This window comes from Neoarius graeffei, chromosome 2 (genome assembly GCF_027579695.1).
Source record: "Neoarius graeffei isolate fNeoGra1 chromosome 2, fNeoGra1.pri, whole genome shotgun sequence".
Classification (NCBI taxonomy): Eukaryota; Metazoa; Chordata; class Actinopteri; order Siluriformes; family Ariidae; genus Neoarius; species Neoarius graeffei.
In genome coordinates, this window is record NC_083570.1 from 111,206,950 (window position 1) to 111,279,038 (window position 72,089).

A 72,089-nucleotide genomic window follows, 5' to 3' on the forward strand; every position below is an offset into this window, starting at 1 on the left:
TGTTCATTCAACTCAAACTCTGAAGCTCCCAACACAGAGCTAACAGACACCCAATGAAGCCTGTGCGTCAATTAGTGTGTGTTTGGTGTTTGTGTAGTCATCATAAGTCATTGCATAGAGAGGATTTCTTGAACTCTCCTGACTCTTGTTCTCTATTCATCTTTATCTTCCATCAAGGTTGGTAAGTCTTCAACTAAACACCCGGCATCATTTGCTAACTGATGTTGGGTGACCAACTGGTTTTTGGCTATGCAATGGTCTCCAAGAAAATAAAAGATGTCGCCGCAAGAGTGGCAGCTAGTTGCAGTAGCTCCGAGCGTGTTTATGTGTTTTGGTGTATTTTTGTACTTTTTTCATGTTTCTTTCTGCACTAGTCTCAGTCAGAAGTGTGCACCTAGGGATGTACTACTCATGGCAAGAGAAGATCCCAGACACTGAGGTCCTTACACGTGCTGGCCTGCCCAGCATTCACACTATCCTGATTCAGTCTCAGCTTTGTTGGGCACACCACATAGCCCGCATGCCAGACACACGTCTGCCAAAGAGACTTCTGTTCGGCAAGCTAAAGCACGGCAAACGTTCCCAAGGTGGCCAAAAAAAGAGATTCAAGGACACCCTTAAAGCCGGACTAAAGGCTTTCAATATCAGCCACACAAACTGGGAGCAATTGGCCCAGGACCGTGTGGGATGGCGCGCTGCTGTCCGAAATGGCGCCTCAGCATGCAAAGCCAAAAGAACAGCCTCCGCTGAGGCACGCAGAGCTGCCAGAAAAGCTTGATCTGCGAATCCGGCCCCAGTGTCCATTCCATGCCCCAGCTGCGGCAGATTCTTTCATGCGAAGATTGGCCTCACTAGCCATCTGCGCACACCCAGACACTCTCCATGCACTGCACGCACTCTGTCCCCGGGATTTCTTGGATGAGTGATGGTCTTCATCATATCGACGGACGAAGAACTACTCGTGAGACCGTGCATTTGTATTTTTCTCTTTTTCTTTCTGGGGCTACTTAAATTGGCATCAGTGGACCCTTTCAGCCACAGCTCCATTGTTTACACTTGGGAACAGCTGTTAGCACTGTGCAACACCAAGGTACTCCTCGTGGAAAGACTGGTGATCCCCACAGAAGTAAGGAGAAGGAGAAGGGGATGCAGAGCTGGAATGAAGTGCCCGGAGAAGAAAAGATGGTATAAACCATGCATACCGTCTGTCATCATGGGAAACATAAGATCTCTCCCTAATAAGATGGATGAGCTAACAGTGCTAACCAGGCTGCAGAGGGAGTACCAGGAGTGTAGCCTTATGTGCTTCACAGAGACTTGGCTGAATGAACTCTCACCGGACTCACACGTCACTCTGGACGGATTTCAACTCATGAGAGTGGACAGGAAAGCCAAGGAGAGCGGTAAGAGGAAAGGAGGGGGTATAGTGATGTTTGTGAACGACAGATGGTGTAACCTGGGGCACATCAGGGTAAAGGAGCAGTACTGCAGTAAAAACATTGAACTGCTAGAGGTTAGCATTCGGCCATATTACCTCCCGAGGGAATTCTCGCACGTTATTGCGATAACTGTGTACATCCCCCCGGCGGTCGATGCTGCTGCAGCCTGTGAGCGCTTACACACTGCAGTGTCAAAGCTTCAGACATCGCACCCCCAGTCCCTGCTCCTAATCTCCGGTGACTTTAATCATGCTTCCCTGTCCTCCACCCTCCCAACCTTCATTCAGTATGTGAAATGCCACACCAGAGATAATAGAATTTTGGATTTAATGTATGTGAACACCAAGGACGCATATAGCTCATCACCCCTCCCCCCGCTGGGCCGTTCTGACCACAATCTGGTTCACTTGTCCCCTACATACATACCTATGGTGAATAAACAACCACCCACCAAGAGGTATGTAAGGAGCTGGTCTGAGGAGACCAGTATGGCACTGAGGGACTGCTTTGACACCACGGACTGGGATGTGTTGTGTGAACCTCACAGGGATGACATTGATAGCCTGACAACCTGCATCACGGATTATATTAATTTCTGTGTTGAAAACACTGTGCCTATCAGGAAGGTACGGTGTTTTCCCAACAATAAACCCTGGGTGACCTCTGAACTAAAAGCCCTATTAAATGAGAAGAAGAGGGTTTTTAAATCTGGCGATAAGGAGGAGATGAGGAGAGTGCAGAGGGAGCTGAAGAGGGGGATAAGGAGAGGCAAGGACAGCTACAGGAGGAAGCTGGAGGAGTGCCTCAAGGGGAGCGACGCCGGAGAGGTATGGAAACCATCTCTGGCCACACAAAGGACAGTGGGAGGGGCCCTGTATCTGGGGGCCAGGACTGGGCAAATGAGTTGAATCTCTTTTTCAACAGATTTGACTGTGCCACCCCACCCTCCCCCACTCACCATAGTCCTGACCTATCTGTGATATCACTCCACCCCCCCCATAATACCTATGACACCAACAGCTCCCTCCTCACACCACATCACCCCCCTCCGCTCCCTGCCAGACCAATCCACGCACTCCACCCCTGATCTCACGCTACAGGAGTCACGCCTCAGCTACACCCCTCGCCTCTCCATAGCAGCTGATCAGGTGTTGAAGGAGCTGAGGAGGATCAAGACGAGGAAAGCTGCTGGCCCTGATGGTATCAACTCCAGACTCCTTAAGGACTGTGCAGATCAGCTCTGTGGGATACTTCTGTACATCTTCAACCTGAGCCTCAGTCTGGAGAGAGTTACACTTGTGTGGAAAACATCATGTGTGGTTCCAGTTCCCAAGACTGCGCACCCCAGGGAGCTCAACCACTTTAGGCCAGTAGCTTTAACGTCTCACCTGATGAAGATCATGGAGAGGATTGTTCTCTCCCACCGCCGACACCTGGTGAACAGTGAGATGGACCCCCTGCAGTTCGCATATTGACCGGGCATTGGTGTGGATGACGCTGTCATCTACCTGCTACACTGGTCACTTTTACACCTGGAGGGCACTGGGAGCACTGTGAGAATCATGTTCTTTGACTTCTCCAGTGCTTTCAGCACAATCCAGCCATCACTGCTTAGGGGGAAGCTGGAGGGAGCTGGTGTCGACTGCCACCTGGCTGCATGGATCATCAACTACCTCATTAACAGATCGCAGTATGTGAGGCTCCGCGACTGTGTGTCTGATGTGGCAGTCTGCAGCACAGGGGCTCCACAGGGTACAGTGGTCTCTCCTTTCCTCTTTACACTTTACACATCTGACTTCAGCTACAACATGGACAGCTGCCACCTCCAGAAGTTCTCAGATGATACAGCCATCGTTGGACATGTGTCAGAGGGGGACGATCTGGAGTACAGAGAGGTCATCACCAACTTTGTCGCCTGGTGCGAACTGAACCACCTGTGCATCAACACCAGCAAGACAAAGGAGGTGGTGATCGATTTCAGAAGGACGGCTCCTCAAATTGCACCAGTGAACATCCAGGGTTTGAACATTGAGATCGTGGAGGAGTACAAATACCTGGGTGTTCACCTCAACAACAAACTGGACTGGACAAACAACACAGATATCCTGTACAAGAAGGGCCAAAGTCGTCTCCACCTGTTGAGAAGACTGAGGTCTTTTGGTGTGTGCAGGACACTGCTTAGGACTTTTTATGACTCTGTGGTGGCATCAGTGATTTTCTATGCTGTGGTCTGCTGGGGCTGTGGAAGTTCATAGAGGGACAGGAAGAAACTTAATAAACTGGTCAGAAGGGCTGGCTCAGTCTTGGACTGTCCTCTGGACTCCATTGAGGAGGTGGGTGAGAGGAGGATGTTAACCAAGCTGACATCAATCATGGATAACCCCTCTCACTCTCTATATGAGGCTGTGGGGGCCTTAAACAGCTCTTTTAGTAGTAGACTGCTACACCCACGGTGTAAGAAGTAGAGATACCACAGGTCATTCATACCTGCTGCTGTCAGACTGTATAACATCCACAACTTGTAATGTAGCACCAATAACCTGTTTGTTGTTACATTTGCACTACTTCACCACTACTACCTCTGCCATCTCTCATAAATGCAATTATTATGTGCAATAATATAGGTCTTAAACTATTTTTATACATACTTATATATATTATACAGAGTTTACCTGTAATGTGCAATTTTTTCCGAGCCTCTCAATAAGGCAATATTTCTATACTTTTTCACGGTAGATAATGCAAATAGCCCTCTGTATTTAATCTTTCGTTTGTCTAATTTTTATTTCAGTTTTATTTTGTTATCTGTATGACATTTTCTTGCTACTGTAACATGTGAATTTCCCTGATGTGGGATCAATAAAGTGAATCTAATCTAATCTAATCTAATCTAATCTAATCTAATCTAATCTAATCTAATCTAATCTAATCTAATCTAATCTAAGAAGGACATGACTAACAACCTCATCTTTGCTACACCATGAATGACCAGCTAGGTGTAGTCTTCATTCTTGAAGAACACAAGTTACTTTTGGAAGATTTCCACAGACCTGATTAGTTATAGGGTGCGTTCTCCAGTCAACATTTAAGATGGCTCTTAGCATTCTCATGCATGTCCTATCTAGAGATTTTCTTAGTTGACAGGTCAGAGTACATGATGTTTCCAAAAAAAAAAAGTTAGAACTGGAAATCATTGACTCTGCAAGCAAAAATGCCTAGGCATGTACACAAAAACACTTAATGAGAAAATAATGGCTGCTACTCGGAAAAACCTGAGCAGTCTTGATTTAAGGCAAGAAGAGCTCTCATACTAGCACACAGACTCCATCTTGTAGAAGATGACAGGTGATATTTAGTGAAAATGCTTTTCTCAGCAGAAAGATCAACTTGCATAGACATGCTATGGTTGAACTTGAGTTCTGTATGTGCTGTGTGTATAGCTTCTGTCCCTGCAGGTTGCTCTGAATATCACACCTCTTCCTATGTGCCATACTACTTTTTTTCCTCTCTGGAGTTGTGCTAGCTGATTCAGTTAACCAAGCTAACAGCTAGACCAATGTATGAGATCAGGGCCTCTATCACAACTAAAGGTCATTTTATAGGTACTTCAGTCTGTGCTTTGATTTTTCTTCCATTCTATAACTTGTTTCCACAATCATAAAAGAGTTACTGTAGCACAAACTGCTGAAAAAGTTCATTCTGGCTAAAACAGAAAGGTGTCGCCATTAACTTTTTCAGCAGTTTGTGCTACAGTAGCTCTTCTGTGGGATTGGACCATATGAGCTAGCCTTCGTGCTCCATGCTAGTCAATGAGCCTTCAACACCCATGACCCTGTCACCAGTTCACCGGATGTCCTTTGGATCCTTGGACCACTTTTGGTAGTTACTAACCACTGTATACCAGGAGCACCTCACAAGATGTGCCATTTTGGAGATCCTCAGACCCAGTCATCTAGCCATCATAATTTGGCCTTTGTCAAAGTTGCTCAGATCCTTATGCTTGCCCATTTTTCCTGCTTCCAACACATCAACTTCAAGAACTGACTGTTCTTTTGCTGTGTAATATATCCCACCCCTTGACAGGTGCCATTGTAATGAGATAATGTTATTCACTTCTTCACCTGTCTGTGGTTTTCATGTTATGGCTGATCGGTGTGTGTGTGTGTGTGTGTGTGTGTGTGTGTGTGTGTATATATATATATATATATATATATATATATATATATATATATATATATATATATATATATATATATCCTTTATATTTTAAGCAAAAAGCAAAAACTATTTTTTTATTTTCATCTTTTACATTTTCAAAAAGACAAAAAAGGAAAAGGGCCCGAAGCAAAAGTTTGGGCACTTTGCATGGTTAGTATGTACCTAGTAACACCCCCTTTGGCAAGTATCACAGCTTGTAAACACTTTTTATAGCCAGCTAATAATCTTTCAGTTCTTACCTGGGGCATTTTCACATATTCGTCCTTGCAAAAGGCTTCCAGTTCTATAAGTTTCTTGGGCTGTCTTGCATGCACTGCTCTTTTGAGATCTATCCACAGATTTTCAATGGTGTTTAGGTCAGGGGACTGTGAGGGCCAGGGCAAAACCTTCAGCTTGGGCCTCTTGAGCTGTTCCATTGTAGATTTTAAGGTGTGTTTTGGATCATTGTCTTATTGTAGGACCCATCCTCTTTTTAACTTCAACTTTTTTACAGATGGTGTGATGTTTGCTTCCAGAATTTGCTGGTATTTATTCGAATCCATGCTTCCCTCGACCAGTGAAATGTGCCCCGTGCCACTGGCTGCAACACAACCCCAAAGCATGATCGATCCACACCCATGCTTCAGAGTTGGAGAGGTGTTCTTTTCCTGGAATTTGGCACCCTTTTTTCTCCAAACATACCTTTGCACATTGTGGCCAAAAAGTTCTATTTTGATTTCATCAGTCCACAGGACTTGTTTCCAAAATGCATCAGGCTTATTTAGATGTTCATTTGCAAACTTCAGACGCTGAATTTTGTGGCTAGGATGCAGGAAAGGTTTTCTTCTGATGACTCTTCCATGAAGGTCATATTTGTTCAAGTGTCACTGCATAGTAGAACAGTGCACCACCACTCCAGGGTCTGCTAAATCTTTCTGAAGGTCTTTTGCAGTCAAACAGGGGTTTTTATTTGCCTTTCTAGCAATCCAATGAGCAGTTCTTTCAGAAAGTTTTCTTCATCTTCCAGACCTCACCTTGATCTCCACTGTTTCTGTTAACTGCCATTTCTTAATAACATTATAGTCTGAGGAAACGGCTGCCTGAAAACACTTTGCTATGTTCTTGTAGCCTTCTCTTGCTTCGTGAGCATCGATTATTTTATTATTCAGAATGCAAGGTAGTTGCTTAGAGGAGCCCGTGGCTGTTGATTTTAGGGACAAGTTTGAGGAGTCAGAGAATTTACACAGCTTTGAAATCTGCATCATCTGACCTTTCCTAATGAAGAATTTGAACAAGCCACAGCTCAATAAGCTAATTAAGGTCTGGAACCTTGGTAAAAGTTACGTGAGAACTCAAATGTATTGGGGTGCTTAAACTTCCGCATGGTGTTCCTTTTCTTTTTTCACTCTCCTATTGTACAAAACAAAAATAATACACAAATCTTGCAGAAAACGCTGGAAAGAAATGTGTCGTCTTTACCTTTATGCCTTTTGGTGATCAGTTCATCTTCCACTCACTTAACTATTCACAGTAACAGACATTTTCAGTCAGGGTGCCCAAACTTTTGCATGCCACTGTGTATATATATATATATATATATATATATATATATATATATATATATATATATAAACACACACACTCACACAATGAATTGGCACCCCATGTAAAGATTATGTAAGTGTTCTCTTATCTTTCCCATGTTGATTGATAACTTAGGGAATTTGGCCTCTCATATTTGTTCCCCAGTTAATCAGGAAGTAATGGGTTACAACTTGAAAGTTCCTACACATGCCAATCAACTCAAACATACTGTACAATTTAAATGGAAACATGCTTCAGTTACATTTTCACTATCATTTCCAGGGGTGCCAATAACAGTGACACTTTTTTAAGTTTTTTTTTTTCTTGACGAGGGATTTGTTTTTCCTCTGAATATATGCATTGCATCTAAAGGTTGGATTTTTCTCATTTCTTCAGTGTATGATGAAGCGACTTCACCAAAAGGTGGATTTTTTTTCTAACACTTTTCACCAATCTTTATAAAACGGTGCCAATAATTCTGGAGGGCACCGTATATAAAACGGTTTTCTTTCTTGTTGATATGTTTCTTACCAATTCTTTCTTTCTGATGTTCATATGTTCCATGACCAGCTGGTGCAATGTAACTTAAGGGCTAAGGCTGTCAATTTAAAATACATAATTCATACTCACTGGCCAGTTTATTAGAAACACCCGTACATCCACCTGCTCTTTCCTGCAGTTCTCTAATCAGCCAATCCCTTGCCAGCAGCACAATGCATAAAATTATGCAGATACAAATCAAGAGCTTCAGTTAATATTCACAATGTTCAATCATCAGAATGGGAAAATTTGTGATCTCTAAGTGAAGTGTGACTTTCTTTCACTGTGGCATGGGTGTTGGTTTGAGCCAGATGGATTGGTTTGAGTATTTCAGAAACTGCTGATCTCCTGGGAGTTTCCACACACAACAGTCTCTAGAGTTTACACAGAATAGTGCAAAAAAACATCAAGTGAGTGAGTGACCGACGGTTCTGTGGGTGGAAACAAACGCCTTGTTGATAAGAGGTCAGAAGAAAATGGCCAGACTGTCTCGAGCTGCCAGGAATGATATAATAATCAAATCAAATCAAGTTTATTTGTATAGCGCTTTTAACAATAAACATTGTCGCAAAGCAGCTTTACAGAATTTGAGCGACTTAAAACATGAGCTAATTTTATCCCTAATCTATCCCCAATGAGCAAGCCTGTGGCGACGGTGGCAAGGAAAAACTCCCTCAGACAACATGAGGAAGAAACCTCGAGAGGAACCAGACTCAAAAGGGAACCCATCCTCATTTGGGCAACAACAGACAGCCTGACTATAATATTAACAGTTTTAACAGGTATAACCCTCAACTGTCCTCATGGGGCCGTCCTTCACAGGAGCGGTGCGATAAAACTCCGACCAGACACAGGGCACCAGGATGGATCAAGCAGGTCCGAGGGGCAGAAGAGGCCAGCATCTCAATCCCAGGATCAACATGTAACTCAGAGGGACAGATGGGGGGGGGGGGAGAGAGAGAGAGAGAGAAAGAAAACACGTTGTTAGGTATGCCCTAAAAGTGACAAGTATTAAATCTGTAATAATAGTAATAACTCAATCCCTCCTTAAAACCATCATGAGCAGAAAAGCATTTCAGCATGCAACAGCAGAAGACCACATTGGGTTCCACTCTCAAGTCCCTATTAAAGTGGCCAGTGAGTATATTTACACGACTGGGTTATAAAAATGTGAAATAAGTATTTTAATGGAAAATGTTAGCAATTTTTGGACATATTACAATAGCTCCATGAAATAAGAAGAAAGTGCGAGTTGTTATAATATCGTCTTTATTGCATGATAGCCAGCACCAAGCCGTACTCTGTTCTGTAAAAACCTTCCCAACCATGGCACTTCAATGAGGCAGGAGTTTAAAAACAACAAGCAATCTTACAATCAATTTCAAACCTCAATGGAATTTTTGCAGCGTCTTGGCATTCCTCAAAGCACGTAAGCATGGTTACATCAATGTGACTTTTCTTTGCTTTATCCTCTTAAATCATGTTAATCCTGCTTTGCATAAAAGTTCTTCCAGTCAATAAACAGAGTTCTATTGTACAGAAAAAAAGTCATGTGACTTGCATCACAGAGTGACTATGACTATTTAATGCATTATATTGAACAGGACAATACCCAGAACCCACAGGGTGTACACTCTTCTACCTGTTTTAGGTAGTTTTCAGACTTTTATTGGTGTTTCAGGCACATGGTGCCAACAGACCATATTAGGCACTTAAAGGCTATTTACTAACGAAACATTAAAAGCTACATATAAGCACTCATTAAGGTGTCTAACATACTCTTAAAATAGAAAACAAACATACAAAAACACAAACATAAATAAGGAACACATAGTTGAGTTGATGTCAGTTATGACATCATTCCATGCCACCATGCCTAGAAAAGCTTACCTAAGAAATAAGTCCAGATTAAAAAAAACACTATGGTTGGCTGGTCAATGCAACCAAGAACACGTTTACCAAAATAACTGCATTTTGATAACACCCAACCTTGAACTCAACATTATCAGTTCATATTTAAGCAATACAAAACCAAATGAACCAGTGTAAATGGGGTACATTTCCCAATAACCAAAAGAGCTCAAATCAAACCAACTTGCTTTGTAGATGTTCCACAATATTAAATGGATAAAACATCTCATTTCAAAAAAATCTAAAAAGTTATAGTTCGCTAAAATGGTATGGTGACCACGAGCTGACCTAGTGGTTAGTATGTCTGCTTCTTGACCGGGAGATCGCGAGTTCTACTCAGTCGGGTCATACCAAAGACTATCATAAAAATGGTACCTACTGCCAACTGGCAAGGCACGCTGCAAAAAAGATGTGCGTGGGGGAGTCAAATTCTCATGGTTACCAGAGGACCAGCCCCCCACTGTAACCCTAGCTGTATAGGCAAGAGGCCAAGGGCTATAGAAGCAGAGATAGGGCCTGGTTAGTAATGGGATGGGAGACTGCCTGGGAAGACCAGGCTCTGGCATGGGAAGGACTTTGACTTTTGAAAATGCTGTGGTTTAAGAGGAATGAAGCACTTCAGGATGTCCTGTAAAAGTGAAATAATCAAAAGCAAGAACATTGCACCACCCTGTCAATGAGAATTTTCCTACAACAGCAGACTCTGCTATGCTTTATTCATATCATGACATTATAGGCATTTAGCAGATGCTCTTACCCAGAGTGGCATACAGTACAACATACCCAGAACAAGTTGGGGGTTGGGTGCCTTGCTCAAGGGCACTTCAGCCATTCCTGCTGGTCCAGGGAATCAAACCCATGACCTTTTGGTCCCAAAGCTGCTTCTCTAACCTTTAGGCCATGGCTTCCCCCAGATCAGTTTATGACACAAATTTTAATGTAAATTTTGATGTAATAGTAAAACAATGGTAAAAGGCACTTTAAGCGATCACAAAATTTAAAATGTAGGATATGACTTTATTTAATGTAATGATCTGCTTCTTCAATTTCAGCCTTAAAACCTTTGAAGGCTTTCACCTAAACTTAGCATTCTATGCAACAATTGTTCCAATGTCCACTGTTTCACTAGAAATGTACCATACATTCATACATGCACATTATCTAGTGTGTAAACTTTTTTCACAAGCCAACCATGAGGCAGCAAAAGTCACAAAACCCCTTCATAGGACTGCAGGTTGATGATTTCCACAGCCAGTTTCTGAGGGTCCATTATGTTTGGGAACATCTCCATTGCTCTGTCCACAAGACGGGCATTAAAAACGGCTCGCAGCTTCTTCCTCACCTGCTCCCTCTCTGGCATGGGATGGTTCCAGAGAGTGCCGTCACCTTGCACAGGTCCTGGAGGTACGTGGCCAAAGTGTCTGTAATCCTCGGACCAGTACCTGCTTTGAGGAGGAGGCATGCTTCTGTGGTGGTACTCATGGGGTACACTATACTGGGGAAAGTTCCCTGGTGGGTAAGGTACTCCCCCATAGGAGTGATAATGCGGGTACGAGTATGGCATGTTATTTGGGTTTTGGGACGCAGCTATACTCATGTGTTGGGGATGGTAACCTGTATTGGATTGTAAATTACATTGGTTTAAAGACTGGCTGCAAGTTAGAGGATGTCGTAACCTTCTATTAGAAGGATTCTTGGACTTCCTTTGCTCTCCTCCACATTGGTGCTCACTGTGGCATTCGTATGAGCCCAGACCGGAGTCCAGGTACTCCTGAGAAGAAGCAGAGATGCAATCTGGATTTGTTGGGGAATATTGGCTGGAACGATCTCGCTTTGAAGGGGATTTTCTTGAAGTAGACTGTTGTGTGTTCTTCACCACCAGCAAATTCTCACTGGTATGGGTCTTTTTGAGGGGTCCACTTTGATTCAAAAGGAGTTTTTGCTCCATCACTTCCTCCAGAGAGGCTTCATGGGAAGAATTTGCACCTGCCAAGTACAGGTTCTGGGCAGAGGAGGGCATTTTGGCTTTCTCACGCAACTCATCTGCCAAGGAACGTTGGGATTGCTTGCCACGTTCTGGATGGCTGAACTTGCACTTGATCCCATAGGTGCATTTCTTACCTTAAATTGAAAGTAGTAAGAAGAAATGCTTAGTATGTTTCATGCTAAAACGTTGGCTTTTGAAATGACTGCTTTGTTTATGTTCCCAGGAAAATTACCCCACCCAGTAGCTGATGAGATATAATCAGTATACAGTATAAACTTAAAAAGTAATTTATAGTGCTGTGGAAAATACTGTGTTTATTCATAACCTTGCTATGGCCTTCATTCAAATCAGTCATAAGAATAATAAAATTCCAGGTAATTACAGATAACAAGAAGTTATACGTCTATGAATTTGTTGGTACATGTGGCTCTACATAATTACAGAATTTGCATATAAAGGGTTTGTTGTTTTTAAGAGCTAAAGGAGACTTGTTTCATACTCACCGTAGGGGCAGGGGAGTTTTTTAGTCGCTCGGGGAGTCTTGCGTAGAAAGTTTTCCAAAGTAGGTCCATGTCTCCCAAGTGGATCATCTGGGAGCATAAACCTTGAACAACAAAGAACAAAGCAAACTTATTAATGCTCCCTTTTTTTTTAACCACTTGGCAAATGTGTCCAGAAATGTGAACAAAGCAAGCAGGCATTGAGGCATGACTTACTTGTCATTGACAAAAGAGTACATGAGCAACCGCTCCTCTATGAAACGTTTCCACTCGGGCTTTTCCCCCTGCAGGTCTCGGTAGGTATCATTGGACACAATGATGCCATCCACATCATATGCAAGCTTTACGATGAAGCGATCATCATAGCACACCACCCGCTTTCCTGCCACGCGCCTTGATGGGGTGAAGACCAGAATCTTTTTCCGTTCCAGCTCACGGAGAATTTGCTGATCTGTAGTAAATAAACAAACCAAAAAGCCCACATATGAGATGATGTTTTCATCCATTTATTGTCCTCTCTGCATTTCATAGCTGAGTGAAATGTGTAAGATGCTTATTGTGGTGCAAGTGTGGTCAGTGGTCAATTGTGGTGCAAGAGTGGTCAAGAGGTCAATTAACCAAGAAAGCAGACATTTATTGGTTTCATAAATATTAAAATGCATCTTGGCAAAGTTACTCCGGTTGAGAAGAGAATTCAAATTGGTGCATTTGTGCACCTGTGCCCATCGGTCCCAGTAAAAGAGGTGTGGGCTCTGCCTTCTATTCCCAATAAAGGAGGCATGGCCTCTGTGGCTGTCGGTCCTAGTGAAGTCCCAGTAAATAAGGTGTGGCCTCTGTACCTCCAAGCTCCTGTAAATGTACGGTGTTTGTGCCTACAAGTTACAGGAAATTCCAATAAATAAGCCATAGCCTCTGTGTATATACATCTCAGTAAGTAAACAAGGCATGGCCTTTGTGCCTATAAAGTCACATCCAATTTTCTAGTTTTGTTAGGTGGTGGAAACCACAGCTCACCATTATGAAAAGTTGCCTATAAATAACGTCAACTGGAATCTAATGAGAAAATTAAATTTTAAAAAAAGGGTTGGGTGAAAGGTTCAGTCATTCAAAAGAACCCTCTACCACCAATAAAGAGGCAAAATATGATTGTACACTTTAAATGTGCCTTATTTTTTAATAGCTTGTTTGTAAAATATTCTGAGTGGGTCTGATTTTGTTTCCAGTTAAAGGAATCCCTGACTAGAAAATTTCAGAACACCTGGCCTATTGGAAAGTACAGTAAACACATAGCTTTTGGCAAGTCTGCACACACCAGACTAACGTCAAATAGTAAATAAGACAGGTCAAGTTCAGGCTTTAAGAAATATCTGAGCTCTGAGTAATTTCAACTGTGTTTCGATAAGGCTTGTTCAGGTTGGTTAGCAAAGAGAAACAAAACACCCCTTTCTTGACAGTTAGCACAGCTGTTTCCTTTGTCAGAGGCAGGTTCTAATCCGTACACATCAGCAGAGACTACATTAACCACAAGCTCACTACAGTCTAAAGTCTCTCTCAGTCTCGGTGAGGAAGTTCACCATGAAAGTATAACTTTTCAGTTCTGCATCTGGTGTGTTCAAACAAAACCAGGGTGACCAAAAATACACAACAGTTTCTTAGCTAAGCGCTAAGCAAATAACCCTTGGGTTTTTCCCTGACAACAGATTTCTTTTTGCTTGGTTCAGTTTCTTTTTGGATCTCTCCGGTTCTTGTTCAATCTAGTGCCCTCTGTGGCACAAAGGTCAATTAACTAAAAAAAAAAAAAAAGGCGGTTATTTGTTTCATAAATATTAGTATACTTTTCAGGAAAATTACTCTGGTTCTGGTAGATTGTTGTCCCAGCTTTGACTGAAATCACATGCTTGGTTCTAAACCACGCCAATGTAGCTTTGGCAGTATGCTAAAAGTGCTAATAGTTGTCCTGTTGGAAGGTGAAGCTCTGTCCCAGGTCAAAATCCATTTCAGACTGGAACAGGTTTTCTTCTAGAACTGCCATGAATTTGACTCCATGCATTTCACCATCAACCCTGACCAGTTTTCCAGTCCCTGCTGATAAACATACCCAAAATATAATGCTATCACCACCATGCTTCACTATGGAGATGGTGTTCACAGGGTGATCAGCAGTGTTGGGTTTCCACCAAATGTAGCACTGAAATTTCTCATTACACCAAAATTTTACACACACACACACACACACACACCATTTGCTGGGTCTCTAATGTGCCTTTTGTCAAGTCCCAAACAGGAGTTGTGGAGTTCCCAGGATATGGTTGTCCCATGAACAGCTTCTCCAATCAGAAGTGTGAATCTCTCCAGCTTCTTTAGAATTACCCTTGCGCAACCTCTTGGTTGCTTCTCTGACCAGTGCTTTCTGTATCCAGTCACTGATTCCTAGTAGAAGATCCTCTCTAGGTGAAGTCATGGTTTTGCAATATTCTTTCCCCTTTCGAAAAATGGTAAGTTGGGGTTTTGTTTGTTTGTTTAAATAGCCAAAACCATACTTGTCCTGTGCCTGTTTTGATTGCTCTTTAGTCTTCATTATGCTCTCGAAGTTCTTCCACTCCAACCTCAACACGGCAAAATGAGCTTCATGAAGACATCCAGAGGGGCACTGTCATGCTGGAACAGCTTTGGGCGTCTTGGTTCCAGTGAAGGGAAATCTTAAAGTTACATCATATAAAAGACATTCTGGACAAATGTGTTTCCAACTTTGCGGTAATAGTTTGGGAAGAAGCACGTACGGGTGTGATGAAGCATCAAACTTTTGGCTACATCGTGTATAATCCCATTTAACTCCATTTCAGTTCCAGTTTGTAAAATTACACAATGTGGTTCAAGTTTATGGGAGGTGAATATTTATGGAAGAAACTGTAGAGCAAATTTGACCTATTTAAGATGCAAGATCCAAGAGTATCAAGACTTTTTTTTTTTAAATACTGGTACCTACTGTCTTCAAACATAGACTGAAGTGCCACCACTATATTTAGCACTTAAACAGAACCTTAAATCATTTCTGCATTAGAAATGGGACTTTTCATTAGTTAACACATGGCCTCTTGCCTTTTTTGTTAGTTTATTCATTTGTATTTTTGTTCAAACTCTGACTCATCAATGCATTCTTTCATTCTTCATCAGGGTCAAAACACATTGGTGTTCGTAGGCAAATTTCTTTGGCATTAAAAATACATTAAAACATTATTATTCAACAACACGGGTAATATTTGATATGTTTTTAAATGATAAAGGTTCTGGGTTCTCACCATTAAAATAAAAATTACAACATACTTATTTACTCATGTATTTGTGTATCAATTCTTATTTGGTATATTTATTTATGTCCCGCATTTGGCGCACACACAGTTCGGTAGTATAAAAATTATTATTATTATTATTATTATTATTATTATTATTATTATTAATAATAATAATTACTGCATTGGATTTAAAACACCAGCTTCTCATCAAACATTTTAGATATGTTTGTTTCTCTTTTGGGGGAATTGCCAGCTAACAAATGTATCACACTGTAGTATGTGAAGTATGAAGGCCAAGGTCTGGTATGTTCCTAAACATGCTTGACTAATATGCAAATTACATGACTTAACAGATTCAGTTCTGCATGAATGCTTTCCAGAATCCTGTCCAAAACACTGAGCTAGTGTTTTAGCTCAGGCAAATTTGTCACAGTAGAAACTTCTATAGTTATGTAATTACTTCCTGTTCACAGTAAATCATGCTTGACTTGTGTCATTCTCCTAGATATAGGAATTGCAAATTCGTTTGTTGAATTTAGAATTCCGATTGGTCAGAAAGAGTTTAAATCATGTTACTAAATAACTAGTACAATGAAATTACAACCCCAATTTCAAAAAAGTTGGGACACTGTGTAAACTATAAATAAAAACAGAATAAGATAATTTGCAAATCATGGAAACCATAGATTTTATTGAAAATAGTACAAAGACAACATATCAAATGTTAAAACTGAGAAATTTAATTGTATTTTGAAAAATATATGCTCATTTTGAATTTGATGTCAGCAACCATTTCAGAAAAGTTGGGACAGGGGCATGTTTACCACTGTGTTGCATCACCTCTACTTTTAACAACACTCTAAACGTTTGGGAACTGAGGAAACCAATTGTTGTAGTTTTGAAAGAGAAGAGAAATGTTGTCCCATTCTTGCCCAATATACAATTTCAGGTGCTCAATAGTTCGGGGTCTCCTTTGTCATATTTTGCACTTCATAATACACCAAATGGTTTAAATGGGAGACAAATCTGGACTGCAGGCAGGCCAGTTTAGCACCCAGCCTCTTTTACTATGGAGCCATGCAGTTTTAATATTGAATATATTTTTTTTTTTCAAAAAACAATACAATTTCTCAGTTTCAAGATTTCATATGTTGTCTTTATTTTCAGTGAAATATAGGGTTTCCATGAGAAATGTAACTCTGGAACCACAGATTGGTAAATGCGGCATTACTGTTGTGCTCACACTTTGTTAGCAAACCTAAAGATCATGATCCTCATGGTGAATTTGGCAACATTGCTTACCCCTGTACAGAGAAAATTCTGTGCTCTCACAGGATTTGCACAAATCATTGACGCATTCAGCTTGTGCTTTATGGAATTATTACCAGATCACCAATTTTATATGCAGAGTTTTGAGTTCAGCCCAGCCTACTCAGCTCTGTGGAGCTGCCCATTTTGCTGGGAGATGTGGCTAATCTTTTGGAGCAGATCATGATTTGGGAAATGTAGCATCAATGTTTACTTAAAGGTCTCCTTGCATTGTTTTTTCATTAATTGTGCGGTGGTCTCTAGTATGAATGAATGCCCTGTGAGCCAGTTTTGGTGAAAAAAATGCTGTGGTTCTCCTGTTTCAGGCTGTTCTAGTTTGCTGGAGGAGTGGGTGGGGAGAGAACGACAGGATTTCAGCTCTTACTCATTAATATTCATGACGTTTTACCTCTGATTGGCTAACAGCACTGTGATGCTACCTCCAGTGAGTCAGAACAAGCGGATGTGGGTGTCTTACTACGGCGAGAGAGAAGGAACAAACCGCGAAGGGAAAAATACCGCGCACTGACACTATTGAGGTGCGACGCGAGGAAATAAAATAAATTCAACAAATGTTTGGGTTTTTACTGAACAAACAAAAGAAATAAAATGAATGAGTGACTTAAAAAAAAGGAATGTGGGTGTCTTTGTAAAAACTGTTCTGATTGGCTATTATGGTCTCGACGTTGATGTTTTGACCGATAACAATGTAGAGAACACGAATTTTACATCACATTCAACGAGATTTAAACAAGACTAAAGATGGCAACTTACAAATAATATGTAAACATCTCATTATCTCTAGCCGCTTTATCCTGTTCTACAGGGTCGCAGGCAAGCTGGAGCCTATCCCAGCTGACTACGGGCGAAAGGCGGGGTATACCCTGGACAAGTCACCAGGTCATCACAGGGCTGACACATAGACACAGACAACCATTCACACTCACATTCACACCTACGCTCAATTTAGAGTCACCAGTTAACCTAACCTGCATGTCTTTGAACTGTGGGGGAAACCGGAGCACCCGGAGGAAACCCACGTGGACACGGGGAGAACATGCAAACTCCTCACAGAAAGAGCCCTCGCCAGCCATGGGGCTCAAACCCAGACCTTCTTGCTGTGAGGCGACAGCGCTAACCACTACACCACCGTGCCGCCCCCTGTGTAAACATTGTTGGAGTTAATAAAGTTTGAACAGCATGAAGGAACATACCCCAACCCCCTGAAATTAATAAAAAAAAATTCTCAACGGATTTGGCATAATATAAAAAGGTCGTTTTTTACTCAGAAAAAGCGGAAAACTCTCATCCCTGCCTAGCTTGTGACCATGTCATGCATGCTAATGTGGAGAATATGAACATGCTATTTTGGAACAAAAAGTTCATGTTTTACTTACAGCTTGTGAGCTGGTGGTCGATCGTCTTGACAGCACAGATCCAGGGATTAAAAACAACATTGAAGCAAAACCACTACTGAAGGCACCGAAGTTTGAAAAGTCACTGTGGTTGAAATGATCAGAACACAGTACTAACGCTGCATTATACTTCGCTGGTGGTGTTCCAAAGATAAATTCCAACCAGTTCTTCTTCAGCTCTTCTATCTTGGGCAAGAAATGCAACGTTGATGTCTTACTGCCACAAATAACACAGGCAAGAACTTGTTCAGACATGTTTTCAACTTGCTGTTAGGTCCTCTTCTGCCCCTTTTCCGCCAAAGCAGTTCCAGGGCTGGTTCAGGGCCAGTGCTTAGTTTGGAACCGGGTTTTCTGTTTCCACTGACAAAGAACTGGCTCTGGGGCCAGAAAAACCGGTTCCAGGCTAGCACCAACTCTCTGCTGGGCCAGAGGAAAGAACCGCTTATGTCAGCAGGGGGCAGAGTTGTTAAGACCAACAACAATAGCAAGACCGCGAAAGGTCGCCATTTTTAAGCAACAAGAAGCAGCAGCTGTACAAACGCGAAGTCATCCATTATTGTTGTTGTTGCTGCTTCTTCTTCTCCATGTTGTTGTTACTTCGATGTTCGTGCCAAGGTTTATGCAAACACAGCGACGTAACTGACATATACAGCGAAATAATGACGTGGCTCCCCTTAGCACCCCGAGCTATGGAAAAGCAAACTGGTTCTCAGCTGGCTCGCAAGTTGAACGAGTTGTGAACCAGCACCGGCCCCGAACCAGCCCTGGAACTGATTTGGTGGAAAAGGGGTATTCATTAGCTACTGACGAGATGGGCTCTGCTCAGTGTTGCCAGATACTGCTGACGTTTTCCAGCCCAAAATATGTTCAAATCTGCCAAAATGCACTTAAAACCACCCAATCTGGCAACACTGGCTCTGCTATCTCTCCTCGCGCTTAAATCCGAACTTCCTTCCCGTGGGCGGTCGCAAGCCAAGGTGGGCGAGGCCATGTATACTAATTTACGAAGTGACGTAAGATCATATGGCTTTTTCAGATCCGCTTGTTTTTCCGACTATTTTCTTTCATAAGCTAATACAGGGAATGGGGGTAGAATTACATTTTCGCATGTAGCATGCATATGCAACTCAGAGTGAACTATGGTATTTCAAAAAGAGCCAGTATTAAACGTTTTTGGTGGAAGGGCACCTTTAAAGTTTGACGTATGGCAGCATTTGTCACTTTAATGAAAAACCAGCATTAAGAAGAAGAAGCCTTTATTCGTCACATGCACACTTCAAGCACAGTCAAATTCATCCTCTGCATTTAACCCATCTGAAGCAGTGAACGCACACAGACACTCAGAGCAGTGGGCAGCCACATCAGAGCGCCCAGGGAGCAGTCAGGGGTTCGGTACCTTGCTCAAGGGCACCTCAGCCCAAGGCCGCCCCACATTAACCTAACTGCATGTCTTTGGATTGTGGGGGAAACCAGAGCACCCAGAGGAAACCCACGCAGAACATGCAAACTCCACACAGAAAGGCCCTCGCCGGCCGCTGGGTTCGAACCCGGAACCTTCTTGCTGTGAGGCGACTGTGCTAACCACTACACCACCATGCCACGACTTTGTGATTCCTAAAATTTCAAAATATGGAAAATGACATTACAATAAGTTCTGCCATCTTGGGAGATCGCATGGTCAGTAGTTTTACTACTTATTTTTATTTTAAAAAAATTCAGCTCAAGAGTCCATCTTTCATAGTTTAGATGGGAAATCTCCTGCACTCACTTGCTCGCGCACACACACACACCTGAGGCTGAGTCTTTGTGTTTCCCTTTAAAGTCACTTTGTATAAAGGGTTTAACCAAATGATGTCAATGCAAATGTTTATAACCTAACTGAACCGACTGTGGTTTCCAGAAACATTAACAGGAAGCGAAATGTGTTCCTTCTTCCTCACCTGTGATCGGCACGTCCGGCCTGGGCTGTTCCCGTCGCCATGAGGGCACAAACACAGTAACGTCTGTGTGCCCGCGATCCAGGAAGTACTTCACAGCCAGCTGGATTCCCAGGCAGGAGAAAACTTCCTTGTTCCCATGACTGAGCAGCCAAAAAAATTAAAAAAAAGGTCAATTTTATTTTAGAAGGATTTACATCATTAGGCACTCGGTACTCAAGTGCTCAACTGCATTTGCATGCTCATTTTCAAATGAACATAATGTAGATTTATACCATCAAATTTCACAATAAGCAACCACACAGACAATTCACTATATCAGATGAAAGAACATTTCCAGGATTGTTTTTTTTTTAGCCTGCGTCCCATTTTTCTCTCTGTTCATGTCCAAATATTTACAAAGGACAAATGATTGAAATCAGTCTAGTATTGAGTTACAACACTAACATTCTGCTCGAACACTGCCAATCAGATAGGAGAAGAAATACGACACCTAAACACCTTTTCTTGAAGAAAACTGCTGCTCCAAGAGCGGACAGACCTTCTGCAAACATGGTGGAGGTAAAGATGGCTAAAGTTATTTTGCTTACTGCTTATCTTACATCAGTACATGCGAAAGAAGGGCAGGAGAACGTCAAATCATTCACTCGATAAGTCAACTGTATGTACAAGTGATCTGTTGAGCCATGACTGATTTTATATTACATATAGGCACGAGCGTTTGGATTAAAACAACTTGTTACAAGTTTAATAATAACTTTTTTTGTGGATGTGTCCATATAATATAAAAGAACATTACATGGTGACGTGAAGATATGAAGTCCATCTTCTCATGTTGAAAATATTTCACTCCTTCACTCATGATGTATATATCCATTCATTCACCACTCGAAGATAAACTTCATATCTTCACGTAACCGTGTAATATCCTCTAGAGATTCTTCATTTCTACTTTTCAGCTGTTATCATTCATAATTATGGAATAACAAAAGAAGTTTACATCATTGAGGTAATACTGTTGGCACAAGTGTTATTAAAAAAAAGATTAAACAGTAGTCATATTATGCTTATCATTTTTATGCCAATATTTGCACATCCAATACATGTAGAGACTAGCCAGGATTGACTGGAGAGTCTCTCTCTCTCTCTCTCTCTCTCTCTCTCTCTCTCTTGTTGTAATCAGCCAAATATTCATGCATTACTTTGGAAGTGGACTTCTTCATTAACTCTACATGACTTCTTTTGTAAACATCAGAAAATAGCCCCATGTGATAATCCGGGCACTGAACAGGGCTCCGAGTCAGACACCGGAAGAAGAGAAAGTAAATAATGGCTCTAGAAACAGTCATTTTCTACAGTTTCTTTCCAGTTATTGAGATGAACAGACACCAGCATATCTCTGTAGGGATTCTTTCCATGTTGTCAGACACTTATAATAACATTCTGAACCTGTGAAATGTGAAAAGAAGAAGTGGTTTAGTTTGTTGTGGATGATTGCCCCATAAGATTACACTGGTTATAATACATAGGGCCAAATTACTCATTTCTGATTGGTCAATCAAGGAGGGCTTTTTTCCTTAACACGGGGCCGTATTTCTGAAATGCTATTGGCTAGTTCGTTGCTTGGTTACGGTTACAAAAATTAGCAAATTTTGTCAACAAAATGGCTGACTCCGCTGACTCAGCAATGCCGCGTTTCGCTATATTTGATGAAGAAATGATAAACCTCAAAATCCTTGTGTCGTGTCGCCGTGTCATGATGAAAGACGCTTTAGAAACTGATTCAAACGTGCAAGATAGTCCTGCACCCTGACTGGTTCAGTTAACATGAATGACAAATGTTGCAAACTTGAATGGCTTCCGAAGTATGAATTTGGCCCGATATATTATAAACAAGTAATCGTATGGTTCCTTGTAAAATTAAGGATCAATTTCACTCGTGAAATTGATCCTTAATTTTACTCGGCCCCATACGATTACCTATACGTAGCCGTTTTGCAGTTGCTGTTTATAGTGTTCTAACTCCATACTGGACTGATTTCAATTGCTTTTGTTTGTAGTAAAGATTTGGACGCAAAGGGATGGGAAAATATCGCACAGGTTAAAAAGAAAAAAAAATCCCCAGAATTGTCCTTGAAATAATCCACAGCCTCAGCTCGGTGTAAAGATCACACAAGATAAATAAAATATATTCATAAGTAATAAGTAAATAAATGGATAAATTAGTAAATAAGTAAACAAATAATAAGTAACAAATACATAAATGAAAATAAGTAATACGTAAAAATAAATAAGTCATGAGTCAATAAAGATAAATAAAATATATATGCATTACTTATACTTGTAAGTAATAAGTAAATAAATAAAATGTTTATTTCTTATTTTTATTTACTTACTTATTTACTGACATGAAAAATAAATAAGTGAAAATAAATAATTAAAATAGCAATAAGCAAATAAAGATGAGTAAAATATATACTTATTACTTACTATAAGTAAATAAGTCAGTAAAAAAAATTATAAATAAATAAAATAATCTTATTTATTTACTGGCATTACTTATTTATTTTTACTTATTTATTTCTCATCTCATCTCATTATCTCTAGCCGCTTTAGCCTGTTCTACAGGGTCGCAGGCAAGCTGGAGCCTATCCCAGCTGACTACGGGCGAAAGGCGGGGTACACCCTGGACAAGTCGCCAGGTCATCACAGGGCTGACTCATAGACACAGACAACCATTCACACTCACATCTACGGTCAATTTAGAGTCGCCAGTTAACCTAACCTGCATGTCTTTGGACTGTGGGGGAAAACGGAACAAACCCACGCGGACAATATGCAAACTCCACACAGAAAGGCCCTCGCCGGCCACGGGGCTCGAACCCGGACCTTCTTGCTGTGAGGCGACAGCGCCAACCACTGTGCCGCCTGCCCTTATTTATTTCTTATTTTATTTATTTACTTAAGTAAAAATAAATAAAATAAGTAATAAATAATTAAGTAAAAATAAATAAGTAGTAAGTAATGTCAGTAAATAAATAAGCAAATAATAAAGAAGTAATAAAATACTATCATAGAAAAATAATCAGCTTCAGGGTGTTTTTCCCATTACAACTTTAACCACATGCACTGATTACATCCAGATGTGTGACTATTTATTTTCTTTGTCGTAAACATTTGTTTTTTCCATTAGTCCATCAATAAAAAGACGCAAAATTTCATTTTCAATAAAAAATGTTCCAGTGAAAGGTTTGTATGTCATTAAGGAAGTAAGATTAAGTAATAGAGTCAGAGCTGCTGTTACCGAAAATTAAACCTCTTCATCAAACCATTCAATGAGCCTGAGTGCCCTGTGGATGGGGGCGGAGTCATCCTGGAAGAGACCACACCCATCAGGATTTTTAAAAAAAAGAAGCATCATGGGATGAAGGTGATCCAAAAGAACAACTTCAGTACTGATTTGCAGGAATGCTTCTATCCAATTAAACCTTGTAACCATGCCTGTAAAATAAATAAATGCTCCCCCAGAGTACTCTCGCTGCTTAACCTGCTGCTTCTACACATTTTTACGTGTCTTCCTTGACAAATATGGCTTTGTGACTTAACATGTGAAGTATGTTATTGCTTTGTTGAACAGGAACTTGGGTCGTTGTGTCATGACAAAAGTCAAAAAGCAGAAGTAAACAGTTCCCATGCAGTCAGGCCAGTTCTGACACCGTGTCTTTCCTTGCCCACGTCTCTTCAGACAAGGGTGGGGATGAACTTATATAGCGTTAGAATGAGAAAGTCCTTGGGCGTCAGTCAGTTGTTGGGAAAATGCATTCAGTTTGTGTTTTAAATGTTTAAAAAAAAGTATGATTGTAAAATGTTTTTTTCCCAGCTTGTTTTTCTACTGTCTTGCATCAGCTGTGTTCCAGCTTGCTTTCCAAGAAGGCAGGGCACCAAGGATTACTGCAGGGGCAATTTCTCGTGCAATTTTGCACGCATTACTATAGACAAAAGAATCCGTCATGCAAAATTAGCCATACTGGACAACGATGCAGGGTGGATTACTTTCGTAAAATAAAAAATAAGGAAATCTGAAACCTCTGAGGTAACCAGTTGAATACAATGCTTCATACAGTCACGTTCGCACTTGGCACGCGTTGAACTGCTCTGAGCGAGGTCATGTCCAGACACATTCACACTTGATGTGGTTCAAGCTGTCACTCACGCCCGTGCACACCAAAAGGACTAATTGCCATGCATCTGTTCCTGATCAAGTCAAGTGAAGTTTATTTGTATAGCGCTTTTAACAACAGACATTGTCCCAAAGCAGCTTTACAGAATTTGAACGACTTAAAACATGAGCTAATTTTATCCCTAATCTATCCCCAATGAGCAAGCCTGTGGCGACGGTGGCAAGGAAAACTCCCTCAGATGACATGAGGAAGAAACCTCGAGAGGAACCAGACTCAAAAGGGAACCCAACCTCATTTGGGCAACAAATGACTGTAACATTAACAGTTTTAACATGAAGTCAGTTTTGTTGTAGAGCCCTGCACTCCCGCGGGAGTCCCGCGGGACCCGCCGCAAAGCAGTGCGGTGCAGGACAAATTTTGAAAGCTCATTGCGGGCGGGACCGGAAGTGCACATGCGCGCGCGGGCGGGAGCGCACATATGCGGCGCAGGCGGGAGCGGTGACAAGCTGCAGTCCCGCTAACTAAAAACATGTTTGAAATAAAATGTATAAATTATTAATTTATGTCTATCATATATCATTTGTGCTGGATATTTTATTTGGCATTAATAAAAACATTTTAAGATGCCTAAATTTGCAGAGAGAGTCAGATTGAGTGAGGAATGGCATCTTAAATTTGCCATTGATCACCCTAACAGGAAATCCTTTGATCACTCTAATGACTCGCAGTTCACACCCAGCTAGCAAGAGAACTATGAGTGAAGTGATTTATTGCTTGCGTTAGTCTACAACTCTAATCAGAGAGACAGGTTACACAGTGCCGGTAGGCTTGACTCAATGCTATCCCAGAAATCCTTCCTGTAATATGCAAATTTGGCTGTCCAATCAGAGGCGGCCAAATTTGCATATTACAGGAAGGATTTCTGGGATAGCATTGAGTCAAGCCTACTGTCACTGTGTAACCTGTCTCTCTGATTAGAGTTGTAGACTAACTCAAGCAGTAAATGAATTCACTTCTCTTACTAGCTCTGCTTTGCAAAAAAAAAAAAAAACACCATTGGTACAAAGCAAGCCCATTCACTTTTTTATGCTGATCAGAGAATTACAATGGTTTCTCATGCGATAAAAATGTGCGATTTGCGATTAAATATTTTAATCGCTTGACAGCACTAATTATTATTATTATTAGAGACACTACATGCTGAATTCAGAAACAAGGTAAATAATAACGAACGTGAGCTGTAGATATTTATGCTCAAATCCACTCAAAGTAGGGGGCAGGGCACCATCACGCTGTGTCAAGACAAGAACTTTCCTGAGAAATAACGCGAACGTCTGCATCATGCAGGATTTGCAGGCGGGAGTGGGACTGAAAATCATAATTTTTTTGTGGGCACAGGCGGGAGCGGGACTGAAAATCATAATTCTTTGCGGGCGCGGGCGGGAGTGGGACTGCACAATGCGGGCGTGGGCGGGAGCGGGACTGAAAAATCCGACCCAAGCAGACCTCTATTTTGTTGATGTTATAAACTCTTCATTGATGGAAACTTGAGCGCAAAACTGTTCATGACAACTGCAGTCCTAAAGTTAGCAAGTCAACTGTAGTCCTCAGCCATAAAAGTATTACTGTAAGAGTCCAGAGCATCTTCCAGGTATGACTTTCAACTGTCCACATGGGGCCGTCCTCTACAGGAGCGATGTGATGAGACTCCAAACAGACACAAGGCACCAGGATGGATCAGGCAGGTCCGAGGAGCAGAAGAGGTCAACATCTCAATCCCAGGACCGAAATGTAACTCAGAGGGACAAAGTGCAATCACAGCATATGCATATAATGGCTCTCACAACACACAGACTTTGCAAAGTAACACACACTATCTCTTATGTCTGACCTTACCACGCCTTAAATGCTGGTTCGAGTCTCTGGTTTTCCCTGACCACATGTTGTGTAATCTCTGAGATCATCCTGTCTGTGCCTCACATAACCACTGCGAGTTTTTCAACTCTGCCTTTGTCTGATGTTTTGGATCCGTTTGCCAACACACTTTTCAATAAACTCTTTCAGCCGTCCATCATCTATTAACATGGCAGTTTAATGTTAGGTTAATATGCCTAATAGTGTTAAATGAAATAAATAGCATCATTGATCCCGGTCTGGGATATTAGTGTTAAATTAGATGTAGTCTAACACGTTAATGGCTAGATTTTCTTTAGATTGTTATCTCAAGTCTCGATCCATCAGTCCTACCTTTTGATTGAATTTGATTAGTCCTCAACTTCTAGATCTAGTTACATTCCAGCAAACAAACAGAGACGCTAAGTCCTGTGAGCCGCTGGCTGATTTTACCAATTCTGTTTTCTTTCACGTGTCTGTAGACAGACATCGCTGCTTCTCAGATGTACAGTACATTGCTTCATGGACTCGTTATTGTAAGACGACAAAATGGTCGACAAAGCAGGACTATGACCCTGTGATTGATCAATATGCGTTACCTTCTTTGCAAGTCAGCAACACTGGTTAGGGCGCACTTTCTTTCTTTCTCTTTCTTTCCGTGGCAGAACAAATGTCCTGGGCACTTGGAAACTTATGGAAAATTATGAGTAGGGTGCATACAAGTTTGGGCGTGGCACTGGTATTTGAGGGTAGGGTGTGCATTCTGGAGGGCAGGGTGCGGCACCGTGGTAAAATAAACTAGCTGGCAGACTGATCACCTCGACTTTTAACAACACTCTGTAAATGTTTGGGAACTGAGGATACACACAGAGTTTTACAAACGTCAGTTAATTTTAGTGCTTTTAACATCACCTATATACAAGATTTATATTACAGAGATGTTCAGGGTCATTTCTGATACACTGAGGGGAATAAGGTGACATTAAAAACATGAAAGTGACCTCAAGTCAGCGTATATTAATAAAGATGATGAATATATCTGTAGATTTAAACCATGTTAAAGAACAATACATTAGAAAACAGTATAAACGTTATACAAAGCACACCTGTGGTTGCATAACTGAGGCTGGTGTGCCTTCCTTTTTTCAACTGATTCCTACAAAGCTACACAATTCTATCTACATTCACTGGATATGAGCAATTGCACGCTCTGATTGGCTACTGTACTACTAGGATATCAGCTCACATACTGTGAGTAGAGAAAAACAAAATAGCGGAGCGTGTTGCTGAACCAACCGAGGACAAAGTAAAAACTCTACTCGAGAACAAAACCCCATAAATAAGCAACAAAATATGGAGTGAAAGTATTTTATGGTAAGAACATCTTTTTATTACTTTTCAAAAATTATTATTATCATTGCACATTTCACAAATTGCAACTGTCATTTCGCCGGTTTGTTTACATTCAAAGCGGAAATGATTTTGCCAGACGTTTTGTATAAAGTTTTTATTGAATTAATTTTTAAAATTAAAAAATATAAATGCGGGCGGCACGGTGGTGTAGTGGTTAGCGCTGTCGCCTCACAGCAAGAAGGTCCGGGTTTGAGCCCCGTGGCCGGCGAGGGCCTTTCTGTGCGGAGTTTGCATGTTCTCCCCGTGTCCGTGTGGGTTTCCTCCGGGTGCTCCGGTTTCCCCCACAGTCCAAAGACATGCAGGTTAGGCTAACTGGTGACTCTAAATTGACCGTAGGTGTGAATGTGAGTGTGAATGTGTCTGTGTCTATGTGTCAGCCCTGTGATGACCTGGCGACTTGTCCAGGGTGTACCCCGCCTTTCGCCCGTAGTCAGCTGGGATAGGCTCCAGCTTGCCTGCGACCCTGTAGAACAGGATAAAGCGGCTACAGATAATGAGATGAGATGAGATGAGAAATATAAATGCTCCGTTTCTCAAAATCCAGTGAACGTGGATAGAACAAAACAGTTATTCCACTCAATCTTATCATACATGGATTATAGACAACTTGGTGCTATGCACCTCATCGGCTATCAGCTCACGTACAACTCGATTTCATGGAATAACTTAAATATTCACTTCACCTGTCAGTGTTTTTAATGTCATGGCTGATCAGTGGTGTTGTTGTTCTCATCTCATCTCATTATCTGTAGCCGCTTTATCCTTCTACAGGGTTGCAGGCGAGCTGGAGCCTATCCCAGCTGACTACGGGTGAAAGGCGGGGTACACCCTGGACAAGTCGCCAGGTCATCACAGGGCTGACACATAGACACAGACAACCATTCACACCTACGATCAATTTAGAGTCACCAGTTAACCTAACCTGCATGTCTTTGGACTGTGGGGGAAACCGGAGCACCCGGAGGAAACCCACGCGGAGACGGGGAGAACATGCAAACTCCACACAGAAAGGCCCTCGCCAGCCACAGGGCTCAAACCCGAACCTTCTTGCTGCAAGGCGATAGCGCTAACCACTACACCACCGTGCCGCCGCAATAATAATCATTCTTGATTTTTTTTTTAAAGATACGTCTTTACCATCAAATACTTTTATTCCATATTTTGTTGCTTTTTTTATTTTTCTGGGTTTTGTTTTCGAGTTGAGTTTTTATTTAGTTGTCGGTTGGTTCATCAACAGGCACCGCCATTTTGTTTTTCTCTACTCATGGTATATGAGCTGACTGGCTACTCTACTACTAGGCTGTCAGAGCACATAATTGCTCATATCCAGTGAATGTGGAGAGAATAATAGGGAATACACCATTACAGACATGACCCTCTAAACTGAGCTGTAAAAGTACCATACGAGTGCATAGTCAGCTTATCCTTCAAACCATCATCGTGTTTTCTTGCCATCTTTTCAAACACATTGGCTTTATTATTCAACAGCTCAAAGAGCAAAATAAAAGCATGATAAAATTAACCTACGTCCCACACACACTTCATGATCTCAAAACTATCAGCAAACAGTATGAAAAAATGAAATGCAAAATGAGAGTGTGCTGGATTGAGCATTATTTAATAAGCTCCTGTTAATTTTTGCAGATTAAGGTAATAATTAGAGTTAGGACTATTAATTGAGCAACTTACTCATTCATGGGTTTAACAAGCAAATGATCATGAGCACGATCATGAGAATTCACATTGGAGATCAAATTAAGTGTAACGTTAGCAATAAAATGTGTGAAGTGCAAAACTTCAGTTTCAACTTTAAAATTGACGGGTAAAGGAAAACATAAAAGCCTGTGTTCAAAGCCGTCAGGTTGCGTATTACACCTTTTACGGGCTCATATATCATGATGGATAACCCTAGGTGGTGCTAACTTAATTCTTACCAGAGTGTGTTGAATCAAATCAAAGGAAGGATGAGAAGCACAAGTGATAGTACACAATGTTCTTCTGTGAGTTACTTTTTAACAACTTTTCTATCAGAACAAATTTCCTAAAATGTTAGAACTCATAAAATCCATTTCAGGAAGACTAAGCAATAGAATTTTTTAATAGTCTTTGATACTGGATCATCATCATACAGCAAAATTAATGCTGATAGTCAGCAATCCTGAATCGCTAATTATCTCCACCAACTGTATTTTCACCTCTGTTTGTTTGTTGTTCCCAAGGTAACTCAAAAAGTATTGAATGAACTTTGGTGGAAAGGTGGGCCATGGGCCAAGGAACAATTGTTTTGATTTTGACACAAATACAGATATGCATGTGAATACAACATCCAGCTATGTACGCAGATCCAGGATTTTTTCGCTGTTCTCAACATAACTCAAAAAGAAGTGAACGGATTTGGATGAAATGTGGTGGACAGCTTGAGTATTATCCTAGGTTCAAGTGATTTGATTTTGATGTTGAGAATACATGCCACTCTACCAAGTGCCCTTCTACTTGTTACTCAATTGCTAGTCATTATTATTAGCTCATCCAGCCGACAGGCGATGAGTTTATCCCATCATGTGCTGTCCATCATCCGTAGTCCACATTTCATGAAAATCACTTCTTCTCGCTCAATTCTTCACCAATTTTTATTCTTTTGGGCAAGAAGGTAGGTCTGCCTGGGGTGCATATAGCTTCTACCCTGATTTGTATAATTGCAATTAATAATGAAGACATGGAGTAATTAATCGATCTCTAACAAGCAGTTTCCACACAAATCGCTTCTTCTCCCTCAATTCTTCACCAATTTTGATTCTTTCTGGCATGAAGGTAGGGGTACCTAGGGTGCATAAAACTTCTACCCAGGTTTGCTTAATTACAATTATTAATGAAGTTATGGACTAATTAAGCCTTAATAAGCAGTTCAACAAAAATCGCTTCTTCTCGGTCAATTCCTCGCCATTTTGGATTCTTTCTGGCAAATAGGTCGGTATTCCTAGGGTGGATATAGCTTCTGTAGGGACAGCCACAATCCCCATCTAGAACTACAGTACAAATCCCATCAACTAACTTCCGCGATGACCTACGTCACGTCCTCCATGATGACCTACGTCACTTCCACCCCAACTCTATAAGTGACCCAGAAACACTCAGTTTGCTCTCTCTGTCTGTGGACCTTCGCATCATACGGACATATAGAGATACCCCCCGCTCATCATACCGTCCGAAATCACGACGTCTGCCTTGCAAGAAAGAAGACTCAACGCGCTTTCGTATATACCACTGGCCACGGTAAAGAGTACCTAAGTTGCATCGTCTCACTCAGTTGAGTTACAACCGGTTTATTTGTTTATTATAAGTAACGTTACTACTGCAGCCCAAGCAGTTAATTAAAAGTTAGAAGCGACCGGATTCCTTCTGACTTAATCGCTGTGCACATTATTTGATCAGAGACTTTTCCTCACGAACAACGAAGCTTCGATTCAAGGAATTCTCTGCGCCTTTTACAGGAGCGACCCACGAGCTTCTGTGAACCTCCGCGAGCACCCGAAATTCCGCGAAACTTCGGGACATCTCTGCATTCCTGCATAGGAGCAAGATACTGGAAGTAAGGCTAGCATTTGGGCAAACTAGTCTTAGGAATTAGCTTTATGAAGTAGTGTGAATTTAAACTCAGAAACTGTTTAAGTGTGCACACTGTAGACACTTAGAGTGTCGAGTTGATCATTGTGGTTCTACATTGTTCTCCCCATTGTTTTAATAGATAGGTTGTTGCATGCTCTTTCTCTATCCTCTCTGACACCCCTTAATTTCACTATTGCACACACTTTTACCTCATCAAGATTTCAGTGGATTTGGTAATGTTATAAGGTAGTGGGATTAAAAACCACGAGGTGATATTCCTTTGTCTCAGGAAACCACGAGGTGATTTTCCTTTGTCTCAAGAAGACCAAGAGGTGATTTTCCCTCCCCCAAACACCTTAGATAACATTCCAAACTTTACAGCTCTCCCTCACACACACACACACACACACACACACACACACACGCTCACACACACATATTGCTGCTGACCATATTGAATGTATTCAACTGCTATTACCCATTTAGTATCATTGTTATAATAAATTCAACTATTCTGTTAAACTGTGCTTGTCTGTCTGTTGCTGCTGTATCCTTGAAGTCACACAATCTCAAAGAACTCCAGATTGCCCTCACCCAAGTGTATATGAATGCTATTGGCTGTAGTGTCTATGTAATATGGTAATACATTGTTGCTGCATCGGTAGTGATCATAATAATTTGGAATATACCATAATTTGGCTGTTTGGTAATTTATTATTAAACACCAAAATTAATGGTATTATTAATGAGACTGATTTAATGAGACTGATCACTTAAGACCAATTGCACCCACACTTCTATATAATAGCTTGTATATAGTGTATATAGCTTACAACATTTATTGCGCAAGGTGGCCCACTTTAGATCGTTCCTTCAGGATTAGACGGGGCCGGAGTGAGCTACGCCATCACTGACGGTCTTGTTTGCTATTGTACTGCTAGGCACCATTCATAATCCTAAATACTGTAGTCATTATTTATAGTCATGTTACTCATAGTTATGCATCATCACTGTTATTGTAATGCTAACTGTTGCTTATAGTCATTGATCTCTGAATACTTGTTGCAATTATGGCCCTTATATCCTAATGCTAGTCATTATTGGTGTTGTAAAACCTGTCCTTATTTATAGTCAGTCATTGATGGTATATGGTATTGTAATGCTTGTGGTTATTAACAGTATGATGTTGTAGTGATGGTTGATAGACATGTTAGTTACACAGCTGCTGATATTTACTGATATTGTAATGCTAAACAACATTTATAGTTGATGTAATACTAGTTATGATTTACAGTAGGGTGCATCAGTTGCCCTCACTTTCATAAAATCTGATGTGTTTTTGTTTGGGTGTTCCTTTTCACCAATAAAGACATCCTGTAAAATTTTTTGACCATATTCAAAAGTCTAATGGTGGCACCATGAGGTTCATTTTTTTGCCAAAAAACGCTTATTTTATGTTTTCGCGTAAGGTTTGAATCACAATGTTGGACTCCATTTATTGATTTCTTGTGACCCAGAGATCATGTTAAGAACCTTTGCAAGGGATTGAGAAGCATTAATGTGATTCATAATACATTTGTATTGTTTAAAAGTAGTTGAACAATGATTCAATGAACAGCTCAAACTCAAACTGTGCTTGATAATATATTTAGAATATGTACTAAAAATGTGTATTTAAAGATATTTGGTATACTCTATAATGTGCCATAATGTTTCATGAAAAGTGATCGAAATTTTGTCATAAAAGTCATAAAATGGCAGCTTTTTCCATAACTTTGAGCACCTGGTGCCACCATTAAACTTTTGAATTTTGTCAAAATATTTCACCCAGTGTGTTTTCTTACCAAAAGGAACATAAAAACAAAAATGCATCATGATCGGAGGAACTTTTCATTTTTAGGGGGCGACTGATGCACCCTAATTTACAGTCATTGATCTTGTAATGCTAGTCATTATTTATATAATCATTGATATTCTAAGGCTAGTCATTATATCCATTGGACCATCTGACTTGTGTCATTTAGGGTTTAAGGAGTTTAAAAGAAAAATAGCAAGCTCCTGTTCTGGATTGTTATTTACATTTAGGGTTATAATTCATAAATCAGAATATCTATGCTCTGACAATATCTTGATTTTTCGATATTAGGTGCCTTTGATGATATCCATGTTCACTTTCCCAAAGAGCACCATAAATGCCCTGTATTACTGACTCACCTCATTGCTACGTTGCTGCCGTCTATCACGATTGGCTTGAGGGCATCTTCATCCTGATCCGTGTCATCTTGTTCAGCAGGTAGAGATGAAACACTGTGATTTTTCCTCTGGCTTTCCCCATGCGGAACCAGCGCTGGAGAACCGACGGAGCCCTCCATCCCTGCCGCTCTCATCTGTATCAGCTCTCCCAGAATCCGGTCAGTGTCAGTGTGGAGGCCCAGTTTGAGCAGCACAGCTCGGACCTGAACATCAGAGAAGCCCAACTTCCTAAAAAGATCCAGCTGAGGCTGAAACTCCGTGCTCAGGTCCGCTTGCTCCTCGGGCTGAGTTTGTTCCATTTTAACAAATAGTGTGGATGGACAGGACGAAGACGCCCATGTGAGGGCGTCTGTGTGGATGAAAGAGGACACACACGTGGTGCTGCAATTGTCAGGCCAAAGATAAGGATCCAAAACTGGAGGAAAGGCAGTAGGAATGACATTGACACCTATACTCATACTCAAAACAGGCCTTTCGAGCTTCTCCTGATGGCATACACCTGTGGAGAAAAGAAACATACATGCAGCGAACGATTGTTTGCATGTTGGGGAATTCCGAAGGTAAATGCGTCCTCTGGCAATAAGAACAGGTTTCAGTTGGGACACAATGTGCAAAATGTGGATGATATCAGTGATTTTATAACCTTGACTCACTCCATTGTTAAAGCGACAAGTAGTAGATTGGGCGTTGACTTTCTGTTTTACAGGTTTTAAACTTTTTTTGTTTTTTTTAAGAAAATCACCTTGAGCTTATATTTATGGCACTGTTATTTGGCCATACCCTAATTAAATATTAATCATCCTAAGATAAGTATTGTAGAAGTACAAGTATTACCTTGTTTTTCCTGCTCTTTCTTGGAACAAAATACATGTATACACATGTCTATATACATATACCATGCCATCCACAAGTATTGGCACCCCTTGTAAAGGTTAGCAAAAAGGGGTTAGGTGGAGGGGGAAAAAATCCACGTTTTGGTGAAGTTGCTTCATCTTGCACTGAGAAATTTGAGAAAAATCCAAACTTTAATTGAAATTATTTATTCAAAGGAAAAACAAATTCTTCATCATAATTGTAGCATCTGTGTGTGGGTTTTTTAAATAATTATTACTTGATGAGGGATTTACTTTTCTCTGAAATGTTATATTTTATATATATATATAATTTTTTTTTTTTTGGGGGGGGGGCGGCACGGTGGTGTAGTGGTTAGCGCTGTCGCCTCACAGCAAGAAGGTCCGGGTTCGAGCCCTGTGGCCGGCGAGGGCCTTTCTGTGTGGAGTTTGCATGTTCTCCCCGTGTCCGCGTGGGTTTCCTCCGGGTGCTCCGGTTTCCCCCACAGTCCAAAGACATGCAGGTTAGGTTAACTGGTGACTCTAAATTGACCGTAGGTGTGAATGTGAGTGTGAATGGTTGTCTGTGTCTATGTGTCAGCCCTGTGATGACCTGGCGACTTGTCCAGGGTGTACCCCGCCTTTCGCCCGTAGTCAGCTGGGATAGGCTCCAGCTTGCCTGCGACCCTGTAGAACAGGATAAAGCGGCTAGAGATAATGAGATGAGATTTTATACGTGTATGTGTGTATATCAGGCTTGTAGTACTCGAGTCTGACTCGTTCCCTAATTTTAAGGACTCGTGACACGACTTGGACTTGTACATTAATAGCATTCAGCCTCATAAATTGGAGATGAGGACTCGGATAATAATTTGACATAAGATATTTATATCTACATTAATTTTTAGACTAATTTTAAATGTTTGTGTCACATTTTGAAGTGTTCCCTGCCACGTAGTTCCATGGCATCAGAATCAAAGCTTTTGTTTTTGAAATGCGCACAAGTGCATTTGTTACACTAAAGCACATCAGAGTGCTATGTTTTTGACATGGATCCTTAACATTAGTGCCACCAGCCTTTTCCTAAATATTCATGATAGAAGGCATCTTTTTTTGTGAATTTATTGTAGGCTATGGGATGGGACATACATCTTCACACTACTCAAAGCTATCAACGTGTTTTTGAGAAAGAGAGAGAGAGAGAGAGAGAGAGAGAGAGACCGCTGTGTCATTTGTGTCAGACTCGACTCAGATCAATAATGGACTCAACTTGAAATTTTCTTTAATGACTTGGACTTGAACACTGGGGACTCAAGGTTTAGTGACTCGACTACAACACTGGTATATACACACACACACACACACACACAATGTGTGTGTGTGTATTTTTATTTATATATAAACCACATACTACACTGTCAATGTGCTTTTTTTTGTCTTAAAAATAACTCCATCTGTAGTTTCGCTCTCCCTAAATGAGATAGAGAAATACTGAACAGAAATAAAAGTGATGTAGCAAATTTAGTATGAAGTGAAAGTTTCGAAATAAGTTGGACTGAAAAACCAAAGTACGCATTTTTACTAGGGAACTTCCCGATTTTTTTTTTTATATTTTTGTTACGGAAGCATTACCCAAGCTCGAAGTATTGGCCAAAACCCCAATACTGTTACGACAGAGACAGAGGTTTTTGACGTAACTGACCTACTTTGTGTTGAAAGAAGGCAAAATGATGCATGATTACAATATGTATTTTTTAAAAAAAACAGAAGAAAAAAAGCATAAATCAGGTACCAAATCTGATCTCTCTGCTCAAACCTCTGAGCAAACCGGTGAAGAATATCAGACCTTTATAGAACCAGTACCTGTAATATTAAAGCTCAGATGTGAACCATTAATTATATTGAGTTAAATCTGACATCACTTCAAATCTAGTTTTGTATCATATCCTTATTTAACACATCTGACTCTTACATGCAATCTGATCTCATAGTAACATGTCAATGTCACGTCAATGTCATTAATTGTGCTTCATGTTAAGCCAGTTTATTTTTGTGTTTGCTTTATCTGGATTAACAGAGTATGTAAATGCCACTCAAACATTTATGTAATAGTAATTAATTAAACTGGAGTGTAATTACTAATGCCTTTATTGATCATTAGCAAGTCAAAAGCAGCAAAGAGAAGGACTGATGATTAATACAGTGACGAGCTTACAATCTGGCTTACATGACACTATAACATGTTCTTTATATATTACTACATTCCTGTAGGACCTAAACATCAGGCGAAGGAGTGGACATGAGAGTGATTAGGGACAGCTATAGGTTTATTACGAAAAAAAAATGTTACAGGTCAAAAAATTTCAACCTAGGTAATTTTTTTTTTTTTGGACCTGGGTTAAACTTTTTAACCTAGTTCATAATTTCCAACCGAGGTAAAATTTTGGATTAAACGGGATTTTCCATCACTTCTTTTGTCTAGCTTTCTTCCATCCACTTCATCTCTGTCTACACCTACCGAGTATTTCCTCATCTGTCTGTCACCCTATTCCTATAATAATAATAATAATAATAATAATAATAATAATAATAATAATAAATGATTACTTATATAGCGCATTTTACATTCATATGATCAAATATGCTTGAAAAAGAATGCAAATATAAATGAGGCGGCATGGTGGTGTAGTGGTTAGCACTGTCGCTTCACGGCAAGAAGGTTCTGGGTTCGAACCCAGTGGCCAGCGAGGGCCTTTCTGTGTGGAGTTTGCATGTTCTCCCCGTGTCTGTGTGGGTTTCCTCCGGGTGCTCCGGTTTCCCCCACAGTCCAAAGACATGCAGTTAGGTTAACATGGGGTGGCCTTAAGCTGAAGTGCCCTTGAGCAAGGTACCAAACCCCAGTGGGCAGCCACACTCTGGTGTGGCTGCCCACTGCTCTGGGTGTGTGTGTGTGTGTGTGTGTGTTCACTGCTTCAGACGGGTTAAATTCAGAGGATGAATTTCACTGTGCTTGAAGTGTGCATGTGACAAATAAAGGTTTCTTCTTCTTAAATGAAATGATATCCTAAACATTATATAAAAACCAGAAAAATATTGCTAAGCTGTAAAATACAGATATATCATACATATAAAAATCTGAAAAATATCAATTATTAAAAGCTAAATTAAAGTAATGGGTTTTAAATAAATATGTAAAACTAGATAAATTATTGGCAGCTCTAATTAACGTTGGCAGCGTATTCCCCATCGCTCTAATGTCTTTTTACTTACCGATATGAATGGTTACGGTTTCAATAAAAGCTCATTATTCGATCTTAAACTATACTTGGACACCTCTTTGAGCTCAATTAAACTAGATATATAATTAGGAGCACAGCCTCAAATAGCTTTAAAAGTAATGATTAAAATTTTAAAATTAATCCTTAATCTAACTGGCAGCCAGTGCAAGGAATGTAAAATTGGTGTAATATGAGAAAATCAAGAAGCTGTTCCTCTAAAAACAAATATTTTATTAAACCACTTTTTTATTCTATTTTAGTGTCAGCTAGTTTATTTATTAGAGCTCTTATTTGCTTATTAAGGTTTTTTTATTCTATTTTAGTAATCATCTAGTTTATTTATTAGAGCTCTTAATTATTAACATTTTATTATATTTTAGTATAATCTAGTTTATTAGTGCTCTTATTTATTAACTTTATTCTATTTTAGTATCATCTAGTTTATCTATTAGTGCTCTTATTTATTAACTTAAAATTTTTTACATGCTTTTTGCACTGAATTACTGACTGACGGATGTGTGAAACACAATTTCGTTTTTATGTGCAGCATAAAAATGACAATAAAGGAAATCTGAAAATCTAGGAATAATACAAATTAGCATGGCTGCTGCCTTCTGAACTCTTTGAAGCTTATTTAAATGAACGTAAGGCAGCCCATAAAGAAGGTGATTACAAGAAATTACAATCCTGCCCATAATCAGTGCATGAACTAAGATTTCTGCTGAATCTTTGGTGAGATATTTTCTAATACGCCTTAATTATAAAGCATACTACTACACATCTTTGAGATAATGCGTAGTAAGACTCATGTTCGTATCAAACCATATCCCTAAGTTCCCCTAACATCTATTGGAATTACTACAAGATTTCCAATGGACAAATTAGATTTTTTTTTTTAATATATCTTTTTCATACTTAACCAGGATTTGAACTCAGAACCTCCTGATTCTTCACCCAAAACTTTAACCACTAGACCAGTGACAACTGTGATAGAAGGAGTGAGATAGAGAGATTATTTTTATTTATATTTATAAAAAAAGTATTAAATGAGTCCAGTCTTATTACATTATCAAGTAGTTTAAAATACAAAGTCTTCCCAAATCCTAACCCGAGATATAGTAAGTCTCCCTTAAAGCTATGCGGCCTTTCGATTTCATAAAATCGGTGAAATTTACAGTAGTTCCCTCTGAAATGTGGTCATTGTGGTATTTGTTTATTTCTGTGATATCGCACAAAATATCAGGCCATTCTGTGGCTGGGAAGTTATTTAATTTGAGGCGATTAAAGCAAACAATGTGCATGAAATTGCTCACTTCGCGCAGTCAAGCAGACAGAGGAAGTTCGTGTGTGTGCGCATGCACAGGTTTACCTTCTTCTTTTAGGTTTTACGGCAGCTGGCATCCACAGTGTTGCATTACTGCCATCTACAGGTTTACCTTTGAGCGTGCACTGACAGTTCCATCATTCTGTTGCTAAACGAACAGCTGATCACACCGAGGTGCTCGCTGAGCGCCGATATTTATTAGTTTGGTCCTGCGTTTCCTTTCCTTTGTATATAACATAACGTCTTTTTTTTTTTTTTGCGGTCCGGTTTCCATCAAATCCTGCACTCTGATTGGCTGGCGAGCGGGTCCGTATCCTACGGTACGGACCCCAGTTACAGACCCCGGGTATGGACCTCTGGCGACTCGCTCATTCACAACAACAAACATAGTAGCAATTTGTGTCAACATGTATTTTCGCATTTCTCAGGAGAATAGCATTAATTTTACAGCATGGATAGCGATAACGACAGTGTTCACAGCGAAAGCGAGTTTTACTACCCTGAGGAAGAAGAAATAAAAGAAAACATTTCAGGAGAAAGCTAAAAACCTGTAACTGTTGCTAACGGCGAGCAAAAACATGGCTGAATCCTGAATGACTCAATTTTATATAAATAGGGGACTACATAGGCAGCAAAATGTAGCTTTTTTTTCCTGCCATGGAAGTGCACTTGTATACCGAGGAGGAAGCCATTTGCATTACAGCCATGAATGAGGATTCAAAATAGCATTAATTTTACAGCATGGATAGCGATAACGACAGTGTTCACAGCAAAAGCGAGTTTTACTACCCTGAGGAAGACAAAATAAAAGAAAACATTTCAGGAGAAAGCTAAAAACCTGTAACTGTTGCTAATGCTGAGCAAAAACATGGCTGAATCCTGAATGACTCAATTTTGTATAAATAGGGGACTACATAGGCAGCAAAATGTAGTTTTTTTTTCCTGCCATGGAAGTGCACTTGTATATTGAGGAGGAAGCCATTTGCATTACAGCCGTGAATGAAGATTCAAAATGGCGGCTCGACTCTGTTTTCCCTTTCGGATGCTCTCGTTTTCTGTTAGAATTTGGTAAAGAAAAAAATTAATATATTATTTACCAGCTTAAGATCGGTCCATATGGTGAAATACCGTGACCTCGGCCTTAAATACTGACCTCAGCCCAGAGGGCCTCGCTCAGTACTTTCAAGACCTCGGTCACGGTATTTCACAATACGGACCTCCCAGCTGGTAAACAACATATGTTTCTTCTCGTTACTGCAATCGGTCTTTCACGTTTCATTCGTATACTCACGTCCTCCATTTTTCTCTCCCGTCTCAAATTTATATCTCACAATGCCTTGCGTGAACGGGGAAAGCCCACCACATGATGCAGGACGTAGTATCTTGTATTGCATCATGGTGAAGAGGAAAAAATAGCGGAGAATTTAGGGCCACATGGATCTAAATTAATTAATTGTTCTATTTTTAAAAACTAATAAAACTGGAAGTCTGTGATTCGAATTCAGTAGCTTTCAGCCCACTAAACAAAAATAATTGGGTGTCGGGAAAATTCTTTTTATGACCTACACTTGAAAAATCTGAAAGGCAGTATATGTTTAATAATCCAAGTAGCAAATTATGAACTGGGTTAAAAATTCTAACCAAGGTTGAAAAATTCCACCTGACCTACAATTCTGACCTGGAACAAATACACTTAGGGCTTGCTGCGATAAGAAAATAATCAACAATTCTTGATTTGATTCTGCATGTCCTGAAGTGGGGTCCCCCCCCCATCTTCTTAGACAATAGACATTTGCTAACAATTACATATCTTTATTTATTTAAGGTTTAAGGAGTCTTGTTGTACTTTTTATCCATTTATCATTACTTAATGTGGTCAAACATCTGCAAAACAAGTCACATGATCTTGGCGGTACATTGGGATGAGGGAGTTGTTAAATTAGAAAGGTCCTGTTTACCCACCAGCCCCTTCATGCGATGCGACATGTTCAGTAACCGCTCTCAGTGTCTTGTTCTGCCTGAGCGCTGCTGTTAAAGTTCTAGTCTTCCTGTGCTTCAAGCTTTTGTTCTTGTTCATTTCTCACTTGTACACAATGAGCTTAAGGATCACAGATGATGTTTTAAAGCTCTATTTTAAAAGACGTTTCATTTCTACACTTGTTGGTACCTCCCAAGTTACAAAGAAGAGTGAAATTTGGTGAATTTACTGCTGACAACTCTGTCTCACACACACACACACACAGTTGATCAGAAGGGAGTTTAAACTAAACCGGGTTTACCTGTTCAGAGACCAGCATCGAGCCTTAATGAAGGGAAACAAACTTTACAAGTGCAGTCTTAGTCTTAGTGAGCTAATAACATATCAGTAGGAGTGTGATATTATTATTATTATTATTATTATTATTATTATAAACCTGTGATCTGGGACTGCACTACTGTCAGAGCTGCTGTGTTAGAAAACTAATCAACACCAAATAATTATGATCAAGCATAAATGAGGATTTAACAGCAAAAAGGTATCATTTCTTTTTACACACAAAAATACACAACTTTAAAAAAAAAAGACTCAAAGACCAGAATAGATTTTTCACCTTATCTCATCTCATTATCTCTAGCCGCTTTATCCTGTTCTACAGGGTCGCAAGCAAGCTGGAGCCTATCCCAGCTGACTTCGGGCGAAAGGCGGGGTACACCCTGGACAAGTCGCCAGGTCATCACAGGGCTGACACATAGACACAGACAATCATTCACACTCACATTCACACCTACGGTCAATTTAGAGTCACCAGTTAACCTAACCTGCATGTCTTTGGACTGCAGGGGAAACCCACGCAGACACGGGGAGAACATGCAAACTCCGCACAGAAAGGTCCTCGCCGGCCACGGGGCTCGAACCCGGACCTTCTTGCTGTGAGGTGACAGCGCTAACCACTACACCACCGTGCCGCCCAGATTTTTCACCTTTTAAATTATTTAGTATATAAAGGATAAAGTAGATCATGTGACCTTTAGGACTACTGTACACCACACAGACCTTCCCAAAGTCAAAGATACACACTAAAGGTAGAAAAGAAAAGGCTTTTTTTATTTGTAACTCTGTATTTACCTGTTCAGGGATCTGAGCCAATCCTTAACGAAAGTGAAGAAAGTGCACAGGTGTAGTCTGAGTGAGTTTTCCACAGTTTCTGCAGTGTGTAAAGTGTGTGTCCGGTTATGTCTCTGATCATTGAGTCGCTTCTAAAGTCAATGATTTAAGGAACTTTCAGCGCACCACCACTTTTATCTTCCTGTCGCTCCAGGGCGCGCACGGCCCCATTCTAGTGCTTCCTCTAAAACTGTGCATGGTTCCGCGTTCTGGAAACACCCCGGTGACGTGTCCGGAGAGATAGTGCGCACGTAAACACGTGTATGCACAAGCTGAAAAAGGTTGGTGTGTTTGTGTGTGTGAAAAATTGTGTAATCAGGTTTGCCTGGAGGCAGACAGAAAGAGTTCATTACTGCACCAAGCTTCTCTGAATGATGAGCCACAGAAAGAGCTGATCAGTGTAACTCTGCCTACCTAGGTAGGCTCTGGTATCTAATAAATCTTCTAATAGTCAGGTCTACTTGCCTTATCCTAAGGTTCGTACAGGAGGACTACGGTAGTGAATACTAATTAATGTATTACACCGTTCCAACCCACAATAACACATGCACACCAGTCAGGTTATATAGAAAAAAAGGGTTCTGTATTATAAATGTAAAATACAGGTCAGTACATCTCATGCCACTTTATCCTGTTCTACAGGGTCGCAGGCAAGCTGGAGCCTATCCCAGCTGACTACAGGCGAAAGGCGGGGTACACCCTGGACAAGTCGCCAGGTCATCACAGGGCTGACACATAGACACAGACAACCATTCACACTCACGGTCAATTTAGAGTCACCAGTTAACCTAACCTGCATGTCTTTGGAAACTGGAGCACCCGGAGGAAACCCACGCAGACAACATGCAAACTCCACACAGAAAGGCCCTCGCTGGCCACGGGGCTCGAACCCGGACCTTCTCGCTGTGAGGCGACAGCGCTAACCACCACACCACCATGCCGCCCTCAGCTCAGTTCAGCAAGTATAAAATAAAAGTGGGTGTTGTGTAATGTAAAACTGTTAACTAAACTGAAATCATGTGGTTTGAACTGTCAGTGTGTATTGTGTACCTTCAATAAATCCCTGTGAACAGGTACTGTATAATATGAAACATCAATACAGATCTTTAAAGTTCACTTGAACCATATAGAACGGGTTCAGTGTAATATGAAATATCAATGCAGATCATGAAACGTCTGCACGACCATGTAAAACAGATACAGTATAATATGAAATATTAATACAGATCATTAACCTAATAAGCCTATGTTGGATCCAACAACCCCAAAAGGAAAAAAAAAAAAAGTCCTTAAGATTTGAAATCTCAAAAAAATGTGTGAAAAGAGTTGAGTCGAAAAAAAGGTGTGTGTGTAGAAAAAATAGTTCCTTGTTCCAATTCAAAGACACAGTCCACAATGGTCCAATCCTCCCAGTCCCTTGGCGGGAACCTATCAGTCCATGGAAGATGGAGGATCACGTGGCAGCGACGACAGTGGAATCCACAACGATGCACAGCACTCGAAGAGGGGGTGAAAAAAAAAACAGCCTGCACACACGTTTGCAAAGCGATTAGCAAGACTAGATTACAAAACTACTCACTTCATCGGTACTTATGGCTAAATATCATATTTTCGATGTCATTACTTCTTAACATGAACATACAACAAACTGTGTGTACTGAAAAGACATTTGCATTGAATATTTTTATCGAATATGTCTGCTAGCTTATCCAGCCAGAAAACCTAGCCATGTGGCGAACATAGCTAACCCAGTATCTCACAATCATGAACATTACAGCGGAATTACATGAGGCTTTCGACTTCATGTCAAAGTACGCATACCAAAACAAAAACATACCCTGACTGGTTAATTTCCCATTTCCTATGCAATCTGAACAAGATAGTTGCATGTTCACATGTATAGTTAATTAGCTTACAACTCACCAGGATATCTTCAAATCAAAAACAAACTCTTCAAAAGAAATCACAACTTCACAGGAGCAAAAACCTTCGTTGTGTCAGTGTACAGGGTCGTGTAGTGGTATTCTGTGTATAATCTAAAATTAACCTGACACCTTATCATCTTATCTCCTCATCTCCGTGTCGGGGTGGATGGAGCATGTGGGGAAAAAAAGAAAGTATCGTTCTCCTTATGGTAGGACGTTAGGAAGTATCTGCCAATATCCCACTACCACTATCACTAATGTAACATTAAGGGATTATCCACTATGGGCGAATGAATGAAAGTAGTCAGTGTGTGTGAGTCTGGTGCAGTAATTTATAAAGGTAACATCAGCATCAGGGGGGTACACTGTGTGCATTGTGTGCAGGGTGTGCATTATATGCATCATGTGTAGGGTGTACACTGTGTGCCGGGTGTGCATCGTGTGTAGGGTGTACACTGTGTGACAGGTGTGCATCGTGTGCATCGTGTGTAGGGTGTACACTGTGTGCTGGGTGTGCATCGTGTGTAGGGTGTACACTGTGGGCCGGGTGTGCATCGTGTGCATTGTGTGTAGGGTGTACACTGTGGGCTGGGTGTGCATCGTGTGCAGGGTGTACACTGTGTGCCGGGTGTGCATCATGTGTAGGGTGTACATTGTGTGCCAGGTGTGCATCGTGTGCAGGGTGTACACTGTGGGCTGGGTGTGCATCGTGTGCAGGGTGTACACTGTGTGCCGGGTGTGCATCGTGTGTAGGGTGTACACTGTGTGCCGGGTGTGCATCATGTGTAGGGTGTACATTGTGTGCCAGGTGTGCATCGTGTGCAGGGTGTGCATTGTGTGTAGGGTGTACACTGTGGGCTGGGTGTGCATCATGTGCAGGGTGTAGACTGTGTGCCGGGTGTGCATCGTTTGTAGAGTGTACACTGTGTGCCGGGTGTGCATCGTGTGTAGGGTGTACACTGTGTGCCGGGTGTGCATCGTGTGTAGGGTGTACACTGTGTGCCGGGTGTGCATCATGTGTAGGGTGTACATTGTGTGCCGGGTGTGCACTGTGTGCCAGGTGTGCATCGTGTATAGGGTGTACACTGTGTGAAGGGTGTACACTGTGTGCCGGGTGTGCATCGTGCATAGGGTGTACACTGTGTGCCAGGTGTGCATCGTGTGCATCATGTGTAGGGTGTACACTGTGTGCCGGGTGTGCATCGTGTGTAGGGTGTACACTGTGTGCCGGGTGTGCATCATGTGTAGGGTGTACATTGTGTGCCAGGTGTGCATTGTGTGCAGGGTGTGCATTGTGTGTAGGGTGTACACTGTGTGCCAGGTGTGCATCGTGTATAGGGTGTACACTGTGTGCCGGGTGTACACTGTGTACCGGGTGTGCATCGTGCATAGGGTGTACACTGTGTGCCGGGTGTGCATCGTGTGCATCATGTGTAGGGTGTACACTGTGTGCCGGGTGTGCATCGTGTGTAGGGTGTACACTGTGTGCCGGGTGTGCATCGTGTGTGCCGGGTGTGCATCGTGTGTAGGGTGTACACTGTGTACCGGGTGTGCATCGTGCATAGGGTGTACACTGTGTGCCGGGTGTGCATCGTGTGCATCATGTGTAGGGTGTACACTGTGTGCCGGGTGTGTATCGTGTGTAGGGTGTACACTGTGTGCCGGGTGTGCATCGTGTGTGCCGGGTGTGCATCGTGTGAAGGGTGTACACTGTGTACCGGGTGTGCATCGTGCATAGGGTGTACACTGTGTGCCGGGTGTGCATCGTGTGCATCATGTGTAGGGTGTACACTGTGTGCCGGGTGTGCATCGTGTGTAGGGTGTACACTGTGTGCCGGGTGTGCATCGTGTGTGCCGGGTGTGCATCGTGTGTAGGGTGTACACTGTGTGCCGGGTGTGCATCGTGTGTGCCGGGTGTGCATCGTGTGTAGAGTGTACACTGTGTGCCAGGTGTGCATTGTGTGCATCGTGTGTAGGGTGTACACTGTGTGCCGGGTGTGCATCTTGTGCATTGTGTGTAGGGTGTACACTGTGTGCCGGGTGTGCATCATTTGTAGGGTGTACACTGTGTGCCAGGTGTGCATTGTGTGCATCGTGTGTAGGGTGTACACTGTGTGTCAGGTGTGCATCGAGTGCAGGGTGTACACTGTGTGCCGGGTGTGCATCGTGTGTAGGGTGTACACTGTGTGCCGGGTGTGCATCATGTGTAGGGTGTACATTGTGTGCCAGGTGTGCATCGTGTGCAGGGTGTGCATTGTGTGTAGGGTGTACACTGTGGGCTGGGTGTGCATCATGTGCAGGGTGTAGACTGTGTGCCGGGTGTGCATCGTGTGTAGGGTGTACACTGTGTGCCGGGTGTGCATCGTGTGTAGGGTGTACACTGTGTGCCGGGTGTGCATCATGTGTAGGGTGTACATTGTGTGCCAGGTGTGCATCGTGTGCAGGGTGTGCATTGTGTGTAGGGTGTGCACTGTGTGCCAGGTGTGCATCGTGTATAGGGTGTACACTGTGTGAAGGGTGTACACTGTGTGCCAGGTGTGCATCGTGCATAGGGTGTACACTGTGTGCCGGGTGTGCATCGTGTGCATCATGTGTAGGGTGTACACTGTGTGCCGGGTGTGCATCGTGTGTAGGGTGTACACTGTGTGCCGGGTGTGCATCATGTGTAGGGTGTACATTGTGTGCCAGGTGTGCATTGTGTGCAGGGTGTGCACTGTGTGCCAGGTGTGCATCGTGTATAGGGTGTACACTGTGTGAAGGGTGTACACTGTGTGCCGGGTGTGCATCGTGCATAGGGTGTACACTGTGTGCCGGGTGTGCATCGTGTGCATCATGTGTAGGGTGTACACTGTGTGCCGGGTGTGCATCGTGTGTAGGGTGTACACTGTGTGCCGAGTGTGCATCGTGTGTGCCGGGTGTGCATCGTGTGTAGGGTGTACACTGTGTGCCGGGTGTGCATCGTGTGTGCCGGGTGTGCATCGTGTGCCAGGTGTGCATTGTGTGCATTGTGTGTAGGGTGTACACTGTGTGCCGGGTGTGCATCTTGTGCATTGTGTGTAGGGTGTACACTGTGTGCCGGGTGTGCATCATTTGTAGGGTGTACACTGTGTGCCAGGTGTGCATTGTGTGTAGGGTGTACACTGTGTGTCAGGTGTGCATCGAGTGCAGGGTGTACACTGTGTGCCGGGTGTGCATCGTGTGTAGGGTGTACACTGTGTGCCGGGTGTGCATCGTGTGTAGGGTGTACATTGTGTGCCAGGTGTGCATCGTGTGTAGGGTGTACACTGTGTGCCGGGTGTGCATCGTGTGTAGGGTGTACACTGTGTGCCGGGTGTGCATCGTGTGTAGGGTGTACACTGTGTGCCGGGTGTGCATCGTGTGTAGGGTGTACACTGTGTGCATCGTGTGTAGGGTGTGCATCGTGTGTAGGGTGTACACTGTGTGCGGGTGTGCATCGTGTGTAGGGTGTACACTGTGTGCCGGGTGTGCATCGTGTGTAGGGTGTACATTGTGTGCCAGGTGTGCATCGTGTGCAGGGTGTACACTGTGTGCCAGGTGTGCATCGTGTATAGGGTGTACACTGTGTGCAGGGTGTACACTGTGTGCCGGGTGTGCATCGTGCGTAGGGTGTACACTGTGTGCCGGGTGTGCATCGTGTGTAGGGTGTACATTGTGTGCCAGGTGTGCATCGTGTGCAGGGTGTGCATTGTGTGTAGGGTGTACACTGTGTGCCAGGTGTGCATCGTGTATAGGGTGTACACTGTGTGCAGGGTGTACACTGTGTGCCGGGTGTGCATCGTGCGTAGGGTGTACACTGTGTGCCGGGTGTGCATCGTGCGTAGGGTGTACACTGTGTGCCGGGTGTGCATCGTGCGTAGGGTGTACACTGTGTGCCGGGTGTGCATCGTGCGTAGGGTGTACACTGTGTGCCGGGTGTGCATCGTGCGTAGGGTGTACACTGTGTGCCGGGTGTGCATCGTGCGTAGGGTGTACACTGTGTGCAGGGTGTACACTGTGTGCCGGGTGTGCATCGTGCATAGGGTGTACACTGTGTGCCGGGTGTGCATCGTGCGTAGGGTGTACACTGTGTGCCGGGTGTGCATCGTGCGTAGGGTGTACACTGTGTGCCGGGTGTGCATCGTGCGTAGGGTGTACACTGTGTGCCGGGTGTGCATCGTGTGTAGGGTGTACACTGTGTGCCAAGTGTTCATTGTGTGTAGGGTGTACACTGTGTGCCAGGTGTGCATTGTGTGCATCGTGTGTATGGTGTACACTGTGTGCCAAGTGTTCCTTGTGTGTAGGGTGTACACTGTGTGCCAGGTGTGCATTGTGTGCATCGTGTGTAGGGTGTACACTGTGTGCCGGGTGTGCATCGTGTGTAGGGTGTACACTGTGTGCCGGGTGTGCATCGTGTGTAGGGTGTACACTGTGTGCCGGGTGTGCATCGTGTGTAGGGTGTACATTGTGTGCCGGGTGTGCATCGTGTGCAGGGTGTGCATTGTGTGTAGGGTGTACACTGTGTGCCAAGTTTTCATTGTGTGTAGGGTGTACACTGTGTGCCAGGTGTGCATTGTGTGCATCGTGTGTATGGTGTACACTGTGTGCCAGGTGTGCATTGTGTGCATCGTGTGTATGGTGTACACTGTGTGCCAAGTGTTCATTGTGTGTAGGGTGTACACTGTGTGCCAGGTGTGCATTGTGTGCATCGTGTGTAGGGTGTACACTGTGTGCCGGGTGTGCATTGTGTGTAGGGTGTACACTGTGTGCCGGGTGTGCATCGTGTGTAGGGTGTACACTGTGTGCCGGGTGTGCATCGTGTGTAGGGTGTACACTGTGTGCCGGGTGTGCATCGTGTGTAGGGTGTACATTGTGTGCCAGGTGTGCATCGTGTGCAGGGTGTGCATTGTGTGTAGGGTGTACACTGTGTGCCAGGTGTGCATCGTGTATAGGGTGTACACTGTGTGCAGGGTGTACACTGTGTGCCGGGTGTGCATCGTGCGTAGGGTGTACACTGTGTGCCGGGTGTGCATCGTGTGTAGGGTGTACACTGTGTGCCGGGTGTGCATCGTGTGTAGGGTGTACACTGTGTGCCAAGTGTTCATTGTGTGTAGGGTGTACACTGTGTGCCAGGTGTGCATTGTGTGCATCATGTGTAGGGTGTACACTGTGTTCCAGGTGTGCATTGTGTGCATCGTGTGTAGGGTGTACACTGTGTGCCAGGTGTGCATTGTGTGCATCGTGTGTAGGGTGTACACTGTGTGCCAGGTGTGCATTGTGTGCATCGTGTGTAGGGTGTACACTGTGTGCCAGGTGTGCATTGTGTGCATTGTGTGTAGGATGTACACTGTGTGCCAGGTGTGCATTGTGTGCATCCTGTGTAGGATGTACACTGTGTGCCAGGTGTGCATCATGTGTAGGGTGTACACTGTGTGCTGGGTGTACATTGTGTGTAGGGTGTACACTGTGTGCCAGGTGTGCATTGTGTGCATCATGTGTAGGGTGTACACTGTGTGCCAGGTGTGCATTGTGTGCATCGTGTGTTGGGTGTACACTGTGTGCTAGGTGTGCATTCTGTGCATCATGTGTAGGATGTACACTGTGTGCTAGGTGTGCATTGTGTGCATCATGTGTAGGATGTACACTGTGTGCATTGTGTGTAGGATTTACACTGTGTGCATCATGTGTAGGGTGTGTATTGTGTGTAGGGTGTACACTGTGTGCCGGGTGTGTATTGTGTGTAGGGTGTATACTGTGTACAGGGTGTGTAGGGTCTGCATTGTGTGCTGGGTATACACTGTGTGCATCATGAGCAGGGTGTACACTGTGTGCATTGTCATGTCAAGTTTATTTGTATACTGCTTTTAACAACAACTATTGTTGCAAACCACTTTACCGAAAATTAAAGGCTTTAAACATATGAGCTAATTTTACCCCTAATAAATGTATTTAATCCCTGATGAGCAACCCTGGCGGCACGGTGGTGTAGTGGTTAGCGCTGTCGCCTCACAGCAAGAAGGTCCTGGGTTCGAGCCCTGGGGCTGGCGAGGGCCTTTCTGTGTGGAGTTTGCATGTTCTCCCCGTGTCCGCGTGGGTTTCCTCCGGGTGCTCCGGTTTCCCCCACAGTCCAAAGACATGCAGGTTAGGTTAACCGGTGACTCTAAATTGACCGTAGGTGTGAATGTGAGTGTGAATGGTTGTCTGTGTCTATGTGTCAGCCCTGTGATGACCTGGCGACTTGTCCAGGGTGTACCCCGCCTTTCGCCCATAGTCAGTTGGGATAGGCTCCAGCTTGCCTGCGACCCTGTAGAAGGATAAAGCGGCTAGAGATAATGAGATGAGATGAGATGAGCAACCCTGTGACAATGCTGGCAAAGAAAAAACCCTCAGACAACACGAGGAAGAAACTATGAGAGGAACCAGACTCAAAATTGAACCCATCCTCATCTGGGTGACAACAGATAGCATGATTATAAATAACTTGTTTCTATAACTGTGTTCTATAGAGTCACAAAGTATAACTGTATAACCAGGAAACGCGTTATAGTTTTAACAGGAAGTCTAATTTGCTGATGTTATGAACTGTTAATTGATGGAGACTTGAGTGCAAAACTGTTCATGACAACTGCTGTCCTAAAGTTATGGTGATTGTAGTCTTCAGCCATCATGGCAAAACTGTAAGTGTCCAGAGCCAACTTCTAAGTGCAACTTTTGACTGTCAATATGGGGTCGTCCTCCTCAGGAGCAATGTAATGAGACTTCAGCCAGACGTAGGGCATCAGGATGGATCAGGCAGGTCTGACGAGCAGGAGAGGTCAGGATCACTGGTGTCTCAGGATTGATATGTAACTTGACAGAGAGAGAGAGAGAGAGAGAAGAGGGTGGGGGAGAGTAGGTTGTTCAGTATTCCCGGTATCACCTAATGGTTAAAAACAGTGTATGTTTTGCGTTGAGTACAAGCAGGGACTCCAGCAAGAATAACTATGACAGCATAACTAAAAGGGAGAGCCAGAAGGTAACACAGACATGAGGGCACCCCGGGACATAAAGCAGCCAGCCACTACACCATCAACAAACCAGAATGAGTGAGTGAGTAAGTGAGTGAGTGAGTGGGGGTCGACAGCATCCATACATCTCATTTTACCAAAACACTATGCCTGAGGACCCTCCAGATCTAATTCTTTACCTAATAAAACTATTAACAAATGGCTTGACTAAAAAGATATGTTTTCAGCTGAGACTTAAACACTGAGACTGTGTGGAGTCCCAAATACTATTTGGAAGGCTGTTCCATAACTGTGGGGCTTTGTAAGAAAAGGCTCCACCCCCTGATGTAGACATCTGTGGCAGCAGGGGCGTGGCCAAGCATCAGTCTGTGACCGGAGGGCGGAGTCAGGGAAGGTAAGTGGCAGAATCACTGCACCTGAGGTTGATTAATGTGTTTGTGTGTCTTCCCCAGTGACTGCGCCCTATTTAAGGAAGAGAGCGAGAGCAGAGCGGGCTCCTTCCCCAACCTGACCACAACAGATGTGTGTGAATGAGTGAAAGTGTGAGTGAAAGAAAGCTGAAAAGTTATAATAAATGGGTTTTGTGAGCTCAGTTCTGGCCTGCCGTCCTTCTGTGCTCCACCCACCCATCCGAACTGCTACAGTGGTGCCGAAACCCGGGATTTGGAGCGCTGAAGCAGAACAGCCCCATGGAGTCCTCCCCTTTCGCCAAGCTGGTCCACGCCCTCACCATGGCCCAGCAAAGCCAGCACCAGGCACTAGTTGCCCTCCGGAAGGAACAGCGGTTCGAGGCCCTGGTGCTGGCTCAGCAGGAAGAGCGACAGGCGTTCCGGCACCTCCTCGCGTCGGCGGGGTCCACCACTGCGGGGCCGTCCCCCTTCACCCTGATGAAGATGGGCCCGTAGGATGACCCCGCGGCCTTCCTCACGCTCTTTGAGCGGGTAGCAGAGACCTCAGGGTGGCCGATGGAACAGAGCGCGGCACGTCTCCTCCCCCTGCTAACGGGACAGGCGCAGCTGGCCGCGCTACGGCCACCCGGCGACCGCCGGCTGGCCTACGCGGACCTTCGCCGGGCCGTCCTCCAGTGTGTGGGGCGCACCCCCGAGCAACAACGGCAGCGCTTCCGTGCTTTGCGCTTGGAGAAAGTCGGCCAGCCGTTCGCGTTTGGCCAGCAACTCCGGGATGCCTGCGGGCAGTGGTTGAGGGCCGACAACCGTGACGCCGAGGGGATCATCAACCAGGTGGTGCTGGAACAGTTCATCGCACGTCTACCAGCCGGAGCTGCAGAGTGGGTCCAGTGCCACCGCCCGGCGTCGCTGGATCAGGCAATCAAGCTGGCGGAGGACCATTTGGTAGCTGTCCCGATGGCAGGACAGCAGACAACCTCTTCTCCCCTCTCCTCTCTCTCTCCTCCTGTGTCTCATCCTCACCCCATTCCCCCACTGCGGAGGCGGAGGCTGGCCGCACCCCAGCCGGCCCACCGCACCTGCGGTGCCCTCCCATTTCTCCCTTCTGTGTCTGTCTCTCCCCCCCCCGGTGAGTGAGCCCCAGAGCACCAGTGCAGAGAGGAAGCCCGGGCCGGTTTGCTGGCACTGCAGGGAGCCGGGCCACCTCCAACAGCAGTGCTCGGTAATGGAGGTGGGCGCGGTGGTCCGGATCCCCAATGCTCCAGGAGCCGCCCTCAGTCGGGCTGGAGCGTATCGCATACTGGTGAGTATCCAAGGGGATACACATCAGGTGTTGGTGGATTCTGGTTGTAATCAGACCTCAATCCACCAAAACCTGGTGCAAGAAGAGGCATTGGGGGGAGCACAATTGGTGAAGGTGTTGTGTGTGCACAGGGATGTTCACAACTACCCATTAGTTTCGGTCCACATTTTTTTCCAAGGGGAAAAATTTATAGTGAAGGCGGCGGTTAATCCTCACCTCACCCACTCTATAATTTTGGGGACTGATTGGCTGGGATTTGGGGAATTAATGAGTCACCTAGTGAAGAGTGGGTCCTGCCGTAGTTTAATAAGGGGAGGTCCCGGTGTCGCGTTGGCAGGAGCAGCTGTCACAGAGACGTCTACGTCAGCTCCGCGTCAGAGTGAGGAGCCGCCGGCTCCTCCTCTCTCTATTGGGGAATCCCTCGCGGATTTTTCATTAGAGCAGTCGCAAGATGAGACTCTGCGGCATGCATTTGACCAAGTGAGAGTAATTGATGGTCAAATGCTCCAGCCAAACGCCACCCCATCGTTCCCCTACTTCGTGATTATGAAGGATAGATTATACCAAGTGACACAGGACACTCAAACCAAAGAGCAAGTCACGCAGCTGTTGATTCCGAAGAGCCACCGGGAATTGGTTTTCCAGGCGGCTCACTTTAATCCCATGGCTGGACACTTGGGGCAGGATAAAACACTAGCCCGAATAATGGCCCGGTTCTATTGGCCAGGGATTCGCGGCGATGTCCGTAGGTGGTGTACGGCGTGCCGCGAATGCCAGTTAGTAAATCCAGCGGCCATTCCAAAAGCGCCTTTGTGCCCTCTCCCATTAATCGAGACCCCGTTTGAAAGAATTGGGATGGATCTCGTCAGGCCATTAGATCGGTCAACACGAGGGTACCGCTTTATATTAGTTCTGGTGGTCTATGCAACGCGATACCCGGAAGCGGTGCCTCTTCGCAATATCTCAGCACGCAGTATTGCAGAAGTGCTCTTCTGCGTTATCTCCCAAGTTGGAATCCCAAAAGAGATTCTGACTGATCAAGGCACCTCTTTTATGTCACGTACACTAAATGAACCATATAGGTTGTTGGATATTAAGCCAATCTGCACCAGCCTGTATCACCCACAAACGAACGGTTTAGTTGAACGGTTCAATCGCACCCTCAAGAATATAATTAAAAAATTCGTGAGGACGCACATAATTGGGATAAGTGGCTCGAACCCTTGTTGTTTTCAGTGCGAGAGGTCCCCCAAGCCTCCACGGGGTTCTCCCCATTTGAATTGTTATATGGGCGTAAGCCGTGCGGCATTCTAGATGTGCTGCGGGAAAATTGGGAGGAGGGACCTTCACCAAGTAAAAATGAAATCCAATACGTTATTGACCTGAGCGCAAAACTCCACACACTCACCCACCTAACCCAGGAGAATTTGCAGCAGGCTCAAGAACGACAAACCCACCTGTACGACAAGGGTACACGTCTCAGGGAGTTCGCACCAGGAGATAAAGTACTCGTACTGTTGCCCACATCGAGCTCCAAATTAGTCGCCAAGTGGCAAGGACCCTTTGAGGTCACACGGTGAGTCGGGGACGTTGACTATGAGGTGAGGTGAACGGACAGGGGTGGGGCGCTACAGGTTTACCACTTCAATCTGCTCAAACTCTGGAACGAGGAGGTCCCCGGGGCATTGGTGTTGGTGGTTCCAGAGAAGGCGGAGCTGGGGCCGGAGGTTCAAAAGGGAACATTGGCATCACGTACCTCTCCGGTCCCCTGTGGAGACCACCTCTCCCCGACCCAACTCGCGGCGGTTGCCCAGTTGCAGACCGAGTTTTCGGACATATTCTCACCCCTGCCCGGCTGCACCAACCTCATAGAGCACCACATTGAGACGCCTCCGGGGTTGGTAGTGCGTAGCCGCCCTTACAGGCTACCCGAACACAAGAAAAAAAAGTGGTTCGGGAAGAACTCAAGACCATGCTCAAAATGGGCATCGTCGAGGAGTCCCACAGTGACTGGAGCAGCCCGGTGGTCTTGGTTCCCAAGGCCAATGGGTCGGTCCAGTTCTGTGTAAACTATAGGAAATTCAATGCGGTGTCTAAATTCGACGCATACCCAATGCCTCGTATTGATGAGTTGCTCGATCGACTAGGCACGGCTTGCTTTTACTCAACACTGGATTTAACAAAGGGTTATTGGCAGATCCCCTTGACTCCATTATCCCGAGAAAAAAAAAATGGCCTTTTCCACACCGTTCGGCTTACACCAGTTTGTCACACTTCCTTTTGGGCTGTTTAGGGCACCCGCTATGTTTCAGCAGCTGAGGGATAGGGTCCTCCGCCCCCACGCCACCTATGCAGCTGCCTCTCTCGACAATAACATTATCTATAGTAATGACTGGCCGAGGCACCTCCAACATCTGAGGGCCATCCTTAGGTCGCTGAGGCGAGCAGGTCTCACAGCCAACCCGAAGAAGTGTGCGATTGGGCGGGTGAAAGTACGGTATCTGGGCTTCCACTTGGGCAACGGGCAGGTGCGTCCCCAAATTAACAAGACAGCGGCAATTGCGGCCTGCCCGAGGCCCAAGACCAAAAAGGGGGTGAGACAGTTCCTGGGGCTGGCTGGCTATTATTGTAGGTTTATACCTAACTATTTGGATGTCACCAGCCTGACTGATCTGATTAAAAAGGGGGCACCAGATCCAGTCCAGTGGATGGAGCAATGCCAGCGGGCTTTTTCTGAGGTAAAGGCTGCACTGTGTGGGGGGCCACTTTTACACTCCCCTGACTTTTCTCTCCCCTTTATGTTACAGACAGATGCATCGGACAGAGGGCTGGGGGCTGTTTTGTCCCAGGAGGTAGAGGGGGAGGACCGCTCAGTGTTGTATATCAGTAGGAAGCTGTCGGTGCGTGAGGGGTGCTACAGCACCATTGAAAAGGAGTGCCTAGCAATCAAGTGGGCGGTCCTCACCCTCCGTAACTACCTGCTGGGACGCCCTTTCACCCTCTGTTCGGACCACGCACCCCTCCAGTGGCTCCACCGCATGAAGGATGCCAACCTGTGTGTAGCGAGGGCCAGGCAATAAATGCAAATTTTGGTAGTCGACTACGGCAGTCTGGGAATTATGTTCCCAGACACCATTAACCAGTTACTAAGACATTAACCATGACAAGCAAATAGACACAGGTTCAAACACTCTTAGGCCAGGGAGGTATGTTCCACACAAAATATTTATTACAACACATGAATAACAACCACCGATAAAAGAAATACAGGTTTTAAAACAACCACTCACACCTCATTTAAACATACTCCAGATAACCCAGGACACTGCACATACATAATAGCCATTTAGCCATAGTACCTACTGCTTACTTTAATAAATGGAACTAGGACAGAGCTAGGGCTTACCAAGCACGCCAGGCTGACAGACAAGAGAAAAGGGGCAGAGGCCCAGAAAAGAAACACAACAAACAAAATCACAGTACACAACTGTAAAACAAAAAATCACCCGTTGTGCACACAACAAAGGAAAAAGTGAAAAGGCTCCACCACCTCTAGGTCAGCCGAAGACCCGCCTGGATTGCTACACCCCTGTCCAAAAAGGGAGAGAAAAATACACAGATCAGGAAAATACCTACAGCAGCTACTGGCATTCTAAAAAGTTAAATATACTTAGAGCACAGTAATATGACAACTTTCCTCACAGCCTTGGCTGAACATTGTCCAGAAGCGCTCCCACTGGACAGGAAAAAAAAAAAAAAAAAAAGATACAGCTACCCTGGTCACAGGAGACAAAATTAGATGGGTCATACAGATCCACAAGCATACATACACTTTCTACATGTACTTAATTGGCATCATGCCCACACATACCATACACATCCACCCACAAACACACAAGACAAAAAAAAAAAAAAAACACCACAGGCACAGCTACATTAGCCCACTCTGTAGTACATTTCACAAAACAAAACTACTAAGCAAAACCAAAAAAAAAAAAAGCTACAGACACAACAGGCACTTAATTACTACAACTTAGCCGCTTTGCACCAAGCCCCCAAGTGTGCAGTAGCCTACAGACTAACAGCAACTGTGAAGCAGCCGCAAGCAAGCCGAGCAGCCACCATTTGTAAGTGGAAAATCAAACGGGAGACAAAACAGCAGCAGCGAAAGCTATGGGAACAGTAGGCGAGCAGCTTCCAGCACATGCAAATCATGCAAACAATACTTCCGCTCCACTACAGACCAGGAAGAAAAAAAACTCTGAAGCCAATACGTGCTCTGACTAAATCAGACCAGCTCCAACTAAAATCAGACCAGCTGACAAAGCAAGAAGAACAGTTACTAGATCACTATAAATCCCGTATAAAACGATAAGATAATTAGCAGATACATACCACATGAACAGTGCTTCACGCTCCACTACAGACCAGGAAGAAAAACTCTGAAGCCAACACGTACTCCGACTAAACCGGACAGGCTAACAAAGCGAAAAGAACGGATATTAAATCACTATAAGTCTCGTATAAGACGATAGGAAGATTAACAGATACATACCACATGAACAGTGCTCCACGCTCCACTAGACCAGAGAAAAAGAAAACAACTTCAGCTAAAAAGCAACCTCCGGAGCCAGTGCATACTCCTGTTGTAGAGTAACTAATGTAAGCACAGCAGCAACTGAAAGTTAAACAAGGCTGCTCCGCACATCCCACCACATCAACCAGGAACTAACAGCCCCCTACCATCACAACACACACCACTTCCTTAAATAGTCCAGAGTGCCCAAAATTAGTTCCTGTGTTAAGACCGAGACTTGACTCCTCCTAGTGGAGGGGAGAAAGAATGTGAATATGCACCCCACTACAATCGGATCATCCGTTGGTATCTGGCACTCCAACCCTTCAACTTCAAGGTGTTCCACAGGCCAGGGGCGCAGATGGCCGTGGCGGACTTCCTCTCCCATCAAGGGGGGGGGGAGTTGGCTGCAGGCCGGACGACCACCCGGCCTGAGTTGGGCAGTGGAGGTATGTGGCAGCGGGGGCGTGGCCAAGCGTCGGTCTGTGACCAGAGGGCGGAGTTGGGGAAGGTAAGTGGCAGAATCACTGCACCTGAGGTTGATTAATGTGTTTGTGTGTCTTCCCCAGTGACTGCGCCCTATTTAAGGAAGAGAGCGAGAGCAGAGTGGGCTCTCTCCCCAACCTGACCACAACAGATGTGTGTGAGCGAGTGAAAGTGTGAGTGAAAGAAAGCTGAAAAGCAAGCTGAAAAGCTATAATAAATGGGTTTTGTGAGCTCAGTTCTGGCCTGCCGTCCTTCTGTGCTCCACCCACCCATCCGAACTGCTACAACGTCACTATATGAGGTACCAACAGATAGCCTGCACCTTTTGATCTTTGGATAAAAAGCGGGACATAATGGACAAGAAGTTCGCTCAAGTACTGTCGTGCGAGACTATTCAGTGCTTTAAAGGTCAATAGTAGTATTTTATAATCAATGCAAAATTTGATGTGGATAAGACAGGGGTGATGTGGTCATATCTTCTAGTTCTAGTAAGGACTCTTGCTGCTGCATTTTGAACTAACTGGAGCTTGTTTATGCACTTATTGGAACATCCAGACAGTAAGGCATTACAATAATCCAACCTAGAGATAAAAGCATGAACTAGTTTTTCTGCATCATGTAGTGAAGTTATATTTCTTATCTTAGCAATATTTCAGAGATGAAAGAAAGCTATCCGGGTAATGTTATCGAAATAAGTTTCAAATAAAAGACTGGAGTCAGTGATCACCCCGAGGTCTTTTACTGCTGCACGTGAAGAAACAGAAAGGCCATCCAGAGTTACTGTGGAATCAGAAAACCTACATCTAGCTGCATGAGGTCCTAGTACAAATACTTCTGTCTTGTCAGAGTTAAGTAGAAGGAAGTTAATAAGCATCCAGTGTCTAATGTCCTTTACACATTCCTGAGTTGTATTTAGCTGGTGTCTCTCAACTGGGTTTGCAGAAACATACAACTGTGTGTCATCAGCATAACAGTGGATTGTGTACAGGGAAGTAGAGAGAAGTCAGGACCAAGTCTGATCCATTATATGGGCGAGAACACATCCAAAAACTCGGTCTGCAACTGGGCGACCTCCGTGAGTTGGGTCGGGGAGAGGTGGTCTCCACAGGGGACCGGAGAGGTACGTGATGTCAATGCCCCTTTTTGAACCTCCGGCCCCAGCTCCGCCTTCTCCGGAACCACCGACACCAATGCCACGGGGACCTCCTCATTCCAGAGTTTAAGCAGATTGAGGTGGTAAATCTGTAGCGCCCCACCCCTGTCCGTTCGCCTTACCTCATAGTCGACGTCCCCGACTCGCCGTGTGACCCCAAAGGGTCCTTGCCACTTGGCGATCAATTTGGAGCTCGACGTGGGCAACAGTATGAGTACCTTATCTCCCGGTGTGAACTCTCTAAGGCACGTACCCTTGTTGTACAGGTGGGCTTGCCGTTCTTGGGCCTGCCACAAATTCTCCTGGGTTGGGTGGGTGAGCGTGTGGAGTTTTGCGCGCAGGTCCATAACGTATTGAATTTCGTTCTTACTTTGTGAAGGTCCCTCCTCCCAATTTTCCCACAGCACGTCTAGAATGCTGCGTGGCTTATGCCCATATAATAATTCGAACGGGGAGAACCCCGTGGAGGCTTGGGGAACCTCTCGCACTGAAAACAACAAGGGCTTGAGCCACTTATCCCAATTACGTGCGTCCTCACTTACGAATTTTTTAATGATATTTTTGAGGGCGCGGTTGAACTGTTCCACTAAACCGTCCGTTTGTGGGTGATACACGCTGGTGCGGATTGGCTTAATCCCCAATAATCCATACAGTTCGCGCAGTGTCCGTGACATAAATGTGGTGCCTTGATCAGTTAGAATCTCTTTCAGGATTCCAACTCAGGAGATAACGCGGAAGAGCGCCTCTGCAATACTGTGTGCTGAGATATTGCGCAGAGGCACTGCTTCCGGGTATCGCGTTGCATAGTCCACCAGAACTAATATAAAGCAGTGCCCTCGTGCTGACCAATCTAATGGCCCAACGAGATCCATCCCAATCCTTTCGAATGGGGTCTCGATTAATGGTAGAGGGCACAAAGGCGCTTTTGGAATGGCCGCTGGATTTACTAACTGGCATTCGCGGCACGCCGTACACCACCTACGAACATTGCCGCGAATTCCCGGCCAATAGAATCGGGCCATTATTCGGGCTAGTGTCTTATCCTGCCCCAAGTGTCCAGCCATGGGATTAAAGTGAGCCACCTGGAATACCAATTCCTGGCGGCTCTTTGGAATTAAAAGTTGCCTGACTCGCTCTTTGGTTTGAGTGTCCTGCGTCACTCGGTATAACCTATCCTTCATAATCGCGAAGTAGGGGAAGGACGGGGTGGCGTTCGGCTGGAGCGTTTGACCATCGATTACTCTCACTTGGTCAAATGCATGTCGCAGAGTCTCGTCCCGTGATTGTTCTAATGGGAAATCCGCGAGGGATTTCCCAATAGAGAGAGGAGGAGCCGGTGGCTCCTCACTCTGACGCAGAGATGACGTGGATGGCTCTGTGACAGCTGCTCCCGCCAAAGCGACACCGGGGCATCCCCCTGTCAAATGGCAGGACCCACTCTTTACTAAGTGTGTCATTAAATCCCGAAATCCCGGCCAATCAGTCCCCAAAATTAAAGAGTGGGTAAGGCGAGGATTAACCGCCGCCTTCACTATAAATTTTTCCCCTTGGAAAAAAATGTGGACCGACACCAAAGGGTAGCTGTGAACGTCCCCATGCACACACAACACCTTCACCCCCTGTGCTCCCCCCAATGCCTCGTTTTGCACCAGGCTTTGGTGAATTGAGGTCTGGTTACAACCAGAATCCACCAACGCCTGATATGTATCCCCTTGGAAACTCACCGGTATGCGATACGCTCCGGCCCGATCGAGGGCGGCCTCTGGCGCGTCAGGGATCCGAACCACCGTGCCCACTTCCATCGCCATGCACTGCTGTTGAAGGTGGCCCGGCTCCCCGCAGCGCCAGCAAACCGGCCCAGGCTTTCCCTCTGCACCAGTGTTCTGGGGCTCACTCACCAGAGGTGGGGGAGAGACAGACACAGAAGGGAGAAACGGGAGGGCACTGCGGGTGCGGCGGGCCGGCTGGGGTGGTGCCGGCCCCCGCCTCCGCGGTGGGGGAATAGGGCGAGGACGGGACACAGGAGGAGGGGGAGAGAGAGAGAGAGAGAGAGAGAGAGAGAAGAGGAGAGAAGAGAAGATGCCGTCTGCTGTCCTGCCACCGGGACAGCTGCCAACTGGTCCTCCGCCAGCTCGACTGCCTGATCCAGTGACGCCGGGTGGTGGCACTGGACCCACTCCGCGGTTCCTGCTGGCAAGCAAGCGATGAACTGTTCCAGCACCACCTGGTCGATGATTCCCTCGGCTTCGTGGTTGTCGGCCCTCAACCACCGCCAGCAGGCATCCCAGAGCTGCTGGCCAAACGCGAACGGCCGGCCGACTTCCTCCAAGTGCAACACGCGGAAGCGCTGGTGCTGCTGTTCTGGGGTGCGCCCCACGTACTGGAGGACGGCCCGGCGGAGGTCTGTGTAGGCCAGCCGGTGGTCGGCGGGGAGCTGTAGCGTGGCCAGCTGTGCCTCTCCCGTTAGCAGGGGGAGGAGGCGTGCCGCGCGCTGCTCCATCGGCCACCCCGAGGCTTCGGCGACTTGCTCGAAGAGCGTGATGAACGCCTCGGGGTAGTCCTGCGCACCCATCTTGGTGATGGTGAGGGGAGATGGGCCCGCGGTAGGAGCGCTGGTGGACCCCGCCGACGCGAGGAGGTGCCGGAACGCCTCTCGATCTTCTTGTTGGGCCAGCACCAGGGCCTCGAAGCGACGCTCTTGCTCCTTCCGGAGGGTGACGAGCGCCTGGTGCTGGCTTTGCTGGGCTGTGGCGAGGGCGTGGACCAGGTCGGCAAACGGGGAGGACTCCATGGGGCTGCTCGGCTGGTGATCCACTTTTCCCGGGTTTCAGCACCACTGTAGCAGTTCGATATGGGTGAGTGGAGCACAGAGGATGGCAAGACAGAGATCAGGTTTGCAAAAGGGCTTTATTGCCACACTTTTCAGTGAACAACTTTTCAAATGAACAGACACACATCAACACAACCAGCGTCTAGTTCGGGGATCAGCTCCTCTGCTCTCGCTCTCCCTCCTTAAATAGGGCGCAGTCACTGGGAAGACACACACAAACACAGGTTAATTGCCATCAGGTGTAGTGATTCTGCCACTTACCTTCCCTGACTCTGCCCTCCTGTCACAGACCGGCGCTTGACCACGCCCCCGCTGCCACACGTGTCTTGTACAAAAGGAATAAGAGTCAGTGTAGCAGACCACTTACAGGTAGACCGCCTTTCAGATTTTTCAAGTGTAGGTCATAAAAAGAATTTTCCCTACACCCAATTATTTTTGTTTAGTGGACCGAAAGCTACTGAATTTGAATCACAGACTTCCAATTTTATTAGTTTTGGTTTTTTTTAAATAGCACAATTAATGAATTTATCTCCATGTGGCCCTAAATTCTCTGCTATTTTTTCCTGCTTCACCATGACTCAATTCAAGATACTACATCATGCATCACATGGTAGGCATTCCCCGTTTGCGCAAGGCATTGTGGGATACAATTTGAAACAGGAGAGAAAAATGGAGGATGCGAGTGTGCAAATGAAGCGTGAAAGATCGACTACAGTAATGGAAAGCGAGAAGAAAAGACTTTATGTTATATACGAAGGAAAGGAAATGCAGGACCAAACTAATAAATATCGGCGCTCAGCGAGCACCTCGGTGTGGTCAGCTGTTCGTTTAGCGATAGAATGATGGAACTGTCAGTGCACGCTCAAAGGTAAACCTGTAGATGGCAGTAATGCAACACTGTGGATGCCAGCTGCCGTAAAACCTAAAAGAAGGTAAACCTGCGCATGCACACACTCTGTGTGCTTGACTGCGTGAAGCGAGCGATTTCATGCACATTATTTGCTTTAATCCCCTCAAATTAAATAACTTCCCAGCCACAGAATGGCCTGATATTTTGAAAGATATTACAGAAATAAACATTATTACAGTGAACCCTCGTTTATCGCGGGGGTTACGTTCCAAAAAGGACCCGCGATAGGCGAAATCCGTGAAAGTGTCAACTTTATTTTTTTACAACTATTATACAATACAAATGTAAAGCATTTGTTTAAGAAATTTAAAAAAACGTTCTTGCAAATAACTATGACAGTTTTTAATACTTTTAAAATAATAATACTGTAATAATACTGTAAAATAATATTTTTAATAATGAATACGAGGTTAGACACATTGCGACTCACGCGCATTTCACAGTCCCTCTGACTTAAATCCCGGGGCTTTGGCTTCTTCCTGCATGATAAAGGTGCGAGAGGGCATTCGTTTCCAAAATAAGCCTGTCTCATCCATATTAAAAACTTGTTCAGGCTTATATTCCCCTTCCTCAATGATCGCTTTAAATCTGTTGTTCACGTATGCCTCTGCTCCAGCGGTATTCGCAGAGGCAGCCTCTCCGTGCAGAGAAACATTTTTAAGTCCAAAACGTTTCTGAAATTTCTCAAACCAGCCCTTGCTGGCATTAAATGGGCTTGATACTGCGTGAACAGCACTCGTCGATGGCCCGAGATCCACATCCTCCTCCTCTTCGCTGTCATGAATGTCATCGCTGTCAGCAAAGATTTCATAAAGTTTTTTAGCTTTTGTGCGGATAACGTTGGTATCCAGCGTAATGTTCTTTTTCCTGCAGTCTTTAATCCACAAAGCTAAAGCAGACTCCATCCTTACGATGGTCTTGTTGCGGACAGTCACAACCCTTTTTGCATCCTTGTTAAAACTTATTGCTGCTGTCGTCCTTATTTTATTTTCCTCCTTCTTTATGGAACGAACCGAAGATTCATTTATTCCGTAATGGCGCCCCACAGCAGCATAGCTTCTACCTTCCTTCAGCATGTCCAAAAGTTTAACTTTTTCTGCGATAGTTAGCATCCTCCTCTGCCTTTTGGGCGCGTCTGGAGGTGCCTTTGTCGGTGCAGGACGTTTCATCGACATTGTGGGTTTTGGCATGGAAAAAAATTTGCAAACGTAAATTTGGCAGGCTGTACAGAGACGAGGCACGGAAACGGTTGACACTGGTGTAAGTGAAAGACCAATATCAACTTTTTTCACTTCTAGACTACAGTCCCTTAGCCAATCAGGATTCTGAACACAATGCACTGTAAAAAAAAAAAAAAATCCGCAAAACAGCGAAGCCGCGAAAGATGAACCGCGTTATAGCGAGGGTTCACTGTATATAACAATGACAACATTTCAGAGGGAACTAAATTTTACAGATTTTATGAAATGGAAAGGCCATCTCTCTTTAAGAACCTCTTAAGTAAGAAGGCCATCTAGCTTTCATGATGAACAAATGGAAGTGTGGGGTTTTTTTCCTCCACACTTCAAGCAGACATCTCATCCCTTCTGGTATTAGTTACTAATTATTAGTGCTAATAGAAAGCAGCAATATGACACAAAGTATAACATTTGGAATGAACTTGCTCACAAGATTCAATTCTGAGGATGAACTATTTAAATAATAATAATAATAATAATAATAATAATAATAATAATAATACAACCTCGATTCCAAAAAAGTTGGGACAAAGTACAAATTGTAAATAAAAACGGAATGCAATGATGTGGAAGTTTCAAAATTCCATATTTTATTCAGAATAGAACATAGATGACACATCAAATGTTTAAACTGAGAAAATGTATTATTTAAAGAGAAAAATTAGGTGATTTTAAATTTCATGACAACACCACATCTCAAAAAAGTTGGGACAAGGCCGTGTTTACCACTGTGAGACATCCCAAAGCAAAAGTTTGGGCACCCTGCATGATCTGGAAAAATCATGCCTTCATCTCTAGTAGGGTTGACTACTGCAATGGCCTTTTCACAGGCCTGCCAAAAAAGATCATCAAACGACTTCAGCTGGTTCAAAATGCAGCAGCTAGGGTTCTCAGATGAACAAAAAGAACAGAGCACATTACTCCAATTCTAAGGTCCCTTCACTGGCTTCCAGTAAGCTACAGAATTGACTTTAAAGCATTGCTGCTGGTGTACAAATCTCTAAATGGTACAGGGCCCAATTACCTCTCTGATATGTTGCAGCGGCCTAACCCCATCAGATCTACCAGATCGCAGCAGCAAAATTTACTGGTAAAACCTGTTGTTAAAACAAAGTGTGGTGAAGCAGCTTTAACTACTATGCAGCAAAGCTATGGAACCAACTCCCAGAGGACATCAAAAATGCTCCTGCTGTTGGCAGCTTCAAATCTAGACTAAAGACCAAGCTGTTCTCAGATGCTTTCTGCTAACTGATAAATATCATCATCTTTACATGTTTTAAACTTTACTTAACTTTTACAGTCTTTGCATGTTTTAAACTTTACTTAACTTTTATTCTATTTTATTCTGCTGTTTTTTACTGAACTTTTACTTCATTTTATTATTTTATTTCTACTATTGTTTAATTCTTATTTTTTTTCTCTCTTCTTCCACCTTTATTTTATGTAATTTTATTTTCTATTGTTTACTGTTTTGCCTTTACCTCTGTAAAGCGCATTGAACTGCCACTGTGTATGAAATGCGCTATATAAATAAACTTGCCTTGCCTCAGTACTTAGTAACACCCCCTTTGGCAAGTATCACAGCTTGTAAACACTTTTTGTAGCCAGCTAATAATCTTTCAGTTCTTACCTGGGGCATTTTCACACATTCGTCCTTGTAAAAGGCTTCCAGTTCTACAAGTTTCTTGGGCTGTCTTGCATGCACTGCTCTTTTGAGATCTATCCACAGATTTTCAATGGTGTTTAGGTCAGGGAACTATGAGGGCCTGGGCAAAACCTTCAGCTTGGGCCTCTTGAGGTATTCCATTGTAGATTTTGAGGTGCGTTTTGCATCATCGTCTTATTGTAGGACCCGTCCTCTTTTTAACTTCAACTTTTTTACAGATGGTGTGATGTTTGCTTCCAGAATTTGCTGGTATTTATTCGAATCCATGCTTCCCTCGACCAATGAAATGTGCCCTGTGCCACTGGCTGCAACACAACCCCAAAGCATGATCGATCCACACCCATGCTTCAGAGTTGGAGAGGTGTTCTTTTCCTGGAATTTGGCACCCTTTTTTCTCCAAACATACCTTTGCACATTGTGGCCAAAAAGTTCTATTTTGATTTCATCAGTCCACAGGACTTGTTTCCAAAATGCATCAGTCTTATTTAGATGTTCATTTGCAAACTTCAGACGCTGAATTTTGTGGCTAGGATGCAGGAAAGGTTTTCTTCTGATGACTCTTCCATGAAGGTCATATTTGTTCAGGTGTCGCTGCATAGTAGAACAGTGCACCACCACTCCAGGGTCTGCTAAAGCTTTCTGAAGGTCTTTTGCAGTCAAACAGGGGTTTTTATTTGCCTTTCTAGCAATCCAATGAGCAGTTCTTTCAGAAAATTTTCTTCATCTTCCAGACCTCACCTTGATCTCCACTGTTTCTGTTAACTGTCATTTCTTAATAACATTACGATCTGAGGAAACGGCTACCTGAAAACACTTTGCTACGTTCTTGTAGCCTTCTCCTGCTTTGTAAGCATCAATTATTTTATTATTCAGAATGCAAGGGAGTTGCTTAGAGGACCCCATGGCTGTTGATTTTAGGGACAAGTTTGAGGAGTCAGAGAATTTATACAGCTTTGAAATCTGCATCATCTGACCTTTCCTAATGAAGAATTTGAACAAGCCACAGCTCAATAAGCTAATTAAGGTCTGGAACCTTGGTAAAAGTTACCTGAGAACTCAAATGTATTGCGGTGCCCAAACTTTCGCATGGTGTTCCTTTTCTTTTTTCACTCTCCAATTGTACAAAACAAAAATAATACACAAATCTTGCAGAAAACGCTGAAAACAAATGTGTCATCTTTACCTTTATGCCTTTTGGTGATCAGTTCATCTTCTGCTCACTTAACTATTTACAGTAATAGACATTTTCAGTAAGGGTGCCCAAACTTTTGCATGCCACTGTATATATATATATATATATATATATATATATATATATATATATATATATATCAGGGATTCTTGAGACAAGGGATAAAATGGGTTTTTAATTTCTAAAAATAAAATGTTGATTTTTCCAAAATATATTTATATATTATAGTTGCCCCAGATGTTGGCCTTTTAATGCTGTCAAAATACAATCTCCCAGGTTTAACATTTTTAACATTTTTGTCATGATTGCTGGACAAGCATGGAATTTTGTCAACACCATAAGACACACAGAAACCTAGAAAATATGTATTTTGAATAAAATTATTGCAGTTCTTTTGAATATTGGAGATAATTTTAATCTGTGCTGATCTATCCACATTTTCAAACTACTACGATTACTTAAAATAAATAAATTATGGAGCTATCGCTTATTATTAGTGGGGAAATATACATTTTCACATTTAGTTTTTAATCTAAAAAACAGACAATGGTATTCAGCTATATAAAAATTACAAATTCATTTAGGAAATGCAGTGTTTTTATTGAGATAATCTGAGACAATATAATAAAATCTCCTTTTAAAAACAAAAATGAAAAGAAAACTCATCTTATGGAGTTGACGAGCTGTTGACGGAGTTGACACACATCTTACGGTGTTGACGGATTAGAAGAGAACAGGGTATAACTTCATTTACCATGACCATTGAACTTCAAAAACTCATTTTTTTTTGCACTCACACCCACTTTAAAAACAGTAACTGGGCAGTAGACTTTTCTAATCTCTTGAACAGTCCATCTCATCAAATATGTGGATCATGGACAAAGAACATTCAGAACATTCAGTAATTCAGCCTTTGAATGTAAACATCTCTGAAAATCTTGAACTCATCCAATGTCATGGCATGAACACACACACACACACACACACACACACACACACACACACACATATATATGGAAAGTAAGTCAAGTACACACATGTATACATGTTTTGAGACTCTCTCTCTCTCTCTCTCTCTCTATATATATATATATATATATATATATATATATATATATATACTATATATAGAGAGAGGGGGGGAGAGAGAGAGAGAGAGAGAGAGACTCAAAACATGTACATGTATACATGTGTGTACTTGACTTACTTTCCTTATAATAGGCAGATTGAAATCAGCATAATAATAATAATTATACCATATTCAACAAATATGAATGTTCAAATAATACAAAAGCTCTTCGTTATTTAAGCACCTTAAATGGAAAACATAACGTGTATTGTATTGTAACTTACTTATTTCTCACATAATGAACACACACACGCACGCATGCACGCACGTGCGCGCACACACACAGTACATACAGACTGAATTCAGTATTACAAAAGAAATAATTATCTTCTGTGTATTTCATATTGAATGAATGTATGTTATTAAAATATAAAATAATAAAACTACAATGTCAATGTATAAAATTTAATTAAATGGGTAAATAATACATTCAAGTCCCATTTGTCAACACCATAAGTTAAGTGGTCAACTCCATAAGACAAATTTTCTTATGGAGTTGACGTCTGATGGAGTCTTACGGAGTTGACGAAATCTTCAACTTTTCATCATAACGTGTTTTCTTTGCAGGAGCCATCTTGTTTTTCACCAGCTGCTTATGGCCTCCAAAATAAAGTTAGATTAAACTTTTATTTCTGAATAAAATCACATAAACCTTGAATTTTATCGACCATGGTGTTGACACTCTATGGTTGTGACATAGGTGGTTTTGTAAAAGAAGATAATTTAAGACAAATATGTGAAATATTAACTTACCAGAGCAGAGCCCTCATGGCATGTCCACCACACAGGGAGCAGAAAAGGGGTCCTTAGAATGTGAGTTGGCCACTATAATGCCTGATTTTTTGCGTTTTTAGAAAAATCTTATGGTGTTGACAGAAAGTCCGGACACGATTTCAATCCCGTAAAAAGTACATAAATATATTTTTTAAATGGTTGGTTCCTACGCAGGTTGAATATTCATTTAAAATACATGATCACAGTAGCAATTTTGTTTGTTTTAATGTACTTTAAACAATTATTTAAGTATTGTGAAGTCATGAAACGTGCTTTCGGACATGGGTATTTTTAGGTTCAGGCAGCACACTAGGCTATTTAAAATACAATATATGTGTAAAAAAACATTAATTAACATTTTGTAGTATATATATGTTGTTGTTTTATTGTTTAATCAAGTTATTTGACATTTTCTAAACACATTTTAATCATTACAATGAGTTTTATCTCCCGGACAGGTTTTGTCCCTCATCTCAAGAATCCCTGATATATATATGTGTGTGTGTGTGTGTGTGCTTGCTACATATTGAAGATGGGAATATGTTTTTTACCAGCAGAATGAGGAGATTTTTGAGAAATGAGGACATTTTGGTTGGTCCTCACTTTTTCAAAGGGCTGTTTGAGGGTTAAAACATTGTTTTATGGTTCAGGCTAGAATTAGGTTTGGGTTAGGGTAAGGGGCGGGGTTAGGTATTTAGTTGTGCTTGTTAAGTTTAGAGTAAAGGGCTATGGAATGCATTATGTCAATGAGTCCCCACAATGATAGAAGTACAAGAGTGTGTGTGTGTGTGTGTGTGTGTGTGTGTGTGTGTGTGTGTGTGTGTGTGTACGTGCATGCATGTGTGTTGTAAGACTCCATAAATTTGCATACCTCTTACTCATCCTAATTTGCATATTATCCAATGTTTTGTCCTGCAGTTACCCTGAAGTGCTTTGTTATTATCTTCTATTTTTCTGAAGTAGATCATTATCCAGTCGATTGGAGACAATGATGGCAAAGATAATATTCTCCCAATATGAACCTTTGGTGCTTGTGTCTCAAACAAAACTGATCTTTATGTGGTGTCAGGGTAGGTCATGTTATACATTATTTAGCAGCAAATTATTTCAGGTTGACGATGAATAAATACAGCGTTCTTTCCTCCTGAGTGAAAAAAAGTTTTAAAGAACAAATGTAAAAGACTGCACTGATGGACATTTTATTGACAGCTAGATAGACAATGAGGGTGTTGAAAAGACGTCAGACTCAGTAGGAGGAATATTTAAGGATCAATGTAAAGGAAAAAAACAGCAAATGGAGGTATATTAACCATAGAGATGATATCAGCTCCAGCCTGGGTATATGAAACTAAAAAGCAGAAATAAAAGCTCTTCAAGTTGATCCTGACAGGGGACATGGATCAGTTCTTCAGGGAAAGATCCTGTTCCTTCTCATGGAATTTAGGTTTAGGTTTATTTATTTAGCACTCATAAGAACAATGGTGCAAGGAGGGAATGAAGCCCAAAGGGCTTGTACAAGAGTTCCACCCCTATCAAGAATCAGCATCAATCATTATGATGATGGCTAACAAATGAACTTTAAAAAGTAAGGGGACAATGTACAAAATAGTCATTGTAAAATGGAAAATATAGAAACAAGATACAAAACAATGTAAGTAAATAATAAGGAGACGAGGTACATAATGAAAAGAAACATCAAGGAGGGATAATAATGATGGAAAAAGGACACACAAAAAAACAAAAGAATGAATAAATAAAAGTGAAGAAGTGAGACAATGGAGAGGGCAGAGAATAGATGTGATGACTGGAGGATTCATGAAAAGGTAAAATGTATTTTGAGCTACTTTTTAGGGCAGCATGGTGGTGTAGTGGTTAGCACTGTCGCCTCACAGCAAGAAGGTCCGGGTTCGAGCCCAGTGGCCAGCGAGGGCCTTTCTGTGCGGAGTTTGCATGTTCTCCCCGTGTCCACGTGGGTTTCCTCCGGGTGCTCCGGTTTCCCCCACAGTCCAAAGGCATGCAGGTTAGGTTAACTGGTGACTCTAAATTGACCGTAGGTGTGAATGTGAGTGTGAATGGTTGTCTGTGTCTATGTGTCAGCCCTGTGATGACCTGGCGACCTGTCCAGGGTGTACCCCGCCTCTCGCCCATAGTCAGCTGGGATAGGCTCCAGCTTGCCCGCGACCCTGTAGGACAGGATAAGCGGCTACAGATAATGGATGGATGGAGCTACTTTTTGAAGAGTGAGAGAGAAGATATGGATCTTAATGAGAGAGGTAGTTCATTCCATAGCTTAGGGCCTCTATAAGATATGTTGAATTGATGGTGTGATGTACTAGAAAAGGGTAAGTATAGATTATTATTGTCACTATGTCTTGTGCGATATGAATGGACATCTGATGTGTAGATAAAGAAATTTTGGAAAGTGTCAGGGAGATCTTGGTTTTTGTAAATAAACTTGTGAATGAATAAACATATTTGGTACATATTCAGTTTTTGAATTGGCAATAAAGAATATGTTTCAAAAAGTGGTGCAGATGGAGCATACCTGTTAGAATATGAAATGAACCTTAGGAACTTCTTCTGAATAATACATAATTTGTTAAGATGAGTAGGGTAAGAGGCTGCCCAAACAATATTGCAGTAATTCAAATAAGGAAACAAGAAACTGTAGTACAGAGTTAGATGGGCTGAGGGATGTATTAACGGACAGACCTTTCTTAATATGCCCAGCATCTTCATAGACCTTTTGCAAACAAGGTCGATATGATTTGACCACTTAAGTCTTTCATCAACTATAATTCCCAGAAATTTAGTACATTTTACTTGTAATATTTCAGAACTGTGAATATATAATTTAGCTAGCTCTTTTAGGTAAGACTTATTTGTGTTGCAAAAGATCACGAAGTCACATTTCTTTACATTAAGTGTTAATTTATTGAGTTGGAACCATTTAGAAATATTAGATAATTCATCATCCACGCTATTAATCAAATGATTGAAGTCATTATGTGTTGCAATAAGATTAGTGTCATCAGCAAATAATATGGGAAGAAGATGTTTGCAAGATATGGCTAAATCATTTATATAAATCAAAAATAATAAAGGGCCAAGAATTGAACCCTGAGGAACTTCGTGTATGATTCTGGATTTGGTGGAAGAGTATCCATTTAGAGATACATATTGTTCTCTGTTTGTTAAGTAATTTTTAAACCACATTAGGGCAATATCGTCCATTCCATATCTATTTAATTTGGAAATCAAAATACTGTGGTTGACAGTATGGAAAGCTTTACTTAAGTCTAAAAAAATCCCAAGGCCAAACTTTATTTCATCCATGGCGGTTGAAATAACATTTGTTAGCTGAAGTAATGCATGCTCTGTTGAGTATTTTTTACGAAATCCATATTGGTGTGCATATAGGATGTTATGTTCAACTAAATGCTTAGATATTCTTGAATAAAC

At 43.1% G+C, this 72,089-nt stretch overlaps 1 protein-coding gene across 1 annotated transcript; it reads right to left on the reverse strand.

Annotated features, from left to right (window-relative positions):
- Positions 1-9,012: 9,012 nt before the first annotated feature.
- On the reverse strand, positions 9,013-42,248 carry zc3h12ab (zinc finger CCCH-type containing 12Ab). Its single transcript, XM_060915361.1, has 6 exons — positions 41,996-42,248; positions 33,419-33,956; positions 20,115-20,254; positions 12,375-12,609; positions 12,162-12,262; positions 9,013-11,792 (listed from the first exon to the last, which is right to left on the reverse strand). The coding sequence occupies exons 2-6, from the start codon at positions 33,913-33,915 to the stop codon at positions 10,879-10,881; spliced, it is 1,887 nt and encodes a 628-aa protein (XP_060771344.1). The 5' UTR covers positions 33,916-33,956; positions 41,996-42,248; the 3' UTR covers positions 9,013-10,878.
- Positions 42,249-72,089: the final 29,841 nt, after the last annotated feature.

What these genes read in the sequence shown, in the direction of transcription:
- zc3h12ab (XM_060915361.1), bottom strand. Translation starts at nt 33,915, where the DNA reads ATGAGTATAGGTGTCAATGTCATTCCTACTGCCTTTCCTCCAGTTTTG. An exon ending in TACTCTTTTGTCAATGACAA is followed by an intron (nt 12,263 to 12,374) that starts GTAAGTCATGCC and finishes TTGTTGTTCAAG; the next exon opens with GTTTATGCTCCCAGATGATC. An exon ending in AAAACTCCCCTGCCCCTACG is followed by an intron (nt 11,793 to 12,161) that starts GTGAGTATGAAA and finishes TTTCAATTTAAG; the next exon opens with GTAAGAAATGCACCTATGGG.